Genomic DNA, 71,547 nt, shown 5'->3' with positions numbered 1-71,547 from the left:
TATGATTTTTAGGGGTTCTGTACTGTTTTATAAAACCAGTAAATATTGTACATATTTGCAGAAATATGTATTAGGAGTGACGCGTTGAATGAATGTTTGAGCACTGGCTTTGGGTCTGATGGCTTTCTGATGGAAGAGCATAGCATGACACAGTGAATTTCACTTTGCTTCATTCAATCTTTATAAGTGTGTGCATTCACCCTTACGATCATTTAACGTGGTTGATAATGACAGAACAACTTCTGATTTTAATTCCGACTAAAATTACAAAAAGATCGAAAAACATATGTAGTACAAGTGTGATTGTGGCTTGCTAAGTTAGCGTTAGCAGAGTGATCATGGTAACGGAGGTTTCCTGCTGCTCACATTAAGTTGGATCAGAAGATTGTTTGAGTATTACTATTCATTATAAATATAGGATATCTGACGTTTATGAGGTTAAAGCATGGAAGACTTTAAAACAGACAAGCCATATTCAAACATGACGACTCTGTTATATTTTACAGGATGGCATTGGCGAAGAAGTCCTTAAGATGTCCACTGAAGAGATTGTTCAGAGGACTCGTCTTTTGGACAGTGAGATTAAGGTACCCTTCATACTGTAATTCACATTTAGTGTGCAGATGATTGTTTTCAGTGTCTGTATCTCATTATAATGTACATGATTTCAGATCATGAAGAGTGAGGTCCTGCGTGTCACTCACGAGCTGCAAGCCATGAAAGACAAGATCAAGGAAAACACAGAGAAAATCAAAGTCAACAAGACTCTGCCCTACCTCGTCTCTAATGTCATAGAGGTAAATATGTCCCCTTTCTCTAGACATCTTATTTGCCGTGTCAAAATGGGACATAAGGAGCTTTTTTGGTCTGTATGCGCATGGGATTCAAATTTTGTATGTGTTGTGTGTTTGAATGGAAGCTGCTAGATGTTGATCCTAATGACCAAGAGGAGGATGGAGCCAATATTGATCTGGACTCGCAGAGGAAGGGCAAGTGTGCCGTCATCAAAACCTCTACGCGGCAGGTGAGTCAGTTATGTTTTTTGAACAGCTTCATAATTTTCCATCATGCTTTTTCTTTTCCGCTACAAACATTTTTCTTTGTGTGTGTGTTTTTGGTACTGCTTTCTTTAATACATGCTTGAATAGATATTAGTAACTTTATCTTAATAGTTTTATAGTGTATGACATTACTGTAATTGCAGACTTATTTCCTGCCTGTGATTGGTTTGGTGGATGCTGAGAAACTGAAACCTGGTGATCTTGTGGTAAGTAAAAATGAATTTCTCTTGGCGAGTTATTCACAGCCTTAAATTATGTTGATGAAAATGCATTGAAATGTTTAATTTGTTTCTGATCCTGCTCTCAGGGAGTGAATAAAGACTCTTACCTGATTTTGGAGACTCTGCCCACTGAGTATGACTCCAGAGTTAAGGCCATGGAAGTGGATGAGAGGCCTACAGAGCAGTACAGTGACATTGGTGGCCTTGACAAACAAATTCAAGAGGTATTGAAGTAGCTCACAATGACAGAATTGTAGACAGAATGTTAGGTGAATTATTTCTGAGCTCACTGCTGTGCTCTTTGCAGCTGGTGGAGGCAATTGTTCTGCCCATGAACCACAAAGAGAAGTTTGAGAATCTGGGGATCCAGCCACCAAAGGGAGTTCTGATGTACGGACCACCAGGCACAGGAAAGACCCTGCTGGCCAGAGCCTGTGCAGCCCAAACCAAGGTGCAGTGTCTCTGAAAGAGAGAACCATCAGTGATAGGGCTGAACTAATGATCTGGAGAACATGCATGTTTGTTGTTTAATATGTGACCCTGGACCACTTAAGTAGCACGATATATTTGAAGCAATAGCCAACAATACATTGTATGGGTTAAAAATAAAAAAAAATCTTTTATGCCAACAATCATTGGAATATTAAGTAAAGATCATGTTCCTTGAGGATATTTTGTGAATTTACAACTATAAATACATCAAAACGTAATTTTTGATTAGTAATATGCATTGCTAAGAACTTGATTGGGACAACTTTAAAGGCAGATTTCTAGTAGTTGTATCTGGGCCAAATATTGTCCTATCCTAACAAACTGTACATCAATGGAAAGCTTTATTCTGCTTTCAGATTAAATGCCCTTTATGACTGGTTTTGTGGTCCTTGGTTACATATGATTAAAGAAAATAAATAAATGAATGAATCTAAACTCTATTCCCAAAACGTGGTGCTGTTTTTGGAGAGAAAAAAGTAGCTTTGTGAATTTCTTAGGGTCGTGTGCCCAAGTAATGATCAAACTCTAAAACTACTTCTGATTATAAGTACTTAAATTGATCTTCAATTAATAGTCTGTCCTTTTGACATCCTTGTACTACATTTTGTGTCAATGCATCAAACTTTATCTTAATTAAATTTTTTGCTGTCCTTTTACAGGCAACATTTTTGAAATTGGCTGGCCCTCAGCTGGTGCAGATGTTTATTGGTGATGGTGCCAAACTGGTACGTGACGCATTTGCTCTTGCCAAGGAGAAGGCTCCCTCCATCATCTTCATTGATGAGCTGGACGCCATTGGCACCAAGCGTTTTGACAGTGAGAAGGCCGGAGACAGAGAGGTGCAGAGGACCATGCTGGAGCTGCTCAATCAGTTAGATGGCTTCCAGCCCAATATGCAAGTGAAGGTATGCACTTGAGCCTATATGATACTCTGTCATAATTGTGGACCTGTCAGCCTTAAAGGGTCATCGGATACCCATAGTCAACAAGTTGATATGGTTCTTTATGGTCTTAATGGAAAAATTTATAACGTACTTTTGGTTAAAAGTAAAGCAACACCCTTTTTAATCCAAGATGTTCATGTCTTTCTTTCTTCAGTTGCAAAGAAAAACATTTCAGAATTTTTTTGCTATATAATGGACTCATATGGTGCCCCGAGTTTGAACTTCTGAAATGCAGTCTAAATGCAGCTTCAAACGATCCCAAATGCGATTTTAAACAATCCCAGCCGAGGTAGAAGGGTCTTATCTAGGGAAACAATCAGTTATTTAAAAAAAAAAAATGTAAAATTTAATCTCAAATGCTCGTCTTGTCTTGCCCTCACTAAACTCTGTGTATTCTGGGTTAAGACAGTTAGGGTATGTCGAAAAACTCCCATCGTATTTTCTCCCTCAACTGAAGTGGGTATACGCTTAATTTATGAATTCCCCCAAACCCCCCAAACAGAAGTAATCATCTACATCTTCAGTGGCTCAGGTGTCGGGAATAAATGATGACTGCTATGTTCATTATTACATCCAACAACAAAAACAAAAACACCTCAATCCCTAAGGAGACATTCTTGTCTACTCCTGGTCTGGCATTGAAAAAATGGCGGACTGTTTACTGCTCACTCAGGGTGGGTCTGTGCTAAAACGGCAGTGTCAATCAACAATCGTGGGAGCTGCCTGTGCAGAACTACATCACTCTGCCAATAACCTCAGAACAGTTTGATCTGAGAAAGTGATTATTATTTTTAAAAATAAACGTAGACGCAAAAGTAGAAGTAAAACTAAATGCACTGCCAACACGCATTTATGTTCATGCAACATGTAAAAGTAAATTTTGCATCCAATGACTTTAAGTTGTGACTTTTTTTCGTGTCCCCCTAGGTGATTGCTGCCACTAACAGGGTGGATATTCTTGACCCAGCTCTGCTGCGTTCAGGTCGTCTGGATCGTAAGATTGAGTTCCCCATGCCCAACGAGGAGGCTCGTGCTCGCATTATGCAGATCCACTCACGCAAGATGAACGTCTGGTATGGAACATTTGTTTTTTTTGTGTCTCAGTTAGTCTTGGGTGTTGTTATGAGTAAATATATATTTTACAGTTGCTTTAAAATGGTTATTTTGTGTTTTGGCACATCCACTGATTAGGCTGGTAGAGCACACAGTTATTGTGGGCAAGATATAAAGTTAAAGCCAAAAGATAACAAGAGCTTTCAGAGCTTATTTAATATTTTCTTGGGGTGCATTGTTCTCTCCCATATTTATTTCATTTTATTTCCCTTTCACTTCTTTGTGTGCTATAGTCCTGATGTGAACTATGAAGAATTGGCACGCTGTACTGATGACTTCAATGGAGCTCAGTGTAAAGCAGTTTGTGTTGAAGCTGTAAGTATGATTTCTACAACCTTAAATTAATTTATCTGTACTGCTAGTATGTCTTTTTTTGAGGTGGTATTAACAATGTGGTTAAGGCCTTAGACTTGGATGTCATTTGTTGTTATTGCATGTTACCTAAATGTTTATTGTTCTGTTTTGTGTTTTAGGGCATGATTGCTCTGCGCCGTGGGGCCACTGAACTTAACCATGAGGACTATATGGAGGGAATTCTGGAGGTGCAAGCAAAGAAGAAAGCCAATCTGCAGTACTATGCTTAACCCAGTGGAGGATTGTGTGTGTGTGTGTGCGTGTGTGTGTGAGTGAGAGTGTGTAAGCGGGATCAGGTACACCTGAACACTACTGGGATCCAGTACTGTTCTGATGGAGACCGATTAAACGAAATCAGATGACTGCCTCACTCATGGAATATTTTTCAGTTAACTTCTATGTTTGTCTATCAGTTCATTAAAACACAAACCTTTTTTCCATTATTTTTTTGTCCTTTTTTCTAGGAAGGTATCAAGTACTGTTTTCCATATCTCCACTGTCTTGTGATTTTATTAATAGAGATAGAAAAACCATGAATGATCTTGGATATGTAACCAAGCTCTTCCATTTTTCAAAGCTGTAATTTCTGCACTACAAGTTTACAGTTTAAAATCTGCCATTGCTCATAAAGTTAGTCCTGCCCAAAATTCATACCATTGGTTTCTCCAATGCTACTGTGTCGGGCTGGTAGAGATACTTAGAAAAACAGCAGCGTTTTGATTGTGCTGAAGTGTTTAAACATTTTTGCAGGAATCAACCTACTTGAAGAAAGTATTTTAACTTTTGTTTTGTAATTTTATTTTATAAATGTTCATGTATAAATACCAAAATACATGCTCTCAAATACAGGCTCTCAAAGTTTTATTACATATAAAAAAAAGATTGCACATAAGGGCTAATAATATCATTTTTTAACTGTTCATAATTCAACAACATGCCCACACTGCACGAACAGTTTGAATTGCATCATAATGCTGGAAATTTCAGCTGCAGTTTGTCTAAAATATATGCCATAATGTCATGGGAAAACCTTCAAGGATCCTGTCTGTTTATCAGTTCCCACACTATGTTGGCATGTTGTTTTCTTGAGAGGATGAAGTACAAAATAATATGATTCTCACAGTCCTTTATTAAGAATTTTTCACAGAAACAGTTTAGCTCTGTCAAAGAGTCTGCCAAATAAATCTCTCCTTCATTGCTCTTCTTTACTAACTGTCACTTCATGTGTCCCAGATGGTATTGGTGAACTTTTGTGGTGGTCATTCTCCTCTCCTCCCTTCTGACCTCTGCATTTGACCCATACGCACACAAGCAGACCTCTGCAGTGCTTCCGGAAAGCTGGATCACAGCAAGCGTACAGCAGTGGGTTTAAACAGCTGTTCACGTAGCCCAGACAAATGGAGTACGGATGGGCTGCCACCAACCACTGGTCAAAACTGCAAGAAAAGGGAAGGATACCCAGTTCCACCATAGCAGAGAGTGTCTTGTTGGTGTGGAAAGGAAGCCAGCAGAGGAAGAAGGCCAGCACAAGTGTGATGATGATACGGAGGAGACTGCGTTGGCGTGCATGATCAGGGCGCGGGCCTAGGCTGAAGTGTCTGGAAAGAAGTCGCCCCAGCCAGCCATAGCAGAGCAGGAGCACTACAAGAGGTAACAGGAAGCCAAGCAAAGTTGATTTTAACCCCAAAGCTGCTGACCACATCAGCTCTGCCTGCTCTGCAGCAGCAGGGTCCAGCTCACTTGAGATCATACTAGAGTAGTCCATATCACACAAGCAGGAGAACGCATGTCCGTCCTGCTCGTCACCGTCATCTCCCGCTTCCAAATCCACCTCTCTTACAGTCCGCAGAAGGAGAGCAGGTAGTGCCAAGATTCCAGCCGCCAGCCAAACACTACCCACAATCCACTTGGCGCGTGTGGTCGACCGTCTCTGCTTTGAGTCGTTGGCACGCTTTCGCATTATGACGCAGTAACGTTCCACGCTAAGCCCAGTCAGAGAAAACACACTTGCGTACATGTTCAGTGCCACAATGTAACTGCTCACCTGACACAGAACTTGTCCGAAGGGCCAGTGGTAGCCCAGCGCTGTGTACGCTGCCCACAACGGCAAGGTCATGACGAAGGCCAGGTCAGCCAATGCTAGACTGGCTATTAAAGACTCTGTTACTGTACGAGAAGATGTAGGGGAGGGGCAAGGAGATGGATCGGAGGTCTGGGAAGATTTGGAACCGCTTCCAATCCTCCCGCGGCCTCTCATTCGGCGGTCCAGGTACACCCATAGCACCAAGCCATTACCCAGGGAGCCCACGACAAACACCAAGAGGTACACACTCGGAATCAGCACCCAGGTTGCAGACCATTCTCTGTAGTCACATGAGGGAAAGGGAGAGGGTGAAGGCAAGGGCAGAGACCCAGACATCTGAGAGCCACACACTTGCACCTAGTGCAGAGAGCAAGTGGATGACATGAGCAGGAATGAGAACTGAGGGTTTCTTTTTAAGGGCTTGAGAGGGTAAGAATGGTTTGCAAGAAGAAACGCTTCCTTGTAAACTGATGATGTCTTTCCACTGGACTATATTTAGATGTTTCCCAGGAATTAGTTTAAAGAGTCAGTGAGACTTCCTTCCTCCTCAGTCCTCTTCGATTTCTGTGGGATATCAATTACAGACAAAAGAAAAAAGGTTATTGGAAGTTGTACATTGAATACAGATGAGAAAGAAATTCTCACATGTCACCCTGACTTTTTTTTTTTAAAAGTTGCACATGCTAATATTTTACTGGATCACCTTCAGCTTCGATTACGCGTTGTGGCATTGTTTCAACAACTATTTCTATCACTGGTTGCATTAATTTTTGGCTGAGATCTTATATTGACAATAGGAGAGGCAAACCACTCTGTGAAGTCTACAACATTTCCGAAAAACTTTTAGTAGGGTTAAAGTCAGGACCCTGTAGTGATCATTTCAGGTGTGAAAATGAATCCTGGCATTGTCATCTTGGAATATAGGATACTTCTTCCAAAGTGTTTACATGTTTAAAAACTAAAAAGCTGCACACAGCATCAAATAGGGTTAAAAAAAACTTTTGCCAAACATATAACATGCCAGAAGTGTAATCAATGCATTTGCTTATTTAAATACAAACAGTAACTTTTTTTGGCAAGGCAGAATTACACTTGGACATAAGCAATTAAAAATAAAAATAAATAAATGCATACAAACATGCATAAAAACCTCATCTCATTCTCTCTTTTGCGTACTAGTCTAGTGATGTACATACTACATATACAGGGGAAAAAAATAAAAATCTATCCCACAAAAGCAATGTTTCTCTATGACACCTCAGATGGAGATCCAACATGAACCAAATCATCTCATACCTGTTTTTCCTAAGTGTTTGCCTCTGCCTCTGTTAATGAATGTGCCCAGTTCCCTCTTCTGTGTGATTATTTTCTTTCTCTCTGTTTTCAGATCTTTTTTAGAAGGTGGACATAAGTTACTCTGCATCCGCGGTTTTCTCTGGATCTCTCTCAATTTCTTTCCTCTCCCAGAATCCTAGTAGTGTTTCACCTACTGGGAAGTGTCGGCTCTTTAAAAACCCTCTCCTCTTTGTGTCCATTCCCTTTTCTGTTCTGTCCTCCTCCTCTCTCATAGGACCACCCCGTAGCAGTTTTGTGAGATATCCAAATAGTCCCCCTGCTCTTAAACAGACTGAGTAAACTCAGAACACCTCAGGCTTGAAAGAAGCTTTATAAACATGACAATGTCTTTCACCGTAGCAAACAGCATACCTCTGGCCAACACTACCACTACATACACAAGGTTGTATTAGCAAATATAGTATGCATTCTTACAAATAATGGGTTACCTAAAACATTGGGAGATCGGGAAATCAGAGACACTATGTGTGGCCCATTGTTGTACAAGCTGTTGTTGTTCACTGAATCACACTGAAAGGTGTTTCTAACTCAGCACGTGGCAGATAATTGCCAAATGTTAATGCACAAAGCTTGTCGCATCATACCAAAAAAGACTAAAGTCTGTAAAAGTGCTTTATCTAAGTACTGCATTAAGGGTATGAATACTTATGCAATGTACTTCAGTTGTATTATTTTTAATAAGTTTACAAAGTTGTGACAATTCTGTTTTTACTTTGTCAATATGGTGTATGGAGTGTAGATTGATGTTGAGAAAAAAGTAATTTAAAGCAGTTTAACATAAAGCAGCAACATAATACGTGAAAAAAATTTAGGGATATGAATACTTTTGCAAGGCACTGTATATCTACATTTCTGAAGCTGTAAAGTAACAATTAATCATCAGTTTCTTGCTGCTAAGTTCAATGCAATGAGGAACTTGCTATACTGCTATGCAAATTTTTCTGACTTATAAGTCTTATTTCTGACTGCTCCTTCCAAAACTGGTCTGGACAAGAATAAAGAAGAAAATAAATTCATTATGTTGGTTCTGTTTGAACACATCTGCATGTCTGAGGTCCTGTTTGAACAGTTTGAGCAGTCTGAGTCTTGTGTTGTTTAAACACTTCTGAAACTGAGATTCCCTATTGTGTGCTTTGTGTGTTGACACTCTCAATTAGAATGAAAAAAGGGAAAGTCTTTTGTTTTGAAGAAAATCTTGACAGAGTCAACAGGACAGCTATTTATGATGCAACGCAATGACACACTGCAAATATTTAAAAATGCAACTGTGCAACGTGTGGTTTCTCAGACTAATAGTAATGAATATGTGCAGAGGACAATAGTCAGGAGATGAGATGTTGCTCACAGAGACTTTTATTAGCAGTAGTAGAAGCAGATGAAATTTCCTGTTTGCATCTCTATTTGAACTACAGTAGTCTACACCAATGACTCAATAAAACAAAAAACATTGAGTCAGCGGGAGGCCCACCCTAAAAATATTGTCCTGTGACGGCCCTGGTTACCGCATAACATATATCGAATATATACTACACACTAGACTCTCAGTGCTAGAGAGACGTTCATAGATTTTTCTCTCTTGTTCCAAATTGATCTCAGCTGTACAAATAATGTGAGTCTATAAAAAGGTCATGAGGTCATATATATGACATGAGTTAAACACACTCTGTTCCAAAAGCACTAGGCCAAACTATAAATTGTCTGTCATTGTACAGCAGCAAAACTACCATCTCTTTCTTTAATAACTGCAACCAGAAAATAATTGATAGATCATATGAAACCTATGCATTTTAGAGCCATGTCATGTCAAACCAGTCATTAGAGTCAGTTTTTTGAAATTGAGATGTTTATATCATCTGAAAGCTGAATAAAAAAGGTTTCCTTTCTGACCGGAGAGGCCCAAAGGGTTTAAGGCAGGGGTGCCCACACTCATTCCTGCGGGGCCGGTGTCCTGCAGATATTAGCTCCAACCTGAGTTAGACACACCTGAACCAGCTAATCAAAGCTTAGAATTTTATAAAAGCACTTGTTTCTAATATTAGATTAAAACATGTTTATTATGCTAATAATGTAAGTGCTAATGTTGTTTAGTTAGCAGTTTTCTCTGAATTGTCAAACACCTCTCAAAGTGCTTGCTACAGACCTGAAAAACACAGAAAATTGAACCAGATCTAAATTTTTATAATGGATGACACAATGTGATTGACACAATGCGAGATAGTTTTTTTGGTTGAGAATTTCGTACTCAGTAAGACCTTTATTTTGAAATATTGCTTTTATAGTGCATTATCTCCGAACTGTCCAGGTCAGTTCTACCTGGAGTTTAAAGTGAGTGACCTGTTTCCAGGAAAGGATCCAAACAATCCAGATGCCCTAATGTTTAAATAAATATAGCCTGTATGAAACGAAAAAAATGCATAAATTAGCAAATAAAAGATTGACATGTAAATATATGTGAAATTTGATGTACATTAAATTACTCTCTACTGGAAGCTTTTGAAAGAATTTGGAAATTGAAAACTGGAAATACATTTTATAACTAATGTTAGCATCAACAATCCTTACAATTTTTATAAGAATAATACATTTGGCTCATTTCATATGTTGACTTTTGTTAACATAAACTTAAATAAATAAATAAACAAACACTTGAGAACCACAAATAAACTGATAATATTGATATCTGAAAAAAAGGCAGTACACCAATCTAGCCACTAACTCAAACTAAAAGTCTCACTAAGACAACCATAATGCAGGGCTAAGTAAGGCTCGCTGAGATGTTTTAATGATGGTTTAACTGACAAACATCAAAATTTAAGGCAAATATGATCCTTACCTGGCTGTCACTAATAAGGCAGGTCAGGAAACCGTTAAAATTACACTTTTAAATCTATTTTATGTTTCTATTTTCTCAACTCTTCAAGTCTTCTCTCCAACCAGTGTCTGTAGAAAGAGAAAAAAACTGGAGCAAATTCCAGACGGAGAGGGAAAATTGTCTATTCCACTGACATTTCCTACATTTGATGATTTGATGATTCAGTTGAGTTGCTTTTTGGTACTATTATTTATTTTACTATTTACTATCAAAATATCCCTCTTTTTTACAGGACTAAAACTACCTTCAACAGCAAGCTAGTTTTCCACAAAATGTCTCCCACCAGTGTGTTGACCAGGTTCAGGCCTGCTAATCTTTAGTGAGGAGCCAGACTCTGGCTACTGCATGCAACAGCTGAATTTGGTCTCTGTGCCTTAATAAAGCTGCTCTACTAGAGGGGTAGCGCATTCCTGACAGGCTCAATACGGCCATCAGAATGCGCTACCACCTCAATAAATGAGATCAAATCCATAATCTAGGTGAGGAATTAATGACCAGAGAAGTCAGGAGGCCAGTTTAATGCCTCATCTGAAGGACGCTTTTACAGGGGCCAGTTTAAGGCTTCATCAAAAAGTCGTTTTCACAGTCTGAAGTCTGTAAAGTCTTTGGACCCCTACTTGATACATTATGCTACATGTCAGGGAATGAACACCCCCTGCTGGCTGGACTAAACCTACCTCCAACAGCAAACTAGTTGGGTCTCTGGCCTATTTAGCTTTAGTGAGGAACCAGACTCTGGCTACTGCATGTAACAGCTAAAATTGGTCTCTATGCTTTAATCCTCAAGCATCCGTCATATAGCAGCCATTAATTTATCTCAGGTGTGATCTACGTTTTTTTTGGGCACAAAGGTCTTGGGTGTGATCCCAATTTTATTTTTAAATAATTGTCATATCACTGTCTTAGATAAAATAAAAACTATCAATTTTTGCATTGTGTTTTTTTATTTATTTACCTCTAAAAGTACCATATTTTTATGTAAAATATGCCTGTTTTTATGATATATTTAATATTTCTTATACTTCAGGAAAAAAAATAATTTGAGTTAGTTCAGACAGCCAAACCTAAAATTTGGTGACATCTATAAAAATATCAATAGCCACTATATGGCTGTAGTATTCAGTAGCTGTATATAGGCTGAAATCTATAAACCATTGTTTTATCGAACTTAACCTCTTAAGTTTTAGATATCACAAGTTAAAATTGTAGCATAAAAAAAGAAAAGAAAAAAAAAATGCTATAAGGAAAAAGACCAACTAGGATACAGAGTAATCATTTGTTTCTAAATTCAGTAACTCAAAAAAGTAAGCAAATAGTGCCAAACAGGTAAGAATAGCATGTTCTAGAAATTTTTTGTTTGGAATTATAAACAAATCTTGCAGTAGGACATTGATCTGACTTGATCTTGAAGTAAGTGTGTGTGTGTGTGTGTGTGTGTGTGTGTGTGTGTGTGTGTGTGTGTGTGTGTGTGTGTGTGTTTGTGACATATCAGGACACAAATTGGTGTAATAACATGGGTATGACATAGGTATTACAAGGAGAGGGTGACTTATGAGGACATTGCCCATGTCCCCACTTTTCAAAAGGCTTATAAATCATACAGAATACGTTTTTTTGAGAATGTAAAGATATGCACAGTCTCCTGTGAGGGCTAGGTTTAGGTGTAGGGAAGGTGTAGGGTGATAGCAAATATCGTTTATACAGTATAAAAACCATTACGTCTATGGAATGTCCCCACAATTCACAAAAACAAACATGTGTGTGTGTGTGTTATGTGTGTATGTGTGTGTGTGTGTGTGTGTGTGTGTGTGTTTTTTTCAAAAACTTAAACTTTGTTGAATCGAGTCCAAATTTTCTTCCAATTTTAGGAAAAGTAGCCAAGTCTTGTACTGCTCAAATTAAGGCAACTATTTGAAAAAAAAAAATATATATATTTTGTCCAAATTTTCCCAAAGGATGCCTAAGGGTTAACAAAGCGGCTAACAGAGCATCCTAACAAGCTCAGTACAGCCATCAGAATGCAATGCAACCTTATCATACAGTATCTCTTTTCTTATTCACATTCACATGCACAATTGCATCTGTAGATTATTTGATGTTTATTATTATAGATTATTGCGTATATGTGTTATTTTTGGTTGTAATTTTTGAAATATGTGACCCTGGACCACAAAAACAGTCATAAGGGTCCATTTGAATTTTTAATTGAGATTTATTCATCATCTGAAAGCTGAATAAATAAGCTTTCCATTGATGTATGGTATACAGTATTTTAAAGTTGTCCAAATGAAGTTCTTAGCAATGCATACTAATCAAAAAATAAGTTTTGATATACTTACGGTAGGAAATTGAAAAAATATCTCATGGAACATGATATTTGGCATAAAAGAATAATCGATAATTTTGGCTATTGCTACAAATATTCCTGTACTACTTAAGACTGGTTTTGTGGTCCAGGGTCATATACATATTTATTCTCTTATTTTATTTTTTATTATCTTTTATTATCAGTCTGGACGGATGCCACATTTATACGGAATAGTTAACGTCACTTCTAAACCAATATAGAACATGTTATTTGGACAGTGAACTATTAAATATATTAATTAACTTACAGAAAATGTTCTGAAAAGTTGATAATTGCCATGGTGATGCAGTGATAATTGCTAGTCATGGCTGTCAACTCTTTTTCCAATGGGTTTTTCTAAAGGTTAAGTAATGTGGTTAACATTAGTTGAAGAGATGTCACATTTGGTTTAACAACACAAATTACATACAAATCAAATTTTACACCAACTCCAGCACAGTAAGTTGGTAATAAACTGCTATAAAAGATTAGATAGCACTGCAGGTTACTTAGAGGCAGTGAGATGCATGAGGAATCACTGTAAATGTATAACAGAAGTCTCAAACTCTCAATTTGCATAAAACTGCATGTTCCATTTATTGGTCACAAAGGTTCAGTAAGTTTCGCTGGCTATAGTGGTAACAGGAAGCTAATCAGTACACTGAAAAGACTACATGTCTACATATTGCACGCAATGTTTTTCAAAAGTTTTAAAAGAGACATTCGTAAACAAGGCAGAGGAAAAGCAGGCATAAAGGGTTTTTATGAAAATTACAGTGATACAACACATTAACCCTTTGAAAATATAAGCATCAGAACCTTCCCGCTCACTCAGTTGTACCACTTTTCTGGGTAACAGGATTAGCCGCGAAAGAGTACACGTACACAAGCAACACTGAATACAATAAATGATAATTCAGATTCGGTTTCCTTTTTACTATTAAGTGCAGAACTAAAAAAAAAAATACAAGCTTTAGCTTACAAGCTTTAGCAGTGAGCACACACTGTTTTAACATACAGCTGAGATTTAAGCTGTGAATGCTTCTTTGACCACTTAACTCAAGATATAGATCTCTGCATTCTCACTGCACGATACCACTACCAGCTTTACGAGGAACAATGCAGAAGCGCCTGTGTTGGTGATGTTTTAGAGAACACCCCACCAGAAGAGTGCTAGTGAGAGCAGTATTCCCACCACAGAGCGACTGGACACTGACACAGGTGCTGTGTTACACAGGTCAGAGGTACAGCAGGAGAACTTGAAGCTGGTCAGTTTGGGAAATTTCTCGGCAAGTGTGCTGTAATCACAATCGGAGTACTTTATACACTGCCTGTATGTGTCACCACCTAGAGGAGCAGAAAGATATGTCATGTACAGTTATGCAAGGGTCATGGAAACTGTTTGTTAAAATACAGAAAGACGCTATTTTCTAAGAGTGGCACCTCTTTCGTAGACGGACACGCAGGCGTCATCATAGTAGCAGTTTCGAGTTTTAGAGCATGTGCCTGTGTAGTCCTTACAACTGTAACATTGAATGGCAGAGCCTTGAAAGACAGTGAGATAAAAAATTTTTTTTGCAAGAATAGCAATGCAAAATATGACAAAAACACATCTTATGCATGGTGAAAACAGGAGCAGTGGCAATACATACCAAGCCCCACCAAAGCCAGAACGAACACCACACACACTCCAACAGAGGCTTTCATAATGCCTTCAGTTTACCAGTCTGATCCTGACAGAGAGAGAAAAGAATTTAAAAAACGTACAATTTGGATTTGTCTGAGTGTGACTGCATTATATATTCATTCTAAATTTAGATTTAAAAATTAAATTCATCCTAAATGTCATTTATAAACCTGTACGCTGGTCTCAAACCCTCACATTCAGAATGTTTAGACTTGTTGCAAGTTAATGCATAAACTTTCTCACCATCATTTTGTTCCAAACCTGTGTGACTTTCTTTCTGAAACAATGGTGTTTGGTTTTTGTCAGTCACCAACTAAAACTGTTTGGTTACCATTATTCGTCTTTGTTTGTTCCACAGAATTGATTTAGTCATACAGGTTTGGAACCACATGATGACAATTGTTTTTAAAGATCACTAACAATCATACGAGAAAAAATTGTGGGTAATCTAAGAAGTATATAGTTGTGCTGAGATGAATAAAATTTTGGCCAGTGATCTGGCCTATATTAGCTACTACTATTTATTACAAAAATAAAAATAAAGGTGCTTCACGATGCCATAGAAGATCCTTTTTTGTCTACATGGTTCTATAAAGAACCTTTAACATCTGAAAAACCTTTCTGTTTCACAAAATGTTCTTTGTGGCGAAAGAAGGTTCTTCGGATTATAAAAAGGTAAGAAAGAAATGGTTCTTTAAAGAACCTTTGACTAATGGTTCTTCTATGGCATCGCTGTGAAGAACCTTTTAAAGCACTTTTATTTTTAAGAGTGTACTGCAACTACCATCACAACTATTACTGTTGTTCACTTGTTATTTTCTATGTTAATAATTACGCTTTTGAATTTATTAAATCTATTCTGTTGTATTATTTGTCTTTTGAACTTCATACAACATTCTACAGTTCTGAACATGTCAGCTTTTATCAACATCTTATGGCATCTTATTTGGAATCACATACATACAATACACATAATAATGCTAAATATAACATATTTATGGTATAATGCTTGCCACAATGTGACATTTATGAAACAAAAACAACAACAATTCAAACTTGCATTTTAAACATTATACTCGATCCTTCTCTTAGCCTAGTATGCCATTGTTTTATTTACATTTTTGAAAAAAATTTGAAATACATTTTTGGAGATATAACCAACTACAAAAAAAACAAGAATTCTTTTCATAATCTATAGTATTTGTAAAACAGAAACTGAATAGACTACTATAAATCAAATTTCACACATTTTATCATAATGTCCTACCATAATCTTGAAAAAAAAAACAGTGTCGCTGGAAAAGTCAATGTTTAATGCTTAAAAGTTATTAATAATCTGATTATTAATAATCTTTCAGTTACTCTTCTGTAGTCTTACCCCAATGTGAAGAAGAAATCCAACCACAGACACATCCAAACCAGTCTGAAAACTGAAGAGCTCGAGCCACTCACGCTTTCTTAAACACGCCCACAATGCTCTTCAATGAGTCTTTTGTCCTTTTTATTGTATACTATTCTACTGTCCTAAATATATGCTATGGGAAATTTAGTCCCCTTTAGCATACATTCTTTGTGCTTTTTTTTTAATGTTAGACCATATATGTGACCAACATATGTGACCACAAAACCAGTCATAAGTAGCACAGGCGTATTTGTAGCAATAGCCAAAAATACATTGTATGGGTCAAAATGATTTATGCCAAAAATCATTAGTATATTAAAGTAAAGATCATGTTTTGTGAATATATTTTGTAAATTTCCTACCTTAGATATATCAAAACTTGAATTTTTGATTAGTAATATGCATTGCTAAGAACTTTATTAAACAACTTTATAAGCGATTTTCTCAGTATTTTGCTTTTTTCCACCCTCAAATTTCAGATATTCAAATAGTTGTATCTCAGCCACATATAGTCAGGGATGGGCAGTATTTTAGATAAATGTATTTAAAATACGTATTTGAAATACAAAATACTATTTTGTATTTTGTATTGTAAAGCCTTTGGGAAAAATCGAATGTAATTTGTATTTAAATATATTAAAGGTGAGTATTTTGTATTTTCAAAATACATCAAATACTTTGTGCCAATCATCCTCTTTATCAGGATGCTGATTTAGTTCAGACACACCCCTCCCCCAACCTTAAAGGGATAGTTCACCCAAAAATGAAAATTTGATGTTTATCTGCTTACCCCCGGGGCATCAGGGTCACCTACAAAGTCACCTACATCTTGGATGCCCTGGGGGTAAGCAGATAAACATCACATTTTCATTTTTGGGTGAACTATCACTTTAAGGTAAGGGTGTCATCATGATCAATTCCTTGTTGATTAAAGTTAAAATGGTGCATCACTCAGATTTGCCTTCAGTAAACGTGAAAGAATAAAAAAAGCACCGACACGTGTGGGGGGGTAGATAATTTCTAATCAGTAGTACACATCTAAATGTTTTTGTTTTGCATTCAGAATATGTCCAGATATATTTCAGCCTAATAGGGATGCCTGCACTTGATGGCCAATTTCACATGTATTTTGTGTATTTTAAAAATACAAAATACTGTATTTTTATTTTAAATACATTTCTATGTATTTATGCCCATCTCTGCATATAGTCAGCTTTAAGATGATGTATAAATATCACTTAAAAAATGTACCCATATGACTGGTTTTGTGGTCCAGGGTCACATATGGTAGAGCTAAATGCAATCTGTTTCCTGTTAAATACAAACCACCAGCAGAGAGGTTGCAAGACATCATGACATGCAAGACTTCATTATCTTCTTATTCTGTTTAGAGTATAAAAGACTGGTACAAAGTGTTGTCTTTTGTTGCACACTCTGTATAACTGTCCTTTGCAGGAATAAACTTCCTATTTTCCTATTCTATAATACTAGAGTTACTGTCTAACATAGTTGGAAAGCATTTTTTCCACAACATATATTATCAGGAGTGGTGCGTTGATTTAAAGAAGAAGTAGTAATCTTGCTATAACAATTGATCACTAGAAGAACTGATTAATCAAAAATACTGTACTGTATATTAGAGGCGGGGGGAGGGGGGGTAGATAATTTCTAATCAGTAGTACACATCTAAATGTTTTTGTTTTGCATTCAGAATATGTCCAGATATATTTCAGCCTAATAGGGATGCCTGCACTTGATGGCCAATTTAACATGTATTTTGTGTATTTTAAAAATACAAAATACTGTATTTGTATTTAAATACATTTTTCCACTCAGTATTTTGTATTTTTATTTTAAATACATTTCTATGTATTTATGCCCATCTCTGCATATAGTCAGCTTTAAGATGATGTATAAATATCAATTAAAAAAAATGTACCCATATGACTGGTTTTGTGGTCCAGGGTCACATATGGTGGAGCTAAATGCAATCTGTTTCCTGTTAAATACAAACCACCAGCAGAGAGGTTGCAAGACATCATGACATGCAAGACTTCATTATCTTCTTATTCTGTTTAGAGTATAAAAGACTGGTACGAAGTGTTGTCTTTTGTTGCACACTCTGTATAACTGTCCTTTGCAGGAATAAACTTCCTATTTTCCTATTCTATAATACTAGAGTTAGTGTCTAACAATAAGAGTTGGAAAGCATTTTTTCCACAACATATATTATCAGGAGTGGTGTGTTGATTTAAAGAAGAAGTAGTAATATTGCTATAACAATTTATCACTAGAAGAACTGATTAATTAAAAATACTGTACTGTATATTAGAGGCAGGGACTGTCTCCTTGAAACTAAGCTATACTGTAATGTAATATTGATAGTCACAAAATAATTCATTCTGCTGTATCCCAAGAATAACTAAAATAGGTGAGGCTGTCAGCAAGAAACATTGAACAATCATGATCAAAATCACATGTAGGCCTCATGCTCTATAATGGTAAGGTTTTAAAGGGATAGTTCTCACAAAAATGAGAATTCTGCAAAGAAAACAATTGAAATGCATTCACAACATTCACATGGACTATTTTAATGATGTCCTCACTACCATTTAGGGCCTTGAACATGGTAATTGCATTGCGGTCTATACAGAGTAAGAAAGCTCTTAGATTTAATCAAAAAATATCTTAATTTGTGTTCCGGAGATGAACGAAGGTCTTACAGATTTGGAACGAAATGAGTGAACACACATGATCAAAATCATTTAGCACAAATCACATGTAGGCATAAAGGGTCATTAAATATACACTGATGTGCATTGTGCAAGGAAATGAGATTTGCCCTGGAAAGCCCATGTCTAATTTATTGGCCCTAGTAAATGAGGAAAATGAATTGTTTGTCAAAGTACTTGAGATATGTTTCAGAAATTTAGCATTTTCTCTCTTTCAGAATAGTTGAAATGAATGAGTAAAGAGATGGGAGGAGATGTGGGCCAAAAAACAAAACGGCTTAACAAAGAAACATCAGTCTGACTACAACAAGGCCTCTTCAGCATGTTGCCATGACAACTGACACTATCAGCGTGGGTTAGGGTTAGGGATTGGGTCGAAGGGACAGAACTGACTCTAAGTTTTGTGTTGGGAGAACAATAAATGTTTTCAGAGATATTCCAGAGCATGAGACAATAGCACTGAGACTGGCTGGTGAAAAATAGATCAATGGCCTCTTTGTGCTTGGATAGTAGAAAGCATTCTGATCACAATGGGAATGTAAACAAATAATGTGACAGTGAAACACGGTATTGATACACCATTACCTTTTTATTTACTCCAAATAAAAAAACCCTCACACATTCAAAATAAAAAAAGAAAACAGCGTTATTAACTAATCTGAGAGGTTCAATAGGGCTAAACAGAGCACATAATAGCAAACTGTTGGAAAATCCCACTGCACAGCATTATTTTACAAAGATGATAACATAATTGCAGTCATAAACATGAAAATCAAAATCATACATATCTCTAGGCAAGATCAGCTCACATTGCCATTAGGACGGGAAAAGGGAAGAAAAAAAGCTGAGAAATTCTTGAGTCTGCCTATGTTTCATTCTGAAAAACTGAATTGTACAACAAAGATATTTACCTGATCCTTTACCTCTTGCACAATTGTGGAAAGTCATAATAATGCCATAAAGTTGTCATAAAATTATCTCATCCTGTTATGCACACCAGTCTTTGTAACCTCCAGCCCTTTAGATGATCAGAGCTAAAAAGATACTCCTTTACACTACACCAAAGTATTCCGACTGACCTTCGGTTTTTAATCCATCCAGCATTTCGGAGAACAGGGCATTAGCACCTCTGAAAAGCTAACCAACGCAGAGAACTAAAGCAAGTAACTAATAGAAGTTAAAATGATTGCTTGCACAGGTTAGATGATGTTTGCGTGAACTGGCTGGTTTGGGTCGATGTGCTTTTTACTCATCTTTGAATAAATCAGTTTCACTTCACAAGATCTGGACCTTAGCCTGCCCCCGAAACCCTCAGTACGGACGACACAAGCACAGACATATATATGCTACACAATACCTGAGGCCTTATGAAGGAAAAGAATGGAATCCATTTAGTTTTGCCTTTCTGTGAAGTATGCAATCTATATCTCTACAAATATATATAAACACACACAGTATTCCAGATTCTGTGTGCGTGTACTTTTCTGCTAACAGTAGTGTCATACTTTCTCATCATGCTCTATAATTGTAAGCTTTTAAAGGGATAGTTCTCACAAAAATTTAAAGTCTGTTATTAATTACTCACCCTCATGTTGTTCCAAACCTGTAAGACCTTCATTCATCTTTGGAACATAAATTAAGACTTTTGACAAAATCCGAGAATTTACTGACCCTGCATAGACAGCAATGTAACTACCACGTTCAAGACTCAGAAAGATAGTATAGACATCATTAAAATAGTCCATGTGTCATCAGTGGTTCATTTTATGAAGGTACGAGAATACTTTTTGTGTGCAAAGAAAACAAAAATAACTTTATTCAGCAATTTCTTGACTACCGTCTTTGACATGCATTCACAATGAACCACAGATGGCACATACACTATTTTAATGATGTTCCTACTACCTTTCTGGGCGCTGAACATTGTAGTTGCATTGCTGTCTATGCAGGGTCAGAAGTTCACTTCCAGAACAAACATTTACAGATAGTTTACTCACTCCCTTGTCATCCAAAATGTTAACGTATTTCTTTCCTCCGTCATAAAGAAATTATGTTTTTTGAGGAAAACATTTTAGGGTATCTCTCTATGTAGTGGACTTCTACGGTGTCCTCGAGTTTGAACTTCCAAAATGCAGTTTAAATGCAGCTTCAAAGTGCTCTAAATGATCCAGAGGAAGAAGGATCTTAGCTAGCAAAACGATCGGTTATTTTCTAAAAAATTGACAATTTATATACATTTTAACCTCAAATGCTCACCTTGTCTAGCTCTGTGTGTACTTTGTGTATTCTGGTTCAAGACAGTTAGGGTAGGTCGAAAAACTCCCATCTCATTTTTTCCAACTTCAAAATTGCCCTACATCGCTGTTTTGCCTTTTTTTGTAAGGGGCATTTGATCTTGAGTGCACATTCACTTTGTAAACACTGGGTCGGTACTTTTGTAGCGATGTAGGCCGATTCTGAAGTTGGAGGAGAAAATGAGATGGGAGTTTTTCAACCTACCCTAACTGTCTTGAACCGGAATACAGAGAGTACACACAAAGCTAGACAAGACGAGACGGTTATTTTTTAGAATATAACTGATCGTTTCACTAGATAAGACCCTTCTTCCTCAGCTAGGATCGTTTAGAGCCCTTTGAAGGTGCATTTAAACTGTAAGTTCAAACTCATGGACACCATAGAAGTCTATTATATGGAGAGAAATCCTGAAATGTTTTCCTCAAAAAAAAATTTTCTTTACGACTGAAGAAAGAAAAGACATGAACATCTTGGATGACAAGGGGATGAGTAATTAATCTTTAAATTTTTGTTCTGAAAGTGAACTCTTTTAATTTGTGTTCCTAAGAAGGAAGGTCTAACAGGTTTGGAACGACATGGGGGTGAGAAATTAATGACAGAATTTTAATAGTTCTCCCAAAAATGAACATTCTGTCATCATTTACTCACCTCTATGTCATCCTAAACCTGTCTTACTACTGAAAGATATTTTGAAGAATTTTTTTTTTGTCCATAAAATTGAAGTTAGTGCATCCAAAACAACACTGACCTCCACTTTTACAGCATGGACAAAATATACACATATACCCATTTGTGTTCCAAAGGAGAAAGAAAGACATGCAGGTTTGAAACGACATACTGTAAGTGTGAGTAAATCACTTTCAATTTTTGGCTGAACTGTCCCTTTAGATAATTGGCAGGTCATTGTGAAACCCAGGCAAGAAGAGCCAATCTCACAGAATCTCACACACGTTCAATAAACTCACTCTCACTCAAAAAACACTTGCAGACTCAAACACACATACAATGATGTCACACATCCACAGACGTGCACAAACACAGATAAGCCACAACCAGACACATGCCCTCAGAAACTGGAGAAAACGCTCAAGAGGTGACAGGCACAAAGCGCTGTACAATAAACAATGGATGCCTAAAAGCTCTGTTTGTCCTCCTGCTCTCCTGTTTGTGCGAGTGTGTCTGTGCGTCAGTATCTGTGGGCGGGTGTTGGCCGGGGGCATGTAAAAGTGCATCAGACATGCCGAGGGCAGCGTCCTCCCGGGTCAGCCATGTTCATGCCACGCATTTCTCCCTCCTCATAATCATCTGTGTCCGATGAATTCTCATCATCATAAGGAGCAGACACCTCACTGACTGAGCTCTAAATCAGAGAGATAAACACAGTATGTATACACATTAACATCTTGGATATTCTTTTTATGTGGATATAGAAGAAATACATAAATAGATACTTACCGACCGCACCATCGATTCTCGGAATGGTGGGCACACCATGTGGAAGCGTGGGATTGAAACGTCAAACACTTCCTCTTTGTTTTTGAGCCGGTGGAATGTGTAGTGGCCTTCCATGTACTCGGAGGTGGTGGAAAACGTGGTACAGCTAGCGTACTCGTGAACTTTACCGGGTGTCATCACTGGAAACTCGCCTGCATGTACAGCATAGGCAAAAAACAGATGCAGGACATTCTTTAGAAGATAGAGCTACTGTCACTATGAATTATATGGACAGAAAGATACTGCTTCATCTTGATAATTCTGCTACTGTACTAAGTTACTCTTGACTTACAGGGATCTGCTCTTACCCACTACACCAGGGCCACGGACCTCCTCCACATTTCCATTTGCATTTGTGATCTTCCAGTACCGACTGTCTAGCTGACATGCATTCTCTGGCAGGGCCGACTTTGCCATCTCAATCCTGATGCATAAGATGGCAGAGCTCAGAGGTCATAAGTTCAGCTCATTGCATCATCCTGTCAAGTCTTTGTACAGCTGCGTTGCATTACAGCAAGTTTCAACAGAAAGCAGCTTGATTATATTATTAAGAACTTCCTTTACAAATTTGGGTTGGGTTCTAAATTTGTACAGTTGTTTTTATGTTTTATAGCACCGTTTACAGAAGAAAATTCAATAAACAAAAAAGTCATAAATAACATGGGTATATTTGTAGCAATAGACAATAATGCATTGTATGGGTCAAAATGATCAATTTTTCTTTTATGCCAAAAATTATTAGGATATTAAGTAAAGATCATGTTCCATGAAGACATTTTGTCAATTTCCTACCGTAAAACTTAATTTTTGATTAGTAATATGCATTGCTAAGAACTTTATTTGGACAACTTTAAAGGTGATTTTCTCAATATTTTGATTTTTTTGCACCCTCAGATTCCAGATTTTTAAGCAGCTGTATCCCAGCCAAATATTGTCTTACTTACAAACAATACATCTATACATTTATTCAGCTTTCAGATGATGTTAATCTTAATTTCAAAAAATTGACCCATATGACTGATTTTGTGGTCCAGGGTCACATTTTAGTAAGAACTTCCTTCACAAATTAAGCACAGAGATCTCTAGTTAATGCTGTTCTAAACCGAATAAAAGCACAACTGCAAAATGTCACACTGAATAAAGCAAAAAACAAATAAACAATAAGTTTACACTGTGAGTTACAATCTAGACACAATTAAACAACTGAAACGACAGCAGAACTCTTTTGTTTTTCCGAGTAACACATATCTGTGCATTATTGACTAAACGCACATTCTGCATGATCAGTTTAAAGAATGATTCAATGACAGAATTATTAGCTGTTTGAACAAACCATTTGAATAAATTGGTCAATGAATCAATTTATTAAGACAATGACTTGCTGTCAACTGGCAGTTTTATTTCTTTTTTTCTTTTCAAAATAATTTCATAATTAAATATACAATTAAAAACAAAAATCACCTAGTACTGTTTTTGCGATTGTAAATGATTTCAAGCTTCCTCTGAGCTTCCTCTGAGCTGCATTAAACAGTCAGTGTAAATACATGCTATGCTATTTATATTAAGCTTCTGTGCCAAAAAGGATGTTGATGTGGATTTTATTTGATTGGTAACATTGTATTATTCTAATTTAATTTATTGGTTAAATGTAACAGATTGATCAAAAACATGATGCATACATTTAAAGGGAACCCTGGGTATTAACAAAAACTATATATAGGAAGACTATATTATAACGCCCAATGTGGCGAATAAGCCCCACCTTCTAAATGTAAGAGCTAATCGTTGATTAGTTAAGTCATCGCGTCACTACAGCTGCTGTTAGAAGCTCCGGTTCCTATAGAAACAGGCAGCGCTCGCAAACTCGCGCCCATTACTGTGCATGCGCATTGGCTGATCTAGCTTAAAAAAACAAGCTTTTTTAAATCGCTACTGGAGCATAAGGAACATTATTTATTTGGCAGTTGTTGTCAGGATTCATTGATGATTTCAAATATGAAAGTTAATCGTAAACTTGGTAAACAGCTTTGGAGAATTTGATGTTTCCTCATTCAAAGAGATAGGAGCTTGCATGCCCGAGAGGCGTTACAAAGATGGCAGCTGAGTGAAGTGCCTTAAAGGGACTTTGGTATTAAGACTTGTATAGCTTAATTTAATGTAAATGATGTCTCTCACTGAAATATGTAGTAGAAAGCCCATGAAAGATATACGTTATTTAAAAAAAATTCACATTGTTATATACATATTTTGGAATATGGGGGGGGGGGCAATATTTTGATTACGTCGAACGGTTGCACTCAGTGAGCTACTGGCTTTGAGCTTCGCTATTTTACCGCAACACAACTCGGAAAATAAATTACTGATACGATGACCACAGCTACTAAAAGAGCTTAAAGGTGGCAATGGACATAAGCGTAGGCTTGAACCAAATGCCGAACCATTGACTTTTGTAAGAGACATGATTGTACTTTTAGTAATGCCGAGTTCAGACTGCATGATTTTAGCCCCGATTTTGACTCGCCGACAGGTTTTGAGAAATCGCAGACAAATGCCTGAAATCACAGGCAAATCGGTGCTCGTTCACATGAGTGACAATCACACAGTGTGAATTATCAAAGACGCGATCTGAGAGAATCGCCGACGTGTCGCCGACACCCGTGAGATATTTGGCATGCTAAATATCTGGACCTGTCGGTGATTCAAAATCATGCCGTGTGAAAGGTGATCTGACTGAAAATAGCATCGGCGATTACCTACAGCCAATGAGACAGCAACATGCAGGCCAGCGGGAAGTTGGGGGAGGAGTTAACAAGATTAGCTTCGGCTTCTTTTCTTTCCGCTGCAAATGAGTGCACATGCAATTTGTATGACAAGCTTCTTACGGGCTACCATTATTTTTTTTTTATAATAATACCAGTCTCACGTGAGAACTTGCACGCCTGACCTCGCGTTGTTTCCATGTCACTTCTCGCGTGTGTTTGGTTGTGAGACGTAGTTTGCGGACCGGGACAAATTTGTCGGCGATTCTTCCTATTATAAAGTCATGCGAAACCCCCTGTCGCCGATCCATCGTGCAGTGTGAACACAGCAGCGACAGAATGCTACCCCAGATAGTCATGCAGTGTGAAAACATCTGTGACGCGATTGCTTTGAAAATCGTGCAGTCTGAACTTGGCATAAGAGACATGATTTACATTATATTAAGCCATGCAAGTCTTAATACCCATGGTTCCCTTTAAGAGAATTAGAAATGTCTTTGAAATGAGATTAAGGGGACAAATATTGCCTCAGTGGAAAACTTAATTTCTGTCACTGCTGTGAACTATTGTTATCAACAAAGTCTCAGCAAATAATTAGATAAATTTTTTGCCATGCTGCATTATTCATCCTTCACATTATTACAGTCAAAATATCAGTAAAACATTAACCACCATCTGCAAAGGCTACTATTATCAGGCCTGGAAAAAAGCATTCGTGCAGCACTCAGCTCTTAAATAGCCTGATTCAGATTACAAAGGCAAATTAGCGTGTGTGGATTTATGTAGTACCTGATTCTATAGGTGAAGAAGAAGTGCGGCGGATGGACTGAACTGAGCTCTGGCAGGAAGGAGGTAGAGACTGATACTGTAATGTCACCAGTGGTTGCCACACAGCGCTTGTCATGAACATACCTGAACAAACATAAAGGGGATAAAATGTAATGTGGCACTTACAATAAGCTCTTGTGACATAAGTTACTAAGTGTAAGATAACAAAAGATGGACCACCTGAAGATCTGGTCCCGAATGATGGGGTATTCTCCTGTTACAACATTGTCAACATAGGAAGTAAACCACTCTGTAAAATTAGGACCTGATAAAAAGAAAAGAGGAGAGAGAAGAGTTCATATAATCTGAATAAGTTTATTCAACTGCAGTACAAAAATGCAGGCTTTTGCACTTTGTTACCCGTAATGAACATGTCAATCGCAGAGGGATCTTGTGCCAATTGATCCTGTGAAGAAAATACATAAATGAGAGCTAGAAAGGAGGGCTACACAAGAAGACAAGAGCACCTCCTACTGGTCAAAGTGAAACAATGCAAGAAAAATTCCTATCTTTTACCTAGTTCTACAGACCCCCAACCTGAACTGTACTTGATGCGGTGAACTGCTTCACTACCTATCAGCTACAATGCAATTAAGGAGGCCTTTTAAAAGAAGTAATTCACCCAAAAATGACAATTTTATGGAAATTTACCTTTCTACAAATTTTGCATTACATCTGAGGGTGAGTACATGTTCAGCAAACTTTTCTATAAATTAAACTATTCCTACTTTAAAACTATTCAAACTATTCCTGTAACATTTGCAATCTAGCCTCCAGCGCTTATATAACCTTCCTGTGGTTTGCATAGTTTCACTTTTCATAACTGTTCACCAGTCCTACACAAATGCATGTTTATGCATGGGAGATTGTTGTTTTCTGAGGGTGGTGATCTAACCGGGCATTGATAGAAGATCTCACTGCGTGTTCGTCCCTCTGTACTCTCCAAAGCCATGTACTGGCTGAGGCCAGTGTGGAAGCAAAATGTGAGTGGAAGACACTGACGCATTCCCTTCCTCTGCTGAAATCCCCCAGCTGCTGTCTCAATATCCAACAAGTCCTCTGAGCGATAGTGATTGGACAAAGCCATGCTGCCCATCAGCCTGTGAAGGGGAGGTAGTGCAAAGTTCAGTTAAGATCATGTTCAAAGGTTACTAAAGGATATTGGATTCTGGTGTGACAAGCATATCAGTGAATCTTCATTCGATCCAACTTGTGTGATTCTGGAATGTCCTATTCAGTATTGTGTATATATGTGACCCTGAACCACAAAAACAGTTTTAAGTAGCACGGGTATATTTGCAGTAATAGCCAAAAATACACTGTATGGGTCAAAATTATTGATTTTTTTTCTTTCATGCCAAACATTATTAGAATATAAAATTAAGATCATGTTCTATATTTTGTAAATTTCTTACCGTAAATACATCAAAACTTAATTTTTGATTAGTAATATGCATTGCTAAGAACTTTTTGGACATCTCATAGGCTATTTTTTTGCACCCTCAGATTTTCAAATGGTTGCATCCCGGCCAAATGTTGTCTTATCCTAACAAATCATACATAATCTGAAAGCTGAATACATAAGCTTTCAGTTGATGTTCAGATGATATGATCAGTTCCCAGCAATTATTGATAATTCCATACGGTTTGTTGTTCGTACACTGATTCTATTTATTTTGCCATTTGTTGATAACATAAGATACTATAGCAGTTTTTAAGATCAGAGGCTGATGATGTTAAAGGACAGGGGCGGACTGGCCATCGGGAGAACCGGGAGAATTCCCGGTGGCCTGGCAGCCAATTTGACCCGCTACCCTCCCATTTTTATTATTATTATTATTATTATTATTATTATTATTTAATATTTTTGTTGTTATTGTTTTTGCTGCCGGCCTAATGTACTAAAGAGGTTATTTCGGAATTATCCATTCAATAATACAACTCTAATAAATCATAAATCGGTTAGTCTTGACTGGCACGCGTTTCGCCTCGCGCGCGCTCCGCGTGTCCGCCAAAAGGACCAGAGACTCAAGAGTGGAGTAGAAGTGCCCAGGTGGAGCAGAGACAAATCTGTTCTGTTTAGGACCTAAAGTGCAGGTCAGTTACATCTGTAAATAGACTATTATATTTTGTCTTTGTTTACTTTAGCATTGAACTGCTAACAAATGTTAGCAGTAGTAGTCAAATGCTAAAATTAACAAAATAACAGAATTACAATTATAAAGCGTAGAAATTTAGCCGACAAATATTCACATCGTTTTAAAACAGGTTTAGGGAGCTACCTTTCTGAAAATTAACTGTGGTTTTACTAAACATAAAACACTATAGTTTACTATAGTTATACAATAATTATACAATATACAATGGTTTTGCTACACTATATAGTTTCACCATGGTATAAAACTCTGATTATACTAATGGGAATCAATCTGCCAAACAAAAAGGGGTTACTATGTTTACCATAGGTTCAATAATACCATGGTTAATTTTCCTTAGGGCAAAACATGGCCCATGATAATGCAAAACATGTTTAGTTTTAAGATTTTTAAATAAATATATATTCAAGATGTAGCTATTTTTGTTGTTCTCATTTTGACATTATGACAATAACACATGGTCCTAATGTAGTGGCACTCTTTTCTGTTGTCCTTTTTCTCTGTCAAATGTTTTAGTAATAATCATAAATTATATAACATTTGAAAGCTTAGCAGCAATGTCAAGTGTCATATTACAAAATGCATTATGGCCTTTTAGAATCACAAGTTTTTACAATCTTGACAAAAACATGTCATTAAAAAGGTCTGAGACTCAGGATTCGATATTTGGTGGTTATTTTGTAATAGAATGAAAAATGTCAGAAAAATTTAGACATTCGTGACAGAAAAATACATAAAAAAATATATGGCGTTTGGATGGCACCTGGTGGCTGTTTGTGGTATAACGCCCTAAACAAACTTTTACAGGAACAAATTTTTTCAGATCAACTTTAAATTTGGAACATAACTTATTTAGGCTTCAATTTGATATTAAATTTAGGATAGAACCTGTTATGTAAAATATGTATTTTATATAAAATATAATAAAAAGTGTACTGTGTATTTTCTTTACAGTAAATTTAAACTTACATTTTGTTGATACTTTATTTTGTTTTGTTTTTAAATTCCACTTCTACCATAATCTGCTGATTGTCTTCTTTAAAAAGAGGCCAACCTTAGATCTGTATTACAAAGTGTTCATGAATTACAACAAGTTTGGATAGTGCACTTTCATGCCTATTTTAAAACATGGGGGGGGGGGACAGTTAAGGGGTTAAATTTTTCAAAAATAAATGTAGGGCTATAGTATGTGCAGACAAGTTACAGTGAGGTGGTTGTTTTGCAACAAGGTGGAGATGTGTTTATGAAAAAAGTGACAGATGCAAGAAAAAGTAAAGTAAACACACATGAGAGACAGAGAGATTAAAAAGCAAATTGGAAGTTCAGGAGAAAGCCTTTAATTATTTTACCCAGTTGATTTAAACTTTTATTATGTGATGATGAAAAAATATTGTTGTCCGTGGTTTAAAATTTTGGTGTGGGTGTGTGGGATGGCCTGGATAAGTGTGAGATTTCCCGGCCAGAAATTTTTTCCCAGTCCGCCCCTGTTAAAGGACATTTGTCCACTTGCTTGTATACAGTAAATTTTATTTAAATAAACACTTTAATTTACTCTAATCTTGTCTAATCTATGTAAATTAAGAAAACAAATTGGATTTTGAAAATTTTGAGGATTTTGAAAATCAAACATATTCTCTTAAGTCTTACCCAGGGACCACCAGTTTCTGCCCATTGTGTATCCTATAGGAGCAACGGTAGTCATTAGAGAGTTTGCAGCCAATCTGGGCCTCAATGGTGTCTAGCTCTTCCTCCGTCACTCCCTCTTTTTCAGAGAAAAGGAAATAAAAGTGTCAGTGGATAACACTCAAATTATGAAATCTAACATCCATAGGTTTCCAAAGTTTGGTTGAAAGAGTTACAGTGTGGACAAACCTTTAAGTGAAGCTATCATTCTGGGACATTTCTGATTCAGGTAATTCTTCAGGTCATCCCAGGCTTTCTTGAGAGTGCTGTAATAGTCAATGTAACGACCTAGATCAGCATAATACTCCCGAAACAGCTCCTTCCATCCCAGGCCTCTGTGGGTTTTGTCTGCCCTAAAAACAAAAAACAATAATTTGTCATCAACACCATATTTTTGATTATAACAAATCTAAAAAAGACAGAAAAATGCATATGTCATGTCAAATGAATCAAAAGTTTCTGAGGGCATGAGAAGTGAGCTTACTCTGTAAGGAGCCAGTGCTTTTGACAAAGTCTCTTCCATAGAGGGTTATGGCCTGTCAGCTCATTGAGTCGACGACTTACAAAACTGCAACTGAAAAAAGAACAAGCCATTCACACACAACATATTCAGACAATGCCTTATCTATCTAGAATATGATCATGGCCTTGATCAACCTTCAAGTGGACTTTTTTATAATGTTGTACAAAGTGTAATTGTGATAGACTTTTGATGACGTCTGCATTGGTAATTATGTGTGCAGAAAGCATAACTGAAGTTAGCTTAAAGGTTAACTTAAACCATTTTTTAAACAAGCTTAATAATCAGTTATTCTCAAATCATTAAGTAAACATCTTAAAGTTAAAAATGAAAGAAATTCTTTAAAGCTCCCACTATACTTTCAATCAACTGACAAAATGTTGTTTATGTGTTGAAGGGGGGAAAAGCAGTTTAAAATGACGTTGGAATTTGTAAAATCTTAGCCAAAGGAGGCTAAACTATGGGTAGTAAATTTACCTTGCGTGCAATGTAAGTCACTTTGATAAAAACATTTAACAGATACATAAATGTAAAAGTAATAACGTATTCTTAAAAAACTGAGGACAAGATGTCAAGTTTCTGTCTTTACAGTGAGGGGAAACTAAGTTGCTCTGGCGGTGTCACGCAAAGTTCCAGCTGACCAGCGTCACGTGATCATCCCATCTCCTAGATCAAAATGTTTACCATCAAAGCATAACTCAACGTATGTTGCCCAAAGCACAAACAGCTGTATTCAGCGTGCTGTTGCAGCAGAAATAAAGCTTTTGTGTTGACTGTCTATTGACGCTCATCGAACTACACTGTCAACTTACATAAAGTCATGTACCTCTATCTTCAAACATAAGATGCATGAAATAATCGGGTGCAACAGCTAACACAAATGCATGTCTTTTCATGGTGATTGAAAACAAACAATATCGCCGTATTATCGTATTTGTCTATCAAACAGTACCTGCTTGAGTAACATCATAAGCTATGCTGTTAGCATTTCCAGCTAACTGTGCAGCGAACATTATTTTTCAAGCTCATTCAAGAAACAAACAAGAGTGTTTATTATTGCACGGGCTGACAGAATGGCTCAAGTTGAATGTCTACCTTATCAGATCTCGAAAGTCTAGAAATGACAGCACCAGCAGTAAGGGATCAGACGGTAAGTTATCCAGGCTGAGCGCTATGGACGTTGCCATCTTTGTAGCGAATGCAGAACCGAAACCCCGCCCCTTCACTGCGATGACATGAGGGCGTGTCCGCACGCTGCTCTGTTATCAAATATTGCGCACATGTCGCCGCACTAACGATTAACCTAGAGAAAATGTAGGATAGGAACAGCAAGGTATTTAAAGATTTTGTATTCGATTGCTCTTAACGAACCAGGTTCCTTACGTTTTTTGTGTGTTTTAATTACATGTTTCTATAGTACAGTGTTGGGGGCAACTCATTACACGTAACTTGAGTTACGTAATTAGATTACTTATTTTAAATAACTGGTAAAATAACGCATTACTTTTTAATTTACAAGAAAATTTACAAGACTTACTTTGTTATGCCATTTATTGACTGACAAGTCTGCTGTCCTCATGTTGAGAGAAATCGGGAGTAAGGCGCTCTGTAAACGTAATGTAGGCTACTAGTGTAGTTCGAGACTAAATGTAAACATGCATTTACTCATCTCACTCGCAAAAAAAAAAAAAAAAATAGAATCACGTATTATGTATTAAATCCCATTTTATTAACCAGTGTTTTTGCTGCTGACCTTCAATGAGTCAATTAAACAATACTACTAAGCAAATTACTTTAGGTAAGTTAACATTTGTGCTTTTTTTATTGCTAAAGAGTGTTGAACTTTGTTCTGCGTTCTTCTGTACAGATGTGAATTTACTTTTTCTTCAGCCTGAGGCTTTTTCATTTCACTTTTGCTGTGAAACGCTTTTACATTTGCTAAAAATAGAACTTTGTATATTAAAAACAAACAAGCAAGCCCTGCCCTGATTTAAAAAGCAGCGCAAATGTAACGTAACACATTACTGTCCATAAAAAGTAACTAAGCACCGTAATTAGTAACATTTTTATGGGTGTAACACAATATTTTAATGCATTACTTTTAAAAGTAGCTTTCCCCAACACTGTGTGTGTGTGTGTGTGTGTGTGTGTGTGTGTGTGTGTGTGTGTGTGTGTGTGTGTGTGTGTGTGTGCAGAGCTAGGTAGATTACTTTTGTAGATTGTAGATTGTAATCCGTTACCATTTTGAAATTACATGGCAAAAATTGTAGTTATTAACCTAATCCATTACATTACACATTTTAGGTAATATTTACCTATTTATTTCAGACTACTTTTAGATTTCTTTTACATCGTATTGATATAAAAAATACAAAATACAAAAATATATTCCATTTGATGTTATTAACAACATGAAGTGCATTAAACATTATATTACATCAAGGTTTCCCAAACTGGGGTTTGTGAAGGAATTGCAGGGGGTTTATGAGTTTAATGAAAAGCTAATAATGAATCAATCATAAAAAATATAACATTAATATAAATCATTTTAAAATCAGTATAATAAATGTGATCATAAAAATAAAAATCAACGTGTTCATCAGTAGTTGATGCAATGTTGCACCATCTATAGCCTATAATGAATGATCTTTATGTGAATGTCTACAAAATCTGAAGATTTTCTAAATGTATATAAGCAAGGCTATTTTAATGTGCATTGCAAAAGCAACGACAAGCGTTAACGGAACCGAATTATTCAATTCTGTGGTAACCGCCTCTTAATAAGAAATACATCGGTAGAAAGAGATATATGACCTTTAAATAATAGCAAGGGTTGTAGTTATTATATAAAGACAACGTTGGCATTTATTCAGGTAACCTATTGATCTAAAATGAGGTGTTTACCTTTTATATTACCTCAAGATGGCGTCACAGATCCATTTTCTCTCTGGCGTTCTCAAGGTCAAAGCGATCAAATGTTGCCGCTTCATGACTTTGAATCACAGCCAGCTCCATCTTTTTAAAGGAATGAGTTCCAAACCTTAAATATACGACCAAATCAGTAAAAAAAGGTAAGACCTGGCCAAATAATATTGTCCAATCCTACAATTGTGCCTTAAATTGTTTAGCCTGTGGTGCTGTTCCTCTGTATAAGTAAACATCTTTCTTCTAATCTCACTTTCACTTATACTTTTACAAAGACAAATACCTACAGGCATCTGTCCAAACCTGTTCTTGTGAAAGCATAAATGAAAAGTCATATTGTGTTACTTATTATAAGTCACAGAAAGTGTAGAAGTGTGAAACAAATCAATGTGTCAGTAAGAATGTGAGATTCTTTCATTTTTTTAACCATAAATTATTGGCACACGAGAGTGAGTGAAGTGTATGACTAAAACTAGTGGCCAAGCAGCACAAGCTTAGTGGCACCAAGCAAAATCACAAAAATATAGACCTAAATATCAAAAATGTAAATTTTAATATATTAATAAAACCTAACCCTGCCTTTAATGTTGTTTAACTTCTTAGCTCAAACAGTAGCGCATGGTGCCAGCAACGCCAAGGTCATTGATTCCCAGCAAATGTATGAACTGAAAAATTGCAGTCACATTGGATAAAAGCATCTGCCAAATGCGTAAGTAAAACAGCCTCTCTTCATAACGACACTCCTACATTTCATACCTCAGTATTTTAAGAATCTTTCTATACTGTGAGTGTATATATGAAGCTCTGCTACAACACACCCAGTGTGTGAAGGTGAGTTCATGCAGCTCTGACGTAAAGGCTGACGTACAGCCACTTTGGTGATGAAGGGGGTGGGCTGCAGCGACAGACGTCTTCTTTACTGAGGAGGGGTTGCCAGCCATCTGAGCCCCTCCCCTTTGATTACCTCCCCTTCTGTCTGTGTCTGTCTCTTTCCTTCTCTCTCTCCCTTTTGCTCCGTCTGCCAGGCTGAGTTGGTTTCAGACAGTGCATCACAAACACACTCACACACATACACGTGCCACTCTGTCTCTAGTAGCTCTCCACTCATCTCCTCTCTCCTCCTCCCTCACCATGGAGTCACATCACTGAAGAGTGGATCATTCCTCCTGTTTTCTCCTCTTCTCTCCTCTGCACTTCATTCGGTGTGTTTGGGTGTCTGTTTCAAGGTGGGAATGCTCGTGTCTGCGACAGCGCTGTTGGGGGCTACGCTGGGTACCGTGTCTGGAGTGTTGACACTGTGTGGTCTCTCCCTGCTTTGCAAGAGCTGTAAGAAGGGGAAACTTGAACGAGGGGACGAGACTGACCCAGAGAAAGCCAAACCCAGTATCCTGCATACTCTGACACAGGTAAGACCAATACTCACTCACACACACACACACACACACACACACACACACACACACACACACACACACACACACATGTTGGGTTTACATGTTTTATGGGGACATTCCATAGGCGTAATGGTTTTTATACTGTACAAACCGTACTTTCTATGGCCCTACACCTACCCTACACCTAAACCTAGCCCTCACAGGAGATTGTGCACACTTTTACTTCATCAAAAAACTCATTGTGCATGATTTATAAGCCTGTTTCCTCATGGGGACCTGAGAAATGTCCCCACAAGGTCAAAATCTACTGGTATTCCTATCCTTGTGGGGACATTTGGTCCCCACAACGTGATGAATACCAGGTACACACACACACACACACACACACACACACACACACACACACACACACAGCCATGGACTGGCAACTAGATTTGAATTTAAATACAGACACAGACAAGAGCTTACAATAGAACAAACAGAGGTGCATTTCACATATGCAGCGAGTGAAATGTTCTGACTCACCTGAGTGGAAGGATGGAAGTAGCACTTACATAACACAGGTTAGCTCACTGAGGCAGAAACAATGATACTATACTAAAAAGGATTTCTTTGCATGTATTATTAAAACTCTTTATTGGATGTCTGTGTCATTAAGGGATATTCCATATGCCTGCTCATAGTGTTATGGTGCAAATGTACTAAAAATTGTGTTCTACTCTATGATTACATAGTACATACATTTAATGGCTGCTGTAGTTGTCTATATGTCGCCTTATTTCATATTTCTTGTATTACTGGTGTTTGGTGCAGCAGGAGCAGAAAAGCCAACATAATCTCATGACAATTTGAATTTATTTTATATTTTGGCAAACTGGTTGCAAATGTACATGTATTTGTGCGGTCTCACTCATACGTTTTCATCTGATTTACTCACTCCCCAATGATGGTTATGTTTAGTGGTGGGCCCTCATGCTTACTTTTTTTGTGTATGTTTATCGTACAAATTTGTATGAAACCGCCACTTGTAAAATAGTTAAATTTTTCCACGAGATCAGGTTGGAAAATCTGGGCTGAGATGAGACATTTTCGTAGACATGAATGATTTTCTTTGTGATATCTTTATTGTATTTAAAATTTATTGTGAGCAATGCTTGTTACTTTTCTAATGAGAAGTGTGTTGTGTTAAAAATGTTAATTTAGTGGATACAGAGAGAAAGAGACAGAGAAACCTGAAAGGGATATTACAGAAGGAGCCAAAGTGTCTCTTGTTACAACCCATTTTCTTAATCTATCACAGTTCTGAATCTTACTAGTAGTCATAACAAATAGAATACAATTTCTGTCTCTGTGAGGCATGAATATTGATAATCAGTTGAGCGAATCAAAAGAGGACGATCAAAATCAGCCATCTGTGTTCTCAAATCAGATCAGCTCTCTCAGCTGATGAGAGCTCTGACTGTTTCAAAGAACATTGAGTTCATCCAGTAACAAGCAAGTTAAGAATGGTGAAGGACAAGTGTGTTATTATTAGAATCTTCTCCAGAGTGGTTTTATTAGAGATAATTCGTTTAGAAATGATTTGTCTGTTTATGTTTTTGCACATACACAAAGACAGAGACAGGCACGCTCTTATACACACATACTCACACACTGGTGTTGTGCTGAGATTTCCCCGAAACAGTCTAGAGTCACGACTCACTTAGCTGCACACACACACACAGACACACACACGATTGTTCTTCTCTCATGACTTCTATCACTAATATCTTGAGCTAGTGATATTTCCTGTCCCCCCTCACTAAAACATTTTTTCATTTTAACATTTGATCATAATTATTATTATTAATGTTTATTAAGCTGTGTTTCTGGTGGGGACCATTGGCTAGAGCTCACAATGTACATGATTTCAGATTTTACTATCCTTTTGGGGATATTTGGTCGTCATGATGTTGGCAAAAACTGACCCCTACCCACACGCAGTCCTTTCATAGTCTTCGTATATTTATATGCAGTCATGAACTATCACTTACAGACCATAATATGTGTGTGCTAAAAGAAGAGCAATAGGAATATCTAAAAGGGACGTCACACAAAGCACACATCAAAATGTATTATAGTCAAATGTCTTTATTATGCGTGACACTAGATATTCAGAGACATTTTTCCATGCTTATAGGGCCTTGTGAAATCCTTTTTTCCACAATTTCATTTTATTTTATTTTTTTGTAAATTCTGTTTTACATTTTAATATTCAAAAAATGTGACTATTCAATTAAATTCATAAAACTTGTAATAAATATGTAATACACTCTTAAAAATAAAGGTTCCAAAAGGGTGTTTTTTGCAGTTATGCCATAGAAGAACCATTTTTTGTTCCCCAAAGAACCTTTCAAAAAAGAACCATTTTGAAGAACATTTAAAAAATCTAAAGAAACTTTTTCAACTATAAAGAGTTTCTGCATTTGAAAGGTTCCATGGATGTTTAAGATTCATCATGGAACCATCGATGCCAATAAATACCCTTTAAGTGTACTTTATTAACATTTTAACAATTATAGTGCCCTATGAAGTGTGTTTTATTTTTTCATAAATTCAAACATTCATAAATGTTTTTTAAATTTTCTGGATGCTTTGTTTTATAACATCATACAAATGTATTAGCAGAAACAGTAGTAACCAAATGAATGAATCAAACATGTTGTATCATATTTGTATAGCGTTTTTTACGATATCAAAGCAACTTTACAGAAAATGAATGCTGAAAACACCACGAGCGTCACGCATGCTTGAGTATGTGGAGCAGACAAAACTGCTATTCATTCACACAGACACACGCAGAACATACAGACATATTTAAATTGCAGTCTTTTTGCAGTTTAATATTCACACACTTGTCCATTTCACAGTGTGATTAAGTGCACAGCCCTACCATCAGATTTTTTCATCATGAAATTCCGTATTAAATTAAATTTTAATGACTGGAATATGCAAAATCAACAATCCCTATATATATCATTCTCTCAGTTTATTAAAGAGATAGCACTGATTGTGAAGGTGTAGATTTCCCTCTTAAATCTTTCAGCCTATTGATATGCCCAAATAAAATGTGAACCTGGACCGCAAAACCAGTCATAAGGGTCAATTTTTTTAAAGTGAAATTTTTACCTAATCTGAAAGCTGAATAAATAAGTTTCCGTTAATGTATGGTTTGTTAGGACAATATTTGGCTGAGATACAACTATTTGAAAATCTGAGGGTGCAAAAAAATATCGCTTTTAAAGTTGTCCAAATGAAGTTCTTAGCAATTCATATTTATTAATCAAAAATTAAGTTTTTATATATTTACAGTAGGAAATTTACAAAATATCTTCATGGAACATGATCTTTACTTAATATCCTAATGATTTTTGGCATAATAATATACAAATATGCCCGTGCACTTAACGCGTGCACTTTGTTGTCCAGGGTCACACATATAATCTGAGGCAGGCATGAGCAAAAACTAAAAACACAGCAATGAAGACAGAGCTCAGTGTTATATCTGTTTCTAGAGGATTTTGTGTGTTCTAGAGGATATTTAGCGTTAAGGTCAGCCTCATATTGGATTTTAAAGTAGACGGGCACTGTCTCACTGCACCAGTATTTATTATTAATGAAGAGGGGGGCGAAGGAAGATGAGAGGTGTATAAGAATATCCTCTCTCGCTCCTTTCTCTGTGCACTCTATTTCAGCATGGTAACTGCCCACCTGGGGAAAAATGGAGTGTTCTGGTATTGATTTTTTCATTCATGCTTTCCTGTTTTTTTTCACTCTACACATCAAAACCTCAATGAGACATTAAATTCAGCCATCAGAATGCCCCTGTTTTATGTCAAGGTGGTTAAAACCAGTGCAGAGTGCAGAATATGCCAGTGTAATGTAAGGTTTGAATAAAAAAGAATGAATGGAATTGGTTTTTTAGCTTTAGTTGCTCTGGGAACTGAAATGATTCATTCATACTGAGACAATATTACTTAAAAAATACTTTATTGAATATACCCTTTTGTAAGATAAAGTATTACTGGAGTGGTTTACTTGCCATAATCAATGTTTTCTGAATATTCCATCATAAGTTTAAGAAATAGGATAGAATACCTAATGGGTTAAATAGAGTAACATACTCTAACCAATCATATTATTTCCCTATAGCTCATCATATCCCCATGCTCATCATATTTTCTCTTTTTTCTTTATGTACATGTTTTAGTTCAGTGTGCAGAAGTGCACAGAACCCATCCAGCCTCAAGCCTCTTTGAAGTTTCCTAGAATCTACCAGCCCAAACCTTCTGTCACTTCTCAAGAGGTAATAAACTACAAAGAACATGGAGCTGCCAACGACACGTCTGCTGCCGAGCTCGACACCTGTAACCAGGCAACAGAACGTGAGGAGGTCTTCTCCCTCCCGCGGCAAGGTAAGGAAATGACAGCTAAAATCTAATGGAACTCAATGGGGGAGGCTGTGAGCATGTGTGAGCGTGTGTCTGTGTGACCGGTTTTCCTATGCATTCCAGACCACTTCAGCCAGTGGGAGAGACTGGCTCATTTCTGCTATTCTGAATTCAAACAAATCTGAGGTTGACTGAAGATTGGCTGAAAAAATCTAATTGTTATATATTAGTCATCTCATCCATAGATGAAATTGGAATTTTGTCTATTAAACACTATTAACATGTTAAACACCTGTGGCATTTGCTAATGCTGTTAAAAGCTGTGCAGATGCGTCCCAGAGGCAATTGTTAACCTTTCAGAAAGCAGTGAAACCTGCTACTATAATCATGCCTGATGGTTGACATACATTGATCTGACTCACAGCTCAGCTTCTGTCACGATAAGTAAAAGATACCTATAATATAATAATTTATGATCAAGGCCTTCCTTTCTGAGCAACACTTGACGTTTATCCACCCACTAGCAGATGCAGATAGAAAGAAAAGAAGTGCTACCTTTCTCGAAGAATTTAACAGCATGTGTTCTGTTGTTCTCAATGTCGTGCTGCGTTGGCTAACTTTTAGACCAACAGGGCGATGACACGTAGGATGGCTTACGTAGGAACATTTTTTACGCATTATTGCTGCTTACGTTGTCTTTGACGCTGCATGTCTTCGAGCAACACTCACAAATAAATGAATCCTAAATGAATCAATGTCACTGATTGAATCAGATGAGTTAATGATTCCATGACTCACTTTAAAAAGACAATTACTTGTCACCACCTACTAGGTAATCAATGTAACCTGCAGAAGTAGTCATTGAACAATCGCCACCACTAATGCATACAACCAGGAGAAAAGTCTCAGGAGGACCAGAACTAACTAGTCTATAATGATTTTCTGGATTAAGGAATAGAAAGGATTTTAATGAGCTTCTAAAATAGTCCTTATTTACTCAAGAGTTGAATCTCACTTGCATTCATATCAGTTTCCGCAGATGAAACTCCCTGCACATCTGAGCAAACCGGTGCCATGACGACAAGTAGCTCCATCCTATATCCTAAACTGCACTTCTCCATCAGCCTGCACAAAGAAAATGGAGAGCTGCACATTAGCATTGTAGAAGGTAAGAAACATTTGTCTACTCTAATGTTTCTAGAAAGATACTGGGCCACCTGTGACTTGCAGGTGAATCTCAGACTATACTGTGTAGCATCCCTTTGGTGAAAATTTACCAACAGGTGTTTCAAAGGATACAACAATATGTGTCAACATCCTGGATTCCTGTGGAAATGCTTTCAAAGAAGACTAATTACTTAACTCAGACACTGTCTGCAATCACAAATTCAGTTTTTATCTTTTTAAAAACAGAAAGGTGATTACTCAGAAACACAGAGATACACAACATACACTGTCGGTTAAAAGTTTGGGATCAGTAATATTTTTTATGTATTTTAAATACGTTTCTAATGCTCATCAAGGCTGTGTTTATTACTGTATTAGAAATACAGGAAAAAATGTAATATTGTGAATAATTATTTCAATTTAATTGAATGAATTAAATTTTTCTATGTGAATTTTTTTTAAATGTATTTTATTTCTGTGATACAAAGCTATTTTCAGCATCATTACTCTAGTCTTCAGTATTACATGATCCTTCAGAAATCATACTAACATGCTTTTATTCACCAAGAATGCGTTAAATTAATACAAACTGATAGCATAGATTTACACTGTTAGAAAAGATTTAGATTTTGAATAAATATTGTTCTTTTTAACTTGGTATTCATCAAGTAATCCTGAAAAAAGGAATCACAGATTCCAAAAAAATATTTGGCAGCACAACTGTTTCCAACATTGATAATTCTAATAACAAATCAGCATATTAGAATGATTTCTGAAGGATCATGTGGCACTTAAGACTGGAGTAACAGCTGATGAAAATTCAGCTTTGCATCACAGGAATAAATTATATTTTATATATATTTAAGTATATTAAAATCAAAACCACTATTTTATATTGTAAAAACATTTTGTAATATTATAGTTTTTTTCTGTATTTTTGATCAAATAAATGCAGCCTTGATGAGCATAAGAGACTTCTTTAAAAACATTACAAGTCTTACTGATCCCAAACTTTTGAGTGGCAGTGCAACTCAGACAGCATTTCCACAGGAATTTTACTATTAGAATGATTTTAAAACTGATATTTCATGAAGTACAGTAGCATAAATACAGTAAAAAAACTGACCCCTACAGTAACAGAAAATCTTTGAGTTAAACTTAACTAATTTAATATATTAAGAAATACCATAACATTATTTTAAAAATACTAAAATAACACTAATTTAAAGGATTAGTTTACTTCCAGAATAGTGGCCAACAGGTTGAAGGTTCCAACTGCAGTTTTAATGCAGCTTCAAAGGGTTCTACACAATCCCAGCTGAAAAATAATGCTTTTGTTTAGTGAAAACAACTGGTCATTTTCTGAAAAAATAAAAATATTTTATATACTTTTTAACCACAAGTGCTCTTCATGCACTAGCTCGAACCTCATGCATTACGTAGTCACATTAGAAAGGTCACGCATTACATAGGCAGGAGTACCAACCCAGTGTGTACAAAGCGTACGTGCAAAGAAAGTCAAATGCCCTTTACAAAAAAAGGAAAAGCAATGATGTTGGATGGTTTTGAAGTTGAAGGAGAAAATTAGATCGAGTTCTTCGCCCTATCCTACCTTTTTTGAACCAAAGTACACAGACGAAGAACTAACCACGCATGACCTTTCCAACGTAATTAAATAACGCGAGAAGTCGCACATGCACATTGCAGAGCTCGTGCAAGACATTTGTGGTTAAAAAGTGTATACATTTATTTATTTTTTTACAAAATGACTAGTTGTTTTGCAAAATAAGAGCTTTATTCCTCGACTGGGATTGTGTAGAGCCCTTTGAAGCTGCTATGAAACTGCAATTTGGACCTTCTATATTGAGAAAAATCCTGGAATGTTTTCCTCAAAAAATGTAATTTCTTTTTAACTGAACACACACATCTTGGATGACATGGAGGTGAGTAAATTATCAGGATTTTTTATTCTGGAAGTCAACTAATCTTTTAAGTTGTTATTTACTGATAATTTGGCTCCTGCAGCCAAATCATTGATTCAGTGAGTTCAGTAAACTTAACAAATGAATCAGATTGTTTCATAAATTAATCATCGAGAGTGGTTTTGTGAACTGGATCAACAGATTTATTAAAATAAACAAAAACACGTTTTAAGATTTTTGGCAAATAAAAACACTATCCCCCAGTTTCACAGACAAAGCTTAAGCCTAGTCCTAGACTAAAATGTAAGTCTAAGCTGTTTCAACTGAAATACAATTGCACTGATTGATCTTAAAATATATCAGTGCCTTTGTTTTGTCTCAAGATGCACACCAGTAATGTATTTTTCTAAGCACGTTTATGAAAATTACTCAAATGTCCTAATTGAACTATGGCCTAATCCTGGCTTAGTCTAAGCCCTGTCTCTGAAACCAGGTCTATGTGTTTTAAAATCAGCTGAAAAGATCAAACATGTTTGATATCCTCTGGATGCTGGATAGGATCATAGTCTTAAGCTTTTTGGGGTCTGTGCTCATCGTACACTACTCCAACTGCCCATAATATGCAGACTGGCTCTGACTTTAGCCAACTAATACTGCAAATCAGTGCTAAATATCTGAGCAAATGCCATAACAAACACATCAACTCAGATGAAAGACCAACAATTCTGCACTCACCTCCAGTGAAGCTCTAGGAGCAGTTTCCGAATGTCCACAGGTCATCAGAAGGTCACACAATACGAGCAAATATCTGTAAAAAGCAGGCTTTGGTGTTGTACTTGTAATCCTTTTATGGCTCATCCAGGTGTTTTGTGTTTGTGGGATAGAGGTGTCACTGTACAGTGGGTTTGCTCTGCTTTCAAAGCTGGAACAGAGGGAGGTTTTGATATTCAAAACTCTATGTGATTAAACCAGTGTTTGAGAGAAAAAAAGCCTCTTTCAGGCATCTTAAAGCCTCTTAATCACAGAATTACCATTTCAATAGTAGCAGCCGTGATTGATACGCATCATTATCGGTAATGAGAGTAAATCTGCTTTAAACTCAAAACCTCTATTCTGCTCATCCAAACAGGAAAAGGGGAGAGGATCAGTCATGCTGGCTGAGAAGTAGAAAGGAATGAAAAGTGAGGAGTCATAAAAAAGAGAATCAGTGACGCCTGGTGCCTCTGTGGCTTGGAGCAGCTTCATGTGGCCCAATTTGTCATCCTGCTCCTTGTTATAATATGACTCATATTCTCTTTTTTCCGCAGCGGAGAATATATCAGTGGAGGCCGGATGTGAGGGATATATATCAGGGTGTGTGAGCGTCTCTGAAGAGCAGAAGCACGCTCACACAGCCGTCCACAAGCTGGCAGCGCATGTGCAGTGGGGAGAGGAGCTGGTGTTCGCTCTCCCCATGGAGGGCACAGAAGACACAGACAGTCTAGATGGGGAGGTGGCCCTCTCACTTCACTGCTGTGATCGATTCTCCCATAATTCCACTCTGGGCACAATGCGCTTTAAGCTGGCTGATATAAGCATGATGTTGGATGCTGATTGCTGGGTTGACTTACAGCCACCCAAACAGGTGAGGAACATTGCTTAATTTGTCCACGATTCAAACATTCATTTTGCACTTTTATCATTATCACAAAATAAATGTCATCAGTGTGATATTTGATGATCCTCATTATTATTCCTTTCGGGGTTTACTATGTGGCAAAAAAAACCTGAACATAAATAATTACATGGATATGGAATACTGATTTGAGCTAAAAAAAAAAAATTATATTGTTGAATATACAGTGCCTTGCAAAAGTATTCATACCCCTTCATTTTTGTCACATTTTGTTTTGTTGCAGCATTATGTTAAATTGCTTTAAATTAGTTTTTCCCCACATCAATTTACACTCCATACACCATAAAAAAACAGATTTGCAAATTTTACAAATTTATTAAAAATAAAATACTGAAATAAGTACACTGCATAAGTATTCATTCCCTTAACTCCGTACATAGTTGAAGCACCTTTACAGCCTCAAGTCTTTTTGGGTATGATGTGACAAGCTTTGCACATTTGGCATTTGGCAATTATCTGCCATTCTTTGCCTCACCTTTTCACCTCTCAAGCTCTGTCAGCTTGGATGGGGGCTGGCAGACATTTTCTAGAGTCCTAGTTGTTCCAATCGTCTTCCATTATGGATAATGCTTCTGTGAACCTTCAATGCAGCAGATTTTTTTTCTGAAGTCTTCCCTAGATCATTGCCTTAACGCAAGTCTGTCACTGAGCTCTGCAGGCAGTTATCTTGACCTCAGGACTTGGTTTTTGCTCTGATATGCATTTTCAGCTGTTAGACCTTTTCTGAGAGATGTGTGCCTTTCTAAATCATACTCATTCAAATGAATTTGCCACAGTTTAACTCCACTCGAAGTGTAGTAACATCTAGAAGCAATATGAATGCTCCTGAGCTAAATTTCGAGTGTCACAGTATGAATACTTATGCAACAGGATTTTTTCCGTTTTTTATTTTTAATAAATTTGCACAAATGTTAAAAACCTATTCTTTGCTTTGCCATTATGATGTATTGAGTGTAGACTGATGTGGGAAAAAAAAGTAATTTAAAGTAGTTAAACATAAGGCAGCAACATAACAAGATGTAAAAAAAAAATGAAGGGGTATGAATAATTTCGCAAGGCACTGTATGCCTACTCTTTGAGGTATGCAGATTTTAAACATGCAGATTTTGTTACATATGAAATCTCTCAAACTCAGTTAAATATGTAAATATGTTACGCGCACACACACACTGGTTTCATGGGGACATTCTATAGGCAAAATGCTTTTTTATACTGTACAAACTGTATATTCTTTTTACCCTGTACTATAAACCTACCCTTCACACAAAACTTTCAGCATTGTTACATTTTCAAAAAACTTAATTCTATATAATTCTTAAGCTTTCTTCCTCGTGGGGACCAAAAAAATCTTCCCACAATGTCAAAAATGACTGGTCTTATCATCCTTGTGGGGACATTTGGTCCCCAATATGTAGGGAATACCAGGTACACACACACACAGTATCCACCGCGTCCAACTATTTTTAGCTGTACAAAACAGCTTGTTTTGTTGCTTGATATTGTAAATTGGGGAGTCTTAGCATATTATTTTGATGTATTATCTTAATTGTGAACACACAGGTTTGTAGTGCAAACAGTTCTACTGTTTACTGCACTTATTCTTCATGTTATTTATCTCGTTATTCCCTTAGGGTGGCTTATGAACCAGGAGTCTCACATATTACCAGAAAACAGCTTACTTTCACATCGAAAAATATGGCGGATACACACATTAAACATCTATTCTCTCTCATCACAACAGTAACGAAGATGTTATTTGCTTTGAAAATAAATTAAAGCTAAAAAAAATTATTCAAATAGACCCACAGACCTTTTTCTAAACAAAAAGTAAACACTTAATAAAATATAGGCCTGAATGTTGGTGCTGATAGCCCAGCGGTTAGAGCACTGACATGTAGTGCAACTGCACCTCTGACAACCCGAGTTCAAATCCTGGCCTGTGGTCCTTTGCCAATCCTGTTCCCAACTCTCCACCCTAAGCTTTCCTGTCATTCTCCACTGTCCTGTCCATTAAAAAGCATAAAAAAGCCAAAAAGAAATTAAAATTTAAAATATAGGTCTGAATAAACTTAAATACGATTAAAACAGCCCTGAATAAGCAGGGAACATATATTATAAACATATGAAGTACAGCAGATGTAATATTTTTCTGACACTGTTCTTTATGAGGTTGCTATGGTTGCAAACTTGGTGCGAGATGAAGATTTCATTATGGGATGCAGACTGTGTGTTTATGTGTTTCTCAGTCTCCACAAGTGCAAAGTGCACATATTGACAGTTTAGAAATAGCTCAGACATTTCTTTTGGACATCCACATATGTGCAGGTCATTGCTTATACGAAGTGGTAGGAGAATAGATCTGAGACTTTATTTTGAGATATTGTACTCCTTTTTGTTCAAATCAATCTCTTGGGTCCCAAACCGTACATGTACACACACACACATGCAGTCCACCCCCACTGCTGTGTGATCTGTTGATGATGTCATAGATCTCAGAGCAGAAGATCTTTATCTGCGTCATCACACCTCCCAGAGGAGATCCGCTTCTAACACACACACACACACACACACACACACACACACACACACACACACACACACACACACACACACACACACATACACAGACATGCCAGGAATTACTAACTACCATTGGACTGCGGAGAGGGAGAGAGAAAGAGAGAGGAAATAATGCCTGAGTGGGCCTAGAGGTATCTGGGGTGTGTGTTTTGCATGTACTGTATGTAACGTTCCAGGCCTGTGATGAAAAGAATGACGCAGGTTTAATTGCGTTGTATAAGCACCATTAAAAATGCATTATTTGTTCATATATAACGAAATGTTCACCAACACTTTAATTTACCACATGATTCATGTTTGATTATTCAAGACAGGACTTTGGCTTATTAATGACCTTGGATTTTTTTTCCACCTTCTAATTCCAAAATGCAGCTAAATATCAATGATGAATAAGAGAATGAGATGGAAACTGATATCCTGAGTATCCGGGCAGATATATCTGCATGCATTGAATGTGATTTCAATTCATACCCAGACTTTATCAGTTTAAATATTACTATGCTAATTTGACTCACTGACAGGAATAGTAATTAATGATTGCATTACCCTAAAGCTTTCAGTATTGTTCATTTAAATAATATTTGTCAGTAATATTTGACACCGTGTTCATCATTACACTGAAGTATCAAATGCAATGGTTTGATAAATCCAATCTAGTCAGAGCTAATTCAAAAGATTATATTTTAGTGAATTTGTGAAATAAAATGTCATGTTCTGCTCACGCAGCTGATTATGTGGGGCGGACAGAAGGCAGGGGCAGATTAATATAAGGTCATGATGGTAATGAAATCCCATCATTCAGAGGGTTTAATGTGAGGACTGTGCTGACAAATTGACAATTTTAAATCAGCAACTTTTACCCTGAGGGAGGAGCTGGCCACATTCAGTCTGCCTCATACCAGAACATTTGCATGAAATGATTCTTTATGCAGTCAAAAGCCAAGTTCATTAACCCTGCAGAAAGATCTTTATGAATATGCAAATTCTAAAATCCATATTTATGTGAACACAGAGTTCAAAAGTAAAATATCCTGACACAAGTCAAATCCATGCTTTTATTAAAACTTTAACACAAGAAGGCTTTAAGACTAACATTTCTCTGTGTCTTTCAGCAGGAAGTGGCATCATCAGCTGGAGAACTACTATTGTCACTCAGTTATCTGCCAGCGGCCAATAGGCTTGGGGTGGTGGTAATGAAGGCTAGAGGACTTCAGTCAGACAAACTGAAAGACAACATAGGTATTTACCACCAACATATAACCACTAAATTTATTGTGACCTTAAAGTAATGCCAAGTCAGTTATTAGTTGCATTACCATCTGTAATAATATTTTACAATATTACTGTGTATGCAGCCTGGGTGAGCATAAGAGACGTCTTTAAAAAAAATTCAAATGTCTTTATTTTTGCATACTTTTGAAATACTGTATATCCAGACAATCCACCCACCTACTCATCCATTCATCCACCCACCCATCCATACATCCATCCTTCTATCCATCTATCCACCCATCCATCCATCTATCCAATCATCCACCCATTTATCCATACACCAACCTGCCTATCCATATATTAGTGATGCGCGGGTCGGGGTTTTTTTTCAGCCCGCGGGTCCCCCTTTTATGAAATTATTTGGCCCGCCCCAGCCCGCCCGCACCACTGCATCTATTTTTACAACCCGCCCCGCACCCGCGACCATTCAATAGACATTGTAATCCAAATGAAAACAGCCTTTATTTCAGGCCGAAAGTGCTTGGAAACATCGCCTTGTAAACTGGCAACAACATACGATTATTAAAAATAAACCATAAATCAGGTCATATTAATAAGATAATCAGTGGTGTAATGTTAGTGGTGCCGGAAGAAAAGTGGGTATATGCTTCATTTATGAATTTCGTTTTGAACTTTATATTTGAACGCATTCGTTTACTGGATCCTTGGACAGAAAGGTTTACAGGGGTTCGCTGGTTTAAGGAATTTCTGATCGTAAAAATCTGCTTCTTTTTATTTGTAAGGTATTGTTTTCTTTATTATCTACTTAAAATGACTAGGGTGCGGGAGACCAAGCTGGCAGGCGCATCAGGCTTAATCATCAAGTGATGTTTCATTAACAAATTTCAGGAGGAGCTCGCGCAGATAATTAACACGGCCAATTCATCATCAGCAATCACTCCCTATCCAATCACTCTCCCTATCCAATTACTACAGTCCCTTTAAATAACCAAGCAGTCCTACCTTCAGTTCTTCAATTATCTCTGATTTCAGCATCCCCCCCCCCCCACCTTTTTTTATTTTCTCTTCACCTCCAGCTAGGGGGAGCGCTTTTGGGTTCGGGCAAAATGCCGAGCTCGGACCCCTCTCCCTGGGCAGGGGGAGTGCCCCGGGCTCGGGAATGACTACCGAGCTCGGAGCCCTCTCCCGGACAGCATGCCAAACACGCTTAACTTTTACGCTGTTTATTATATGCAAGAGCGAACTCGTGAAATACATTTCAAAGCAAGCCTGACTGCATCATTACTGTCTTTATTGGGTGTTTTTAGCGAATATTTACATTTATTCAAATATGACTGGATGTAGTTGACTGTTATGATTTTGGCTAATGCAGGACACTACTGAATAATGCGCATCAGAGGAGATTTAAAAATAGGTATACTCAGCCGCCTTCATCCACCAACCCTACAGCGTAGGCTGTAAACTGTAGGCCTATTCACATCTGAAATAAAAAAATGTTTAGCCTAGACGAATACAAACGCTGCTTTGTAAATGTTGAAAATGTTTACAGTGGTGTAGTGGAGGGTATACGCAGGTATACGGCGTATACCCTCCACTACACCACTGTAAACATTTTCAACATTTACAAAGCAGCGTTTGTATTCGTCTAGGCTAAACATTTTTTTATTTCAGATGTGAATAGGCCTACAGTTTACAGCCTACGCTAAATAACCACTAAACTTTTGTTTTATTTAACACACAGAAATGTTCATTTAGCGTTTTTACGTTCGCTGTGCAAAAAAAGAATGGAATCCATCCACTGTACCGGGGTTTAATCTCCCCTAGACTCCAGCACCAGGCCAGCAGAGCTGAATGCGCGCTCGCTTGATGCGCTCGTGGCTGCACTGGCTGGCAGCGGGAGCTGGCCTGGTTGGCGCTTTCGTGACGTGACGTGTTGATAACCTTATTAAAGAACTTAATAAAATGTGAAAATAGATATTCCCAAATATTTAAAATACGCTATAGGGAATTGCACGCTACATACATAGATTTTAGTTTTATTGTATTTTGTTTTTAATGACCCGCCCCGCAAATAAGTGACAATTTCTTTACCCGGCCCAACCCGACCCGCGGGTTACCCGCGGGGTCCGCGGGTTATGAGACGACCCGCGCATCACTACCATATATCCATCCAATTACCCATCTACCCATCTATCCATCCATCTCTTTATCCATCCATCCATTCTTCTTACACCAACCCGCCATCCATCCACCCACTTATCCATACACCATCCCGTCCATCCATCAGCCACCCAACCACCCACCCACCTATCTATCCATCCATCCATCCGTCCATCCACCAACTCGCCATCCATCCATCCACCAACTTGCCATGCATCCATCCACCAACTTGCCATCCATCCAACCATCCACCCACCCACCCACCCATCCATCCATCCACCCACCCATTCATGCACCAACTCATCCATCTATCCATCCATCCGTCCATCCACCAACTCGCCATCCATCCATCCACCAACTTGCCATCATCCATCCAACCACCCACCCATACACCAACTCACCCACCCATCCATCCATCCACACACCGACATACCCATCCATACACCAGCCAACCCTTCCATCCATCCATGAACCCACCCATTCATGCACCAACCCATCCATCTATCCATCCATCCACCCACTTATCCATACACCAACCCGACATCCGTTCATCCATCCATCTGTTCATCCATCCATCTATTTATCCATCTATCCATCCATCCACTTTCCAAACCTCTGGTTCTTAATAAGTAGTTACAGTACATACACTATTATTGTCAATATTTTAGGTATAATAATGAGAACCTGTATCCTGTATGTTTTCTCAAAGATCTATCAGTAAAGCTGACCTTGAAGCACCAAAATGCCAAGCTAAAGAAGAAGCAGACACGGCGAGTGAAGCACAAGATGAATCCGGTCTGGAATGAAATGATGATGTTAGAGCTGCCCAGTGAGCTGCTGGCTAAATCCAGCGTAGAGTTAGAAGTACTGAACCTGACCAGTCCCGGGACCCTGCTCCCCCTGGGCCGCTGCATGCTGGGGCTCCACACCTCCGGCACCGGCCTGCAGCACTGGAAACAAATGCTAGATAATCCACGCAAGCAAATTGCAATGTGGCATCCTCTATACACCTAAGAATACAGGTTAATATTCGCCCAAACACCACCTACACGCAATGATTGGTTAAAGATGTGGTTGGATTATTACGATAGTACTCTATTCCTGTGTAACAATATGTAGTACTCCAATATAATCAATATTTAACTAGACATAATGAGTAAACCCAGTTGTTATTGTTTTGTAAAATGAAACAAGTAAAAGGGAAACAGTCACAGTACTAATATTGTTACACAGTTGTTTAGAGTATTTTAATGTAAGCAGTGCTGCATTTACCTTTGGTGTTGTTGTTAATGTGTCTTCAAATTACTCAATGCTATTTTAAACTGGTCTGTCTTGGAGCCGTCCTCATCTCCTAACACTTGTCAGATATAAAATATGACTGAACAGCTCACTCGGTCAATATCATAGTGACTGATGGGAGTGAGAGGCAAACAGTTCATATCTGATATACTGTAGAGTGTAAAGCCTGGCTGGATCAGATCAGGAGAAAGGTTAAACCTCTATATCTAACTAGGTTTGGCAGAACAGATGTCCCTCATAACTCATCACAAATGAACAATCACAACAAATATTAGGTTAAAGCAATCTTTGTCAGATGAAGCCCTTATGTGATCCACAGGCAGAAATCATCAGAATACAGAAGTCAGTCTATTGTGGTCAGGAACACGTACAGAGAGCAAAACATTTAAATATAATTCATTTTTAAGTTTAATAGCAAACAGTTTGGCTTTCCTGCTATGAAGGCTTATGGAGTCACACGGTCACAGCTGGAAAGATAAAGCCCTGTTCACTAACTGTAGATTGTGGCTAATACTTTTACAGCAGTAACGCACTAAATAAACATACAGGGTCTCAATAGGGCAGCTTTACTCTTCTCAAGATGCATGTATACAGAAAAAATGTAAATGTACTACTGTCTTCTAATAAAAAAAGTGAATATATATATAAACAGCAGGATAGGCCTATGTATATTATGTGTGTATGTGTATTAGCAGTATGAAGGATCTTAACAGGTACTGCCTGGCTCCAGGAAAGTTACTAAGGGCAGTTACCTTGAGTGTAATGGTGGATGGCGCTCTTCACCATTATTATACTTAAGGACACTTTGGATGAAAAAATTAAACTCACTACCTTGAATGAAAATTACTCAGCTTGGAGATCTACCCTGTTGAAAAAAAAAAAACATATGCTTGTTAGTTATGTTTTGAAGCATGGCAGCTGGTTTGAGCTGGTTTAAGCTCGTCTTTAGTTGGTCATGAGCTGGTTTAAGCTGGTCCTGAGGTGGTTAAAGAGATAGTTCCCCCAAAAATGAAAATTCTGTCATTAATTACTCACCCTCATGTCACTACAAACCCGGAAGACCTTCGTTCATCTTTGGAACACAATTACTTCCAAGAGCTTTCTTATCCACCATTGACAGCAAGGGTCCTTTCACAATCAGAAAGGTACCAAGAACATCGACAAAATAGTCCATGTGACATCAGTAGCTCAACCGTAATTTTATGAAGCTACAAGAATACTTTTTTTTTTTACAGAAGTATTTCTTGGTACCTTTCTGGACCTTGAACATTGTTGTCTATGGAGTGTCAGAGAGATATTGGTTATCATCAAAAGTATCTTAATTTGTGTTTCGAAGATGAACAAAGGTCTGGGGTTTGGAACCTCATGAGGGTGAGTAATTAATGACAGAATTTTCATATTTGGGTGAACTAACCCTTTAAAAGCTGGTTATGAGCTGGTCTTGGGCAGGAGCTACACTCTTAAAAATAAAGGTGCTTTTAAAAGGTTCTTCACAGCGATGCCATAGAAGAACCATTTTGGTTCCACAAAGAACCATTTAGTCAAAGGTTCTTTAAAGAACCATCTCTTTCTAACCTTTTTATAATCTGAAGATCCTTTTGTTGCCACAAAGAACCTTTTGTGAAACAGAAAGCTTCTTCAGATGTTAATTAATTAGATTCTTTATGGAACCATTTAGACAAAAAAGGTTCTTCTATGGCATTGTGAAGCATCTTTATTTTTAAGAGTGTAGATGCTTAGGACCAGCACATGACCAGCTTAAACCATCTCATGACCAGCTCAAAGCAGAAGCCATGCTTCAAAACATACCTAACCAGCATATGCTGTTTTTTTAACAGGGTATGAAAGCCTGTTTTTTCAAAAATAATAATAAAGAAGGTAATTGCGAATTTTATCTCACAGTTTGGACTTTGTTTCTTGCAATTCTGACTTTTTTCCCTCAGAACTGCGAGAAACAAAATCCAAATTTTGAATAAAATGTATAAACACAGAATTGTGAGGTATAAACTTAAAATTCTGAGAAAACAATTGCATTGATTTCTAAGACATTAACATAGACAAAAATTTGTCTTGAAATTCTTCAAGTTTACGCCTCACAATTCTTTGGATGGGTGGGTTTTTATTATATCTCTCTGATATAAACTTGGAAGTCTGAGAACTTGCAGTTGTAAGTTAACATTGTGCAGTTCTGATCTTTTTTCTCGTAATTTTGTTATAAACTCAGTCACAATTACCTTTTTTATTTTTTTATTCTGTGGCGAAAACAGGCTTCCATATATATATATATATAACACTTATCAAGCTACAGATCTATAGCTCAGTGTTGTAAAATGTTGAACTTTTGTCTCATTAAAGATGTTTGTCTCATGTAAAATGGACTTTTAACCTAAAAGTATAAACTTGAACCTAAGTTACAATCTTAAAAATAAAAGCTCTTTATTGGCATCAATGGTTCCACAAAGAACCTTTACCATCCATGGAACCTCTTTATTCCACAAAAGGTTCTTTACAGAGGAAAAAGGTTCTTTAGATTATCAAAATGTTCCTCACACTAAGAAAAAATAGTTATTTGAAAGGTTCTTTGGGGAACCAAAACTGGTTCTTCTATGGCATCACTGTGAAAACCCCCTTTTGGAACTTTTATTTTTCAGAGTGTAGTTATGCTTCCTTCTTGCCAATTCCAAATCAAATTGTAGCCAAATACAACAAGCCCTGATTCATTCCAAAAATGTATTTGTGTTTCACCATGAGCACACATCCTACAGGTGACATGCCAAATGCCACTAAAATCAAATATTGTGCATCTATCTAAGAAGGAATGCATATTTTATGCTATAACCAACACAATAGTAATTCAACCAAATGGCAAATTTAATCAATAATCTGTATATGAATGCGTCACACAAGATATTTGCTGAAGTATTTGTTGTGTGTATTTTAGTGTCAATTTGTTTTGTGTGACCTGATTTAAGGTTTATTTCAGGCTGATTACAATACAATCTCCAATTAGATCATATATTATTCATCAGACACAATTTTTATCATTTTGACTTAAAGACAGTGTTCAAAATTCTGTGCAATGTTTAAACTACTAAGAATTATTAGATCACAAAAATATGTTTATGTCATATATGTTTTGCAAAATTTAAGCTTTAAATATATATTTGTAGAGGTTCCTTGGGTAGCAATAAAAAGCAGTGAAATCCCCTGTCTTGTGGGTAAATACATTAGATAGCCATTTTAATCTCTATTTGCCCTTCAGTCATGTTTGAATATTTACGGTGCAATGATTATTGAATTTACATCACTTTTGTGCCTGATACTTTTCCAGAGAGGGATGACCTGTAGAATGTGTAATCTCTATGATTTACAGCATAACACCCCCAATTTCATATTGACAGAAATGTATTTTTAGCCCACAGATATGCTTGAAACAAATAGTCGTGTGTTGGTGTGAAATAAATATTCCTTTTTCAAAATGTGTTATTTCTCACGTGTGTTTGTTTGATGTCAGAGATATGATGGATCTATTCATAGAATTGGTCAGACTTGATAGATGACACACAGATGAGCAATATCAGGAAGTGACAGATATCCAGACCAACAGCACCTCCCACAATCAGCGCCAATTGAACACACACTGAGAAATATATCAGAAAGAGAGAACCAGAATGGATCACAGCATATTAAAGCCATCTTTCTTTTATCTTGTGTTTCTCCCTCTCATCTAAAAAAATAAATAGTGTCTTGTTGCATAACAGGTAACATTAATAGTGTTCTGTGTGGTTATTGGTATAGGAATGATAGGGCACAGTACCCAGTTTTATTATAGTCTGTATAATCAAAACGGACGAGTCCACTGTCTGTCTGCTTGGCAGCCTTGAAAATGGCACAGGACACCAGCGGTAACTGCAATGCATCACTGATGAGCTTCTTACATAATCCCACTGATAAAAAAAAAAAAAACTCCCACCTGCTAGATATTGCCCTGCCAGAGCTAAAAATGTTTTTGCTGGCTCGCTCTTCCCTGAGGAGCTGTGAGTGTTTGTGTTTGTGAGAATGAATGAGAGAACACACTACACGTCACATGACAAATGTCCTGTTTCTGTCTGATTGAAAAATTATGGCTGATCATCACTGATAGCACATATTTATCTGGGTTCAGTTGAATTCACTTATATGTTTCTGATCAGGTGATATAGTGTAGAGGATGACCTGTGGAAAGGATTTACACACAACACATATCTAAAGTTCATTCAAATGCATTCATGGAGAATAAAACAGTGCACGTGGTCATTTAAATGCGCTGAGAGAGACGGAGCTCATTAAAGCTCTCATTACGGTTTTGTGTGTGATAACTACAAAATTACAGCTCATTACTTCTTTGCCCAGCATGGACAGCATTAAAAACATTGTCCTCATTCACACTGCTTTGAACAAACTCACACTGGGAGGAGATCTTCCTGAAAAAAAAAAAAAAAACACATGAAATATAGATGGAGAAAAAAGCTGCCCTAGAAACTGTTTCTTTCTGATGCTGAGCCGAGTGAGATTTTGCTGTCAGACAAAACAAGGAGAGAAAAAGCTACTGCATGGAGCAACCTGTACTGCTTTGTATCATCTCTTCTGTGTCTTTCTGTCCTCTGTGTGGTCTGTTTAATATTGCTGAATTGCTGTGTTATCAGCCAGTACAAACAGAAACAGATGGAGAGGAGCCGAACATCTTGAAAACACATACTTAAGTCACTACTATGTTCAATGAAATCTAAAGTTCCTCAATGAAAACCTTGATTTAATAAGAAATGTTGTAGGATGTAACACAACTAAATGATATATGTTTTAAAATGAGCAAGAATAGTATTTTACCACAGTTCTGGTCCTCGAATTTGATTGGTTGAGTGCTGATGTACCAGTACTGGGACTTCTCACTGTTTTCATCACTCTGCTTGTCTGTATCTGTGTGTTCCTGACAGACTGTCAGTCTGTGCATTAGTGGTGACTCTTTCTGCAGATTATGTTACGCCAGGAAGTGGTGACAATCTTTATGAGTGAGTCATTAAGACATTCATTCAGCCGATTCATTCAAAACCAATAAGTGTGCCAAAGCATAGTATGTTGAACAGGAGAATAACTGACGACGGGCCATTACACCTCAGGTAATTATTTCTAGGAATTCAACGGACCGAAGTCAATTATTTCACTTATATTATGGTTACCACACTTCAGGACATCGATCAGATGATACATTTCAAGACATTCATCCGGTTTTTCTCCTTTAAACGCTATTATAAGTAGGATTTATTTCTTACGCATCTCAGCCAACGCCTCCGTTGCTAATTCCAAAACGTAAAGATGCTTGATCCATTGAAAGAGAGAGCAGGTGAATTAATGTTACCTCTGTGAGTCTGTGCGTCTCTCAAAAGTGATTGGCAGCAGCGTCTCTACTAATAGTAAAACTTCAAGTTCATTTTCTTCAGGAGCAGTGTCGTTGTTACCTCAATTGTGAGAAATGTCATGTATTTTTAAGCTGTTAAACTATGTTACTGATAAAATTGTCAGAGCAGCGCTAACAACAATAATGCATATGTTTGCAAACTGTATGTGTGTGTGCATCTGTAAGAGAGAGAGAGAGTGGGAGAAACAGTATCTGCTTTCTGTACATAATAAAAACATAATTTTGTGGCAAAAACATGGAAATTATCAGTCTTTTTTATTCTATTATTTATTGTATTTATTTGTTTGGTCAGTGCCATTGTGGGTTTTGGTTATTTTGCTGTTTTAGGCTCTAAGGACCTTTGAAATAACTGAAATCATGTGGCAAAGTGATATAGCCTACTGTAGACATGTAGGCCCAATCCCAATTCTATTTTCTACCCCTTCGCCTACCCCTCGCCCCTTCCCCTTGTCCCTTGAAACAAAGTGAAAAGGGGAAGGGCTAAAATATTTCCCCTAAGAAATGGGACACCACTACAACACTGTTATACGTCATCATAGGTTGTCGCTAGTTCCTAATGTTACGTCAGAGGACATGCGCAGATGTTTATCACAGATTTCAAGATGTCAAAAATGTTGTCATGTTGCAAAAAGTACAAATGTACGGTGTACGCACCGTTCATTCACATGTGGCCGTAAGCAAAACAAACAAGGCATTATCACATGCGCGGCAAATTGCTAATCAGTGTAGTGGTGCCTGGAGAAGTATATATGCTTCATTTGTGAATTTCGTTTTCAACTTTCTATTTGAACGCATTCGTTTTCTGGATCCTTGGACTAAAATGTTTACAGGGGTTCACTGGTTTAAGAAATTTCTGATCGTAAAAATCAGCTTCTTTTTATTTGTAAGGTATCGTTTTTATTATTATGTACTGATTTAAATTACTGGTGCGGTGAGCGGGCGCATTAGGCGCAATCATCAAATACATTTCAAAGCAAGCCGGCTCCACGGTCCTGACTGCATCATCACTGCCTTTATTGGGTGTTTTTAGCGAATATTTACATTTATTCACATGACTGGATGTGGTGGACTGCCATGATTTTGGCGAATGCGGGACACTACTGAATAATGCGCATCAGAGGGGATTTAAAAAGTGGAAGTGTGTATACACCGTATACTTGCGTACACCCTCCATTACACCACCGTTGCAAATTGCCGTGCCACTGGTCTTTCATGTTTCTAACATGCAGTCAAGTGTATATGACATAAAAATATATTTTTTAATATCGTGCAATCAGTGCTATCTGCTAGCAAACTTTAGCGATTTTTTTGCAAACGTTTATTTACAAAACAACACCATAAACACAAACACAAGATTGAAGGTAATATACATATAATGAAACATTGTCATGAAAATCATTATTAAAGGCAAAAATTACTTATATTTACGAGTCTGCTTGCTCGAGTGAGCAGCCATGTTGGAAATTTCTCTTAGCCCTTCGTTTGAAGTGAGGTCCTGAAAAATCTTCGTTTGGAGGGCTATCTGGCCCTTCCCCTTACCCCTACCCCTCCAACCAAAAGAGAAATGAGACACCCCTACCACTTCACGTGAACGCGCCAAACGGAGGGGTAGGGCTAAGTGTAGGGGTAAGGGGTAGAATTGGGATTGAGCCGTAATGCGGTCAATACCTGCCTGGAACTACGTTTGCCATGTGCTTCCCTAAAAATAATTGCACACCTCAGAACGTTTGTCAACCCTGTAGTATAATAATTAATATATGGCCTGAGGAAAAAAAAAATATTTTTTTAAGTTAAAGTTCAATAAAAATACAAATGGCACAGTTCTCAGTATGTGAGACTCATGACTTCGGTCCATCAATTAAAAAATCCACAATTAAGACATTTTAACTTAACTTGTCACTTCTGGCCAAATTACCTCTATCAATAATATTGCTTTCTCCAGTCTTGTTTAAATCAGGAGACAAATATGTGCCGATCAAAACAGTTCAAGGTCATTGCATGATGGTGGGTCGCTCTAAGGTGACTGAAACTCTGTGACAAGAGGTTGTCCAGATGAAGGGCAAAAGGATGACCCTTTCAGCCAACATAGGCTCATTGGAAATACGTGCCTCTATATGCATTTCTGCCTAACTGAAAAAAACATACGTATGAATCACTGCAGTTTCCAGTTTCCAGTTCCAGATGAAAAGCTCCGTTATGAACCCCATGAAACTACAGTTCAACAAAACAGCTCAAATTCGCATAAGGAAGTTAAAATAGCACAGCTGCATCAACAAATGTGTTTTTATATCACTTTTGCATTTGTTAACACTGTCAGGTAGGTTTAGGGTTGGGTTTGGTGTAGGGGATATTTTCAACACGATAGAGCTTTAACCTTTAGCAACACTACCAGGATATTTGAATTCTAAACAGTCGCAATATGCAATATTCAAGCAGCGTAAAAAAACAGATGAATATATGCCTGTACCAACGTAATAAAAACACTCTCAATGGGGAATCGGTTCAATGCCGCAGCTGGAATTGCTTGCCAGATCAGTGCTGAACAGGGTAAGGATCTGTCTCGGCATGTTTAAGAGAAGTGACCAAGCCTCTCATCAGCTGAAAGAATCAAAAGGCTAAGCTCATTTTTGCTGAGCAACATGTCATGTGGAGAGAGGAAAACTGGTCTGAAGTTAGAGCAAGTTCAGTTTATTTGGGTCTGATGGGAAACATTTTGTTCAGTGTCAGACTGGGGAAAGACTGAAGCCCAAGAGCATAAAGAAGTCAGTGAAATGTGGAGGAAGAAGTGTCATGGTTTGGAGGATGTGTGTTGCAGTAGGAGTTGGGCCTCCTATACAGATACATGGCAGGGTGAATGCAAATGATTATCAGAATCTTCTTCAGCAACATGTGGTACCTTCCCTGCAAGCATCTCCCAATCAGCCTGCAATTTTCATGCAAGACAATGCCCCCATCACAATGCAAAATGGGTAAAGCAGTTCCTTGAAACTAAGAACAATGAAATGATGAAATGGCTGATTTAAACACAGTTGAAAATCTCTGGAAAATTCTTGGCAACAAAGTTATGGTTAAGAAACTATAGAGTTACCAAACCATGAAGAGTGGACCAAGATCACACCAACACAGTCTGAGAAACTGTCCTGCAACTGTAGATGCACTTGAAATCCCTCTCCAATAAAACTACAGTTGCAATCAAAACGATTCAACTCCCCAGTGACTCAAGTACTTTACAAATACAAGCTTTTCTGAGGATCCAGGACTTTATAAAAATTGCATCCACAAATGATTACTGGCATATTAAAAGTAAAAAGTGTCAATATATAATGTAATGTTTTTGAGTTATAGGATTTTTTAAAAGCACAGCAGTCATAATTATTCAACCCCTATTCAACATTGCAGATTTTAGTCACTTATTTGTATGATGGGAAAAAAATTGTATTAAACACAACTAAACCTTTAGAAAAACTATTAGAAAACAGAATTAGCTTGAGCTGTTACACATACATACATTAGCCCATGCATGTGCTGAAGTTAACAGAGCCCTCACAAAAGCTACAGAGAAGCTATAGATAAGGAATAATTGTATTACTTTAGAAAGTCTAAGGCTATATGAAGATTTCCAAAACATTAAAAGCTGGCAGTCTTATTCCTTAATTCCTAATTTGTTGTACCAAAAAACCTTTGAGGATGTTAAACAAAAAAGCACAATATCATAAAATGTTTGATCAGAACGACTAAGAAAAACCCTGCAATGTACAGCAAATCACTTGCAAGATGACCTGACAAAAGGAGGAAAAACATTTTAATGCAGAGGATAAGATGAACACAAGACAAGCATGTCCTTCATGTTGAGGCATCTTGCCGAATACCACTCTTGACCAAAAAGAACAAAAAGGGTGACTTGAACATGCATCTGGATAGACCTGTGGAGTTCTGGAAGAATATTTCATAGAGTGATCTGACCAAACTGAAACTTTTTGGACCCATGGATCAGCGGCATGTCTGGTGCAAAAAAGGCAGAACTTATGAGCAGAAGAACACCATCTCCATGGTCAAACATTATGGGATTGCTTTACTGTAACAGGAAGTGGAAATCATGACTATATGAAGGACATCATGGATTCTTTGAAGTATCAGGCTATTTTGACAAGAATTGGCAAGAAGCTGATGATCAGTGGACTTTCCTGCCATACCAAAGTACAAGCATCCAAATCTACGTATGTTTGGTTCAGGGATCAGTCATAGAATGTTCTCGAGTGACCTGTCCAGTCTCCAGATTTAATTCTCAGTGAAAATATTAAAATAAAGCAGTGGCAACGTGAAAACCAAAGATTATCAGTGATCCGAAAGCTTTTGCAGGTGAGGAATGGGCTAAGATTGCAGTAGAGAGGTGACAGAAGCACTTACAGGCAGAATAAAGAATAAAAGATTCTGCACCAAATTTGACTTTTGGGGGTTCAAGCACACTCAGATGTGTGTTAATAAACTTTCTCTAATAGTGTACTGATGCCTTTGTTTAAATGTTTTAAAAAAAATGTTATCTGCAACAAAATGTCTTGCAGGTCAAGGGGGTTGAATAATTTCGATTGCAACTGTACATCGCAAGCATGCATGAACACAATCTTGATTCACAACACGATTTCAGCTCCATTCAGATGATAATGAACTCTGATTAACAATATCAGGTGCACAGCCTTATTTCTCCTTCTTAAATGTACAGAAAGAGGTGGTGATGTTATATTAGAATGTGTTCATCCAAGCCACCATAAAACCTGTGATTGAAGGTTGCTACATGTTTTACGAATCTCAGCTGGAAGCGACCGGGTCATATGTGCGTGTGTCTAATCTGCTCTCTGAGCCTCTCCTGGGTTAGACTGATCCATGTTGCCACGGTGACGTGAGAAGGCTGAGTGATCGAGATCCTTTCTGCATTCATCATGAGGGCTGGCTGGTAATTTCGAGAGGAGTGACTGCTGAACAACATCATGGTTTAGAAACATCAATTCAGACCATCCCCTCCTCAACAATCGACTCATAACTAACAGATACAAGATCTGCAAGTCCTTAAGAGTAACAATTCAACAATCAATTTTTACCAGAGTAGAAAGATCAATAACTGCATGGGACGAAGAGAAAGTGATAAGAGGATGGGAGGATATGAGGAAAGTAGCAGAGCTAATGAAGAGGAAAAAAACAGCAACCGATTGATCTTCAAGAAAACACTGATAGAATTTCAATGCAGAAACAAACACATGGGAAGCGATTAGAGAATTAGCTGCTTAAGACATTCACTGTGACTGGATGTGTCATCTGAGATTAAAAAACACATAAAAAACACAAATTAAATACAACATATAATTAAAATTGACCCTGTACCCTTTTTTTGTTCAAATTTTAATAACTTGCTCCTCTTATAATATTACTTTTTGTCCTCTTTGAGTGATGAAAACATGGTATGTAACATTCACTTTTTACAGTTCCACTCATAAACAATTGTTGTGAATTGAGATTTCCCCTAAGAGCAGGTTTCCTAGTATGTTTAGAAATGACAAATAGCTTTAGTCATTGGACAGAACTGCCCTTTTTTTAAGAGATCTAATACAGGGGAAATTTTTCTTATTGTCAAAAACTATTTTCGCACATCAGACGAAGATGGACTCTCAAATCCTTTTCCACTGTAAGTGCCATATAAGTACTGCTGCTAGCTAATGTGATTACAGCCAGCCATTACAGAAGTCACCAGGTGAAACATCCGTTTCATGTAGCATAACAAAAGGAAAATTCTGCCCTTTTGCACAAACTTGTTTAGGCATATTAGACTACTGTAACATATTTGTGGACCACCCTAGACCACAAAACCAGTCATAACAGCACTTTTTTTAAAATTGAGATTTATACATCAATAAATACGCTTTCCACTGATGTATGGTTTGTTAGGATAGGACAATATTTGCCTGAGATACAACTATTTGAAAATCTGGAATATGAGTGTGCAAAAAAAAAAAAAAAAAAATCTAAATATTGAAAAAATGTCCTTTAAAATTGTCCAAATTATGTTCTTAGAAATGCATATTACTAATCAAAAATTACGTCTTGATATATTCACGGTAGGAAACATGGAACATGATCTTTAGCTAATATCCTAATGATTTTTGGCATAAAAGAAAAATCTGTAATTTTGACCCATACCGTGTATTTTTGGCTATGGCTGCAAATATACCTGGGCTACTTAAGACTGCTTTTGTGGTCCAAGGTCACATTTCTCTGTTTCTTGCATTAGTCTACTCTTCAGTTCAGGTCTCTCCATTACAAAATTACATTTATAATGAAAAAAGCCAGCTCACATAGTCTAAAAGTCTATTACTGTCGATTCACTTTCTTGAAATCTTTGCAGTGCATGTAGCATAATGTTCAATACACTCTTTCATACAAAAGCAGCAAATAACAAAATACATCCTCTTTGATGCAGTAATATTTTAAGCTAACTATAATCATGGCTAGACTTAAGTACTGGGGAGTCCATGAAACAATATACCTATGACTCTATACCATTGGGTCTAAATGCATTGCAAAAATATATAGTTTAGTTTCTGATAGGCTCTAATGGCATGGAAAAGTAATTGTGCTGGTATATTGTGCATTTCTAAGGAAATTGATGTTATGTCAGTTAGAACTAGTAGAATTTAGACCATGTAGAATGATAAAGCAGCAGATTTAGAAAGTGATCTAATAGGCCATGTTTTGTATTTGTACTGACACTATGGGCAAATTGTGAATAGCCAGAAACATTTAAAATACAAACACTACTTCTTGCCTTTGCGTCAGTGACAGCTAAAGTATCTCTTCTTTCTTTTGTTTTGCTGTATCCTTTGTATTCCAAAATAATAGTACTAAAAGTGTAATACAAATAAATACAAATTATGTTTGTCAAAACGTCCACAAGAATTTAGCTTTGTCTGTACCATGTGCCTTTGCTGTGTTCCTCTCCTGCCTGAGGGGCTTGTAAAGCAGAAATGTGTCTCTAGCTCCACCTTGTGCTATAAAGTTTGTCTGCCTTTAGATGTGAAAATGTTAGGTCTCTTTAAATTTTAAAAGATTAAAACATTAAGTTTAATTTAAAACTAAAAAGCAGCTCAGGAAAAGATCTTTAAAAATCTGAAACAATGGTTGATTCTCCTAGGTAAGTAACGTTAGTTAAAATACAGAAAGGCAGGCCATGGTTCATCTATATACCTGTATATACGACACTTGTCAACATCTGCTAAAAGCCTTTTTAATATATTCATGAACATCTCCTTTAGCATACATTCCAAACAAATGCATGACTCTTAGTTTTATTTGGTGAGAGTGAGGGCAGCGGCAGCTGTTTCTAGAGGGAACCGTTTCTCTGTAACAGGCAGCTACCTGACTTCCGGTCGATGCACCCTTGGCTGGAGAACGATAATTTTCCCGGAGTTTTGGATGGATAAACAAGACCTTCGAGTGGCCAATCCTCAGCGGAAACATAGCCCTGAGTTGGTTGAAAATGTTTATGCTCATGTTTATGTTTTCAGATTCAGTCAGTTACCTACTAGATGAACGGTGGTTTTTAGCACAATCTGTGTCTATGAAGAAGCTTTAAAGATACACAGCAAAACAATATCTGCTGGAGATCTATAGGACCATGCGTTGTACTCAATAATGTTTTATTTCACTTATGAAAGATGTGGAATGCACTGGACAGTGATATTCATCTTTGAAAATATTTTATCATCTACTAGCGCATCTGCCCCATAATACTTTTTAGTTTACTAACTGCACATTGCTTTATAAGCTTTAAAACAGAATTATCACATAAAAGGATACCAAAGTCTTAAATTCACCATATTGTTATAAGAAATTGTGCATTTAAATATTAAGAACTGCATTAATTCGTATTGTAACGAGCATTCATTTCACTGCAACCATGAGGTCGTATTGCATCTGACATTTCAGGGCAAAAAATTATTAGTAGTTACCTTTGTTGCTGTTACCATAATAATGTAAAACCATAATAAATTAATATTGTTTCTTAAGTAAGTAAATAAAAATATCTATTTCTGATAGATTTAAAAATAAATAAATATAATAGAAAGAAAAATGTAATTAAAAATCAAGACTTAGTAGAGTTTGTTTTGTAAGGGATGTCCATCCATCTCAGCATTTTATTTAATAATGTCTTATTTTTATCACTAAACTGTCTTAGCTACAGTTTTCAAAATGAAAGTTGGTGAGTACCACCTTGTCTAATTGTGGTGTGTTTTTATCTAGTGGCTGCAGACATAGGAAGGGATAGAGGTTCTGGGAACATGAGAGACTCCATCCACAGTGTGCTGAGATCAATACCACGAGGGCTGACCCTGGGTCCTTCTCTGGCTGAAGATGGACAGCTGGGTCTGTGGTGTGTTGGGCGAGTGTTAGAGAAAGGCACTCTGCTAGGTCTGGAGGAACCTGACAAAGTAATCAGGAAGGAAAAAGCTGAGGTATGCATACCAATGTGTTTCAAATTTCATAGTGCACCATACAGCTGAAACAAAGCTTTGTTTGTTTGTTCAGTACTACTACAGCAAATGTGCTTCTAGACAATAGCAGCCTTTACATTTACTTCTCACTTGATACTACAAGCACTAGATGTTTTCTGAAGCATTACCATGTTCAATTGGCTCCACAAGAGCAGTTTTAGCATTAGATGTAGCATTATTACTGTGTTTAACTGTGATTAATTGAGTAATAACCCCAAGAAAGAAGTAAATACTTGTTTTTATTATCCAGGGGTTGCAACAAGAATGCCAAAATGTGTTCAGAAGTGAAATCTCAGATGAAATCAATTGGATGAGGTATGTTTACCTAGAATTCATTAATTATTATATTTAGTACAATTGCAAGTTGATATCAAGACGTCACAGAATCGTACTTGTTTAATTGCCTCCACAGGTTTGCCTGCAGCGCTCAAAATGAGGAAGAGGGCAATGTCAGTGTGCTCGAGGTGAATGGAAAATTAGACCTCAGGGTGTGTCGGGACATTCAGCCAGGAACAGAGCTGCTCCTCTGGAAAGATCAACAAGAAGCCCCTCTTGAAAAAGAAGCAGTGCAAATAGAAGCCTGTGAAATTAGTAGTATACCAAACAGAGAACAAGATGATGCTTCAGAGGCTGTTGCTTTGGATCACCTGTCAGGCTGTGCAGGTGAGTTTACAGTGCCTCGCGAAAGTATTTATACCCCTTCATTTTTTTCATGTTTTGTTATGTTACTGCCTTATGTTAAACTGCTTTAAAGTACTTTTATTCCCCACAAAACTGTCACAACTTGGTAAATTTATTTTAAAAACAGTATTCATACCCTTAACTCAGTACTTAGCTGAAGCACCTTTTAAGCCTCAAGTCTTTTTGGGTATCTGCATTTGGCAGTTATCTTCCATTATTCTTCTCCCCACTTCTTCACCTCTCAAGCTCTGTCAGCTTGAATGGGGCACACACACATTTTCAGGTTTCTCCAGAAATATCTCAATATTTTGGTGCGTTGAGCTTTTCTTCTACTCTGGCAAATTCCTCAGTCCCTACCACTGAAAAACAGCCGAATAGCATTAAGCTGCTACCAGCACACTTTACTTTTGGGATGGTACTTCGCAGGTGATGAGCATGATGTTTGGAATTGAGCTTCATCAAACCAGAGAATCTTGTTTCTCACAGTCTGTAGGTTCTTTAGGTGTTTTTAGCAAATTCCAAGTGTGTTTTCTTGTGTCTGAGGAGAAGGGGACGTTCTAAAACGCTTAACGTGAAAAACGCTTAACGTGGCTTAACGTACGTAAAAAACGACCAGGAAACCCCAAATTTCTGTCAAACCTTACTTGGAACAAACACTAACTACTATCAAAAGAACAAGTCCTTATTCCATAGATAAAGTGAAAAATATCACGTTAAGCGTTTTCTCCCCCATAGAAGCCCATTATAAGGAAAAAGCTTAATGTGGTTTAACTTACCTCAACAGTGACCAGGGAAGACCAAACTTCTGTCAAATTTTACTTATAATAAATACTTTATGCTGTCAAAAGAACGAGCTCTTATTCAGCATACTGTATAAAGTAATCGCCCCCCATAGAAGTCCATTTAAAAAACGCTTTAATGTGGCTTAATGGAGCTGAACAACGACCGGCAAAAAACAAATTTTGGTCAAACGTTACATATAATAAACACTTGCTGCTGTCAAAATATGAGATCTCATTCAGCATAAAAAGAGAATATATCACGTTAAGCGTCCCCTATAGAAGTCCATAAGGAAACAGCTTAACGTGGTTTAACATATCTTAACAACGACTGGGGAAAACCAAACTTCGGTCAAATTTTAATAAATACTATGCTGTCAAAAGAATAAGCTCTTATTCCGCATATAAAGTGAATATCACGTTAAGCGTCCCCCATAGATAAGGAAATAACTTAACGTGGTTTAACGTATCTTAAAACCAAATTTCTGATGTTATACATAATAAATACTTGCAGTGTCAGTGTTTGTAACGTTTGACCAAAATTTGGTTTTTTTGCCGGTCGTTCAGCTCCATTAAGCCACATTAAAGCGTTTTTTTAATGGACTTCCCTGGGGGGCGATTACTTTATATGCTGAATAAGAGCTCGTTCTTTTGACAGCAGAAAGTATTTATTATAAGTAGCTAAAATTTGACAGAAGTTTGGTCTTCCCTGGTCGCTGCTGAGGTAAGTTAAACCACGTTAAGCTGTTTCCTTATAATGGGCTTCTATGGGGGAGAAAACGCTTAACGTGATATTCTTCACTTTATCTATGGAATAAGGACTCGTTCTTTCGATAGTAGTTAGTGTTAGTTCCAAGTAAGGTTTGACACAAATTTAGGGTTTCCTGGTCGTTTTTTACGTACGTTAAGCCACGTTAAGCGTTTTTCACGTTAAGCGTTTTAGAACGTCCCAAGATTGAGTCTTGCCACACCACCAAAAAGCCCAGATCGTTGGAGTGTTGCAGTGATGTTTCTCCCATCTGCATATATAATCGTGGAGCTCAACTAGAGTGACCATTAGCTTCTTGGTCAATAGTTCAACCAAAGCCCTTCTCCATCTATTGCTCAGTTTGGCAAGGAGGCCAGCTCTAGGAAGAGTCCTGGTTGTTTCAAACTTCTTCCATTAAGGGTAACAGAGACTACATGCTTCTGCGAACCTTCAATGCAGCAGAATTTTTTTTGGAACTCTTCCCTAGATGTGTGGCTTGATGCAATCCTGTTTCTGAGCTCTAGATACATTTTTTTTTCACCTCAGGGCTTGGTTTTTGCTCTGATATGCATTTTCAGCTGTTAGACCTTTCTTAAGACGCTTGTCCTTTCCAAATTATACCCATTCAATTGAATTTGCCACAGGTTAACTTTACTCGAAGTGTTGTAGCATCTACAAGCAATATGAATGCTTCTGAACTAAATTTCAACTGCCTCAGATAAGGGTATGAATACTTATGCAGTGGAATCATTTAAGGTTTTAATTGTTAATAAATTTGGAAAGATGTAAAAAAAATTCTTTGCCATTATGGTGTAGTGTAGTGTAGATTGTGTGAAAAATAAAAAATTATTTAAAGCAGTTTAACATAAGGCAGCAACATAACAAAGCGTTAAAAAGAAATTAAGGGGTATGAATACTTTCACAATGCACTGTATACATAATATTTGCGCTGTGTAAGAGGTTCATGATATAATGTTGTTCCTCTGAAAATGTGAAACTTTTGCTTTCTAACAGATCCTGTTCAAAGTGTCACACAAGAGGATGCAAAACCTCCAATCAAGGAGACAAATCTTGTGCAGGAGTCTAGAGCCTGTAATTCCAGTGTCCTGGAGCAGAATGTGGTGGATGAAGCACACGGAGAGAGTGAAACAGATCAGAGCGAGGAGCATCCCGCTAGAGAAGAGATCCCAAGCATCAGTATAAGTACATCACAAACGCAGAGCTCAGAACATCTGAATCCAGAAAGAAGCCTGAGAGCCAGCTCTCGCCTTGCTGCTAAACCTCGAAAAGTGCACTCGTCAACCATCCGTATCTACAAACGACAAGATGCAAAAAACAGGTCAGAACTAAGCAGCAAGAAGAAGCTCTCGGATAACAAAGACAACACTAATGAGGATTCCAGCGCAGAGCAAAATGATCAGGATTTTCCTCACTTTATTATCCGAGAGAGGAAGTACAAATGCGAAGAGTGTGACAAGAGCTTCTTTCAGCTGTGCCATCTGAAGAAACACAAATTCACCCATCAAAATCAGAAGCCTTACATGTGCACAGAATGTGGTAAAACATACAGTTCACAGGAGAGCTTCCAAGCCCACCTGCTAATGCATCGCGGCCAGAGGCCCTTTCAATGCCAGCACTGTGACAAAAGCTACGGCTTGAAACGGGACCTCAAGGAGCACCAGGTTCTTCACTCCGGTGAGAAACCGTTTGTCTGTGACATCTGTGGAAAAGCTTTCGCTCGCCGGCCCTCGCTACGCGTCCACAGGGAAGTCCATCGAACAAAAGAGCCAGACTACCAGGCTCCCAAGGTCAAGTGTCCAGAATGCAATAAAGAATTAGCCAATTCTGGTTCTTTGAGAAACCACATGCGTCTGCACACCGGAGAACGGCCGTACGTGTGCCAGCACTGCAACAAGAGCTTTCGCCAACGTGGCAATCTGCTGGGACACATGCGCATCCACACAGGAGAGAAACCCTACAAGTGTGACCATTGTGAACTGTGCTTTTCCCAAGTGCCTGAACTACGCAGGCATCTGATTTCACACACGGGTGAGGTGTATTTGTGTCCTGTGTGTGGTAAGGCTCTACGAGACCCTCACACACTGCGGGCCCACGAACGGCTACACACTGGAGACAGGCCCTATAAATGCGAACAGTGTGGGAAAGGGTACACAATGGCAACCAAGCTACGCCGCCACCTAAAGTCTCACCGGGAGGAGAAGCCACATGTTTGCCAGGTGTGCGGTGCCAAATACACAATGATGCAGAGTCTACAGCGGCATCTGCAGTCGCACAAACCTCACTCAGACTCTGATCACGCATTACCAACACGAGGCCGACCGAAAAGGTCAAAGAGTGAGCAGGATAGGACTGACTGCAGTAGTTTGGAAGAGGGACAGGCTGTGGCGTATGTTCAAGCCTCAGAGGATTTCGCTATGGTGTCTCACCCAGAAGGTGTCATTTTGGACTCTGGAGTGTACCACCGTGGCACAATTCTTTTGGAAAAAGGAGCGGAGAAGGGGCTCGAACGCATTGAGCTCAGTGAGGATGTCATTGAGATTATTGTCTCAGATGAAAATACCAAGTGTATAGTAGTGCAAGAGCAGCCTTCTAAGTGTATAGAGCTTCAGGAACAGGAAGGTAATGCTAAATGCCTAATTGTGCAGGAAAATGATAGTTGTATGGTAGTTCCAGAACAGGATGCTAATAGTTGTTTGGTCATTTTACAAAGTCAGGACGGTCTAAGTTCAGTGGCAGAGACTGTAGAAATAGAGACAGGGCTGTGACACCGAAGTGTTTCCATTACACACATTGTCTCACTCCTAAAGAACAAACAACCTTTATGAAATAAAAGTATTAGCTCTGTTGAATTTAAGTCTTGGTGTTCTTTGATTTTTAGGAGGGTTTGTGGCACGTATCAGTAAATATTGACTCCTGTGCGCAGTGGACCTTGTTACATCAATGTTTATACAGACATTGTACAAGTACATCAGCAAAACACAGTTGTGTTGGGAAATGAGCTAATACAAGATATATCAGTTGTGTTGAAGTTGAAAATGTTCACGTCTTTTATACGTTAACAGTAACATTTGAATGGTATGTTTGTACTTTTAACATCAAGTACATACTGACTACTGATAAATGAAAGGATAAGCTGTGTACTAACAGAGCTCTTCAGCTACATAGATAAGATCATCATTTCATGATTAAAGCTTTTTCTGACATGTAATTACATAAAATATATTTAAAGAATAAAAGCACTGTGTGAAATATTTAAAAAATACTTGTTTTAAGTTTTTCGTTGTGTTCTTTTTTAATATAATATTAGAATTATATGTATAATATGTCCTCACACAAGATGATACGCTTGCGACTTTGGAGATATGAAGCATATCATCTTGTTTTCATTAAATATGTCAGTGATTAATGTTCCCTAGAAAGCAAAGAATGTTCCACACTTATATAATGGTGATCTGATACAAAAAGAGTGGCTTTTTAATTGAAAAGAGTTCAGACGCTTTGGTCTCTTTGAACTCTGGTAGTTCAATATTAACTTGGTGACTCCAGTAACTCCAGCTGTGGGCTTTTTGACTGAGTGGGCGATTAGATTCGACGAGATGCTCCAAGTTCTTTCAGGATTACAGGCTCAGTCATCCTCAAGAATGGGAGCAAAACCAGCACCTCTTATAATATCCCTACTTCTTGGACTTCAAATCGCATTGTGTCATGACGGTAAGGATTAACAGAGATTAATCTGCTTTTTGGCTAGTTTGGCTGAGAACAAAATAATTATGTGATGATTCTACATGTATAGTATGTGAGTCTTGAAGAAATATTGACTTTTGTGCCTTAGTGTTCATCGACAGTAAGGAGGCCTCTCAGATCATTCGGGCAAAGAGGGCTAACACTTTTTTGGAGGAGTTAAAACCAGGGAATCTGGAGAGAGAATGTGTGGAAGAGATTTGTGACCACGAGGAAGCTCGAGAAGTCTTCGAGAGAGTTGATAAAACGGTGAGCAATGCCCTTGTGTACAGATTAGCTGGAGTTGAAAATAAATTAAATAAAAAATATTTGTTAATAGTATATATTTGTTAAATGACAGATATTTGTAGTTTGGTATAATTCATTTTATCTAGTATTTTGTGTTAATGTTTATGTAA

General features: G+C 37.4%; 7 protein-coding genes across 8 annotated transcripts in view; 4 read left to right on the top strand and 3 right to left on the bottom strand.

The window, feature by feature from the left end:
• psmc3 (proteasome 26S subunit, ATPase 3) overlaps positions 1-4,628 on the top strand; it is a 4,711-nt gene extending 83 nt beyond the window's left edge. The window contains exons 2-11 of the mRNA XM_073837016.1: positions 507-587; positions 672-797; positions 920-1,024; positions 1,205-1,267; positions 1,369-1,506; positions 1,590-1,733; positions 2,434-2,679; positions 3,646-3,791; positions 4,065-4,146; positions 4,305-4,628. Coding sequence (XP_073693117.1) covers positions 507-587; positions 672-797; positions 920-1,024; positions 1,205-1,267; positions 1,369-1,506; positions 1,590-1,733; positions 2,434-2,679; positions 3,646-3,791; positions 4,065-4,146; positions 4,305-4,415 — 1,242 coding nt within the window. The 3' untranslated portion in view covers positions 4,416-4,628. The remainder of the gene's footprint in view (positions 1-506; positions 588-671; positions 798-919; positions 1,025-1,204; positions 1,268-1,368; positions 1,507-1,589; positions 1,734-2,433; positions 2,680-3,645; positions 3,792-4,064; positions 4,147-4,304) is intronic.
• A 139-nt stretch (positions 4,629-4,767) lies between these two features.
• Positions 4,768-6,830, bottom strand: aplnr2 (apelin receptor 2). The gene has a single exon (XM_073837018.1). The coding sequence runs from the start codon at positions 6,602-6,604 to the stop codon at positions 5,378-5,380; it is 1,227 nt and encodes a 408-aa protein (XP_073693119.1). The 5' UTR covers positions 6,605-6,830; the 3' UTR covers positions 4,768-5,377.
• Positions 6,831-13,415: 6,585 nt separating this feature from the next.
• On the bottom strand, positions 13,416-15,972 carry cd59a (CD59 molecule (CD59 blood group) a). Its single transcript, XM_073837015.1, has 4 exons — positions 15,909-15,972; positions 14,496-14,576; positions 14,287-14,388; positions 13,416-14,190 (listed from the first exon to the last, which is right to left on the bottom strand). Exons 2-4 carry the CDS (start codon positions 14,548-14,550, stop codon positions 13,991-13,993), a joined length of 357 nt encoding a protein of 118 aa, XP_073693116.1. The 5' UTR covers positions 14,551-14,576; positions 15,909-15,972; the 3' UTR covers positions 13,416-13,990.
• A 3,260-nt stretch (positions 15,973-19,232) lies between these two features.
• Positions 19,233-31,611, bottom strand: fbxo3 (F-box protein 3). Its single transcript, XM_073836026.1, has 11 exons — positions 31,495-31,611; positions 30,364-30,453; positions 30,069-30,232; positions 29,844-29,958; positions 26,936-27,140; positions 26,401-26,446; positions 26,221-26,305; positions 26,002-26,124; positions 22,762-22,877; positions 22,415-22,605; positions 19,233-22,319 (listed from the first exon to the last, which is right to left on the bottom strand). The coding sequence occupies exons 1-11, from the start codon at positions 31,584-31,586 to the stop codon at positions 22,191-22,193; spliced, it is 1,356 nt and encodes a 451-aa protein (XP_073692127.1). The 5' UTR covers positions 31,587-31,611; the 3' UTR covers positions 19,233-22,190.
• Positions 31,612-33,925: 2,314 nt separating this feature from the next.
• Positions 33,926-54,667, top strand: syt13 (synaptotagmin XIII). Of its 2 annotated transcripts, XM_073836024.1 has the most exons (7): positions 33,926-34,033; positions 34,551-34,730; positions 38,968-39,172; positions 40,179-40,316; positions 43,545-43,861; positions 47,605-47,731; positions 50,595-54,667. In XM_073836024.1, exons 2-7 carry the CDS (start codon positions 34,557-34,559, stop codon positions 50,897-50,899), a joined length of 1,266 nt encoding a protein of 421 aa, XP_073692125.1. In that variant the 5' UTR covers positions 33,926-34,033; positions 34,551-34,556; the 3' UTR covers positions 50,900-54,667. The 2 variants fall into 2 exon arrangements, with proteins under 2 accessions (XP_073692125.1, XP_073692126.1); XM_073836025.1 differs by lacking the exon at positions 33,926-34,033 and having other exon boundaries at positions 34,351-34,730; positions 47,608-47,731.
• Positions 54,668-64,047: 9,380 nt separating this feature from the next.
• Positions 64,048-70,257, top strand: znf408 (zinc finger protein 408). Its single transcript, XM_073836022.1, has 5 exons — positions 64,048-64,153; positions 64,929-65,140; positions 65,430-65,494; positions 65,592-65,842; positions 68,402-70,257. Coding segments are annotated over exons 1-5 (2,301 nt in total). The 5' UTR covers positions 64,048-64,152; the 3' UTR covers positions 70,174-70,257.
• A 706-nt stretch (positions 70,258-70,963) lies between these two features.
• The window catches only part of f2 (coagulation factor II (thrombin)), a 6,294-nt gene continuing 5,710 nt past the window's right edge, over positions 70,964-71,547 (top strand). The window contains exons 1-2 of the mRNA XM_073836023.1: positions 70,964-71,119; positions 71,241-71,398. Coding sequence (XP_073692124.1) covers positions 71,005-71,119; positions 71,241-71,398 — 273 coding nt within the window. The 5' untranslated portion in view covers positions 70,964-71,004. The remainder of the gene's footprint in view (positions 71,120-71,240; positions 71,399-71,547) is intronic.

Source organism: Garra rufa, chromosome 3 (genome assembly GCF_049309525.1).
Source record: "Garra rufa chromosome 3, GarRuf1.0, whole genome shotgun sequence".
NCBI classification, from domain to species: domain Eukaryota; kingdom Metazoa; phylum Chordata; class Actinopteri; order Cypriniformes; family Cyprinidae; genus Garra; species Garra rufa.
The sequence above is the reverse complement of the archived record's forward strand: the minus strand, read 5'-3'. Positions and strand labels throughout refer to the sequence as shown.

Excerpts from the sequence above, each read along its gene's own strand:
- znf408 (XM_073836022.1), top strand. Across the intron at positions 65,141-65,429 it reads TCAGGAAGGAAAAAGCTGAG|GGGTTGCAACAAGAATGCCA; the intron begins GTATGCATACCA and ends TTTATTATCCAG. Across the intron at positions 65,843-68,401 it reads TCACCTGTCAGGCTGTGCAG|ATCCTGTTCAAAGTGTCACA; the intron begins GTGAGTTTACAG and ends GCTTTCTAACAG.
- fbxo3 (XM_073836026.1), bottom strand. The coding sequence starts at position 31,586 with ATGGCAACGTCCATAGCGCTCAGCCTGGATAACTTACCGTCTGATCCC. Across the intron at positions 30,454-31,494 it reads GACTTTCGAGATCTGATAAG|TTGCAGTTTTGTAAGTCGTC; the intron begins GTAGACATTCAA and ends TTCTTTTTTCAG. Across the intron at positions 29,959-30,068 it reads AATGATAGCTTCACTTAAAG|AGGGAGTGACGGAGGAAGAG; the intron begins GTTTGTCCACAC and ends TCTCTGAAAAAG.
- cd59a (XM_073837015.1), bottom strand. The coding sequence starts at position 14,550 with ATGAAAGCCTCTGTTGGAGTGTGTGTGGTGTTCGTTCTGGCTTTGGTG. Across the intron at positions 14,389-14,495 it reads TCTGGCTTTGGTGGGGCTTG|GCTCTGCCATTCAATGTTAC; the intron begins GTATGTATTGCC and ends CTGTCTTTCAAG. Across the intron at positions 14,191-14,286 it reads CGTGTCCGTCTACGAAAGAG|GTGGTGACACATACAGGCAG; the intron begins GTGCCACTCTTA and ends CTGCTCCTCTAG.
- syt13 (XM_073836024.1), top strand. The coding sequence starts at position 34,557 with ATGCTCGTGTCTGCGACAGCGCTGTTGGGGGCTACGCTGGGTACCGTG. Across the intron at positions 40,317-43,544 it reads GCACATTAGCATTGTAGAAG|CGGAGAATATATCAGTGGAG; the intron begins GTAAGAAACATT and ends TTTTTTCCGCAG. Across the intron at positions 43,862-47,604 it reads ACTTACAGCCACCCAAACAG|CAGGAAGTGGCATCATCAGC; the intron begins GTGAGGAACATT and ends TGTGTCTTTCAG.
- aplnr2 (XM_073837018.1), bottom strand. The coding sequence starts at position 6,604 with ATGTCTGGGTCTCTGCCCTTGCCTTCACCCTCTCCCTTTCCCTCATGT.